The sequence below is a fragment of the Netta rufina genome (assembly GCF_964035555.1).
Source record: "Netta rufina genome assembly, chromosome: Z".
Classification (NCBI taxonomy): domain Eukaryota; kingdom Metazoa; phylum Chordata; class Aves; order Anseriformes; family Anatidae; genus Netta; species Netta rufina.
The window spans coordinates 73,102,456-73,174,544 of record NC_140126.1 but is presented as its reverse complement, the minus strand read 5'-3'; the positions used below and the strand labels follow the sequence as shown (position 1 = coordinate 73,174,544).

Genomic DNA, 72,089 nt, shown 5'->3' with positions numbered 1-72,089 from the left:
TCCTGTAAATTTCAGATGAAAATAACAGTGTTCAAAGCAATCTATTAGTGCCATGTTACAGGTGCAAAATTTTTCTTCATTAAATGTAGGCTTTATATGTATGCTTTTATGTCTATGTCAGATTTAATTAGAGCAATGACCTGATTTCTTAGAAATAGATTTCTACTGTCTACAGCATTTCCAGTGAAGCTAGGTCATTAAAAAGCTCCTTTATTTTATTTATGCTTTTTCAGAAAAAAATCATTATGATACTCATGGAAGTATTTTTTCTTGGAGTATAGATTCCTCAAATTGACCAAAAAACAAGATGATTTTTTAAGATTATTATAATGTGTCAGCCAAACAAACCATACCTTTTTTTTTTTATTTTTAATTTGCTAATTTCAGTGAAATTTCTTTACTATTATTTGCTGTAATACTAGGTATTAGGTCCCCTAATATGATAAACTCTCCTCATCTTGGAATAACCTATTTTAGAAGCAAATTAACCATTATACAAGCATAAAGGGGGGCAGGGGTGGAAGTTGCATTTGGGACCTCTCAAGTCCATCTACTGAGTTTCTGATCCCAGTGAGCAGCAAATTAATAATAGTATGTGGCTAGTGCAACGTAACTGTAAGTATTTTTTTTTTTTCCAGAGTAAGCAAATGTGTTTTAATGCTTCAGGAGTAAAGGTGGGAGACAGAAATTATTTTTTCTCCTTGTCTTGCGTGGACATCTTTAGAGAGAGGATGACAGAACTCTTGCATGCTGGTTTATCTTATCAGCTTTTATTCATGCAGTCGTGTCAGACAACATATATCTTGTTCTCTCAAAGCAAATGCAATGGCCAGAGTTTGTGTCTGTGTACAAGTGTACGTACGATGGGGGACCTAGGATGGGATTCACCTTTTATACTGTTCTGGAAGGCAGAGCTCCAGCTCTCCTGCTCCCAACAGCAGCAGCCGGAGGTAGCTCCAATGGATGGAGATGGGGCAAGCTGCTGGGCTGGCTGAGGTGTGCAAACCATGGGCTATCTGCAAGGCTGCTGAGGGAAGAGGAGACCAGGCCTGCAGCTGCTCGTGTGCTGTGTACCACTGATGCAGTTGCACAAGTGAGAGAAACCTCTGCTCTCATCACAGAGTTTACTTTGCTCACCAAGCTGCCACCAGTTATGCTTTTTTTTTTTTTTTTTCCTGAGCATGCCTATGTTGGGACTGACCTGTCAGCACAGTTCTGCCTATCTATCTAAATCAACAAACCTTTTCTAGTGTAGATTAAATTTAATTAGGGATTAGCACAGCTCCCAGTCTCTTGTTTGGCAGCCCTCAGGCTGGGAGGTGGGGCTCTGCTAGGGTTAGTTTGTTTATAGAGGTCTTCACAGGGATAGGTTTGGGTGTTTGGGGCTTTTTTTACCCCCTGCTGCATGGCTCTTTAAAATCCTTCCCTAGCCAAACAGCCTCACGAATGGCGTTTATGCTGTCAGATTTGGCATTTGGATGTAAGTGAGTCTGTGCATTTGGCCTCTGAGAAGGAAGTGGAAGGGAGCTGACCCCACAAGGCTGCTGGTAAGTGAGAGACCCTGGAGCACTGTCCCATGCCCTGTGAGCTTGGCAGTTTTTGAAGCTTAGGAAGTTTGTACAAGTCACCGAGTTGAAAGCTGGATCAAGCAGCTGCCAGTATCTCAGTTAGGCCATTTCATAGTTTACTTATATTTCACAATATAAAAGCTGGTGCAGGCCTCACTTGGAGCACAGTGTGCAGCTGTGGGCTCCCAGCCTACAACGGGTGTTCAGGCCCCTGGAAGCACTCAGAGGAGGGCAGCAAGCCTGGCCCAAGGGCTGGATGGCCGTGCTGTGAGGAGAGGATGAGCACACTGGGGCTGCCCAGCCTGGAGAAGAGGAGGCCCAGAGGCGGCCTCGCTGCTCCCGGCAGCTCCCTGAGGAGGGAAGCGCAGAGGCAGGTGCCGGCCCCTGCTCCGTGGGAGCTGCTGGCAGGGCACACGGGAACGGCACAGAGCTGCACCCAGCTGGCATCGGGAAGCCTTTCTTCACCCTGAGGGTGGCCAGACACCGCAACAGGCTTCCTAGTGAGGTGCTGGGAGCCCTGAGCCTGTCCAAGAGGTGTTTGGACAGTGCCCTCAGTACCGTGCTTTGACTTCTGGTTAGCCTTGAAGTGGTCAGGCAGTTGGACTGGATGATCTCTGAAGGTCCCTTCCAACTGAACTACTCTACTCTACTCTACTCTACTCTACTCTACTCTACTCTACTCTACTCTACTCTACTCTACTCTACTCTCATTTAATGTCCCAGTTGAAAATCACAGTCCTAACTTGTGAAAGCAGTAGGGAAATCATAGACCTTGCTGACACTTGGCACAGGTCTCACCTGGCCTGATAAACGCTTCAGACAGATGATGTTACCTTGTGGTGTGCCAAAACCTTACAAGTATTCCATAGTACAGACTGGAGCATCAGAGAAGATACGAGCACTGACTTTCCAGGGCAGAGCTATGTAGGTCCTCCTGCTTCCTCTTCTTCCCTGTGGGGCAAGGAGGGTAAATTAAATAGCCCATCATTCCTTTTCCTCCTAGCAGCACTTAAGGGCAGGGGGTCTTCACTCAGACAACACTGCAGAGAAGCTCTTTTGGCTGGTAATGTGTGGTTTCCATTGCTCTTCAGTTCTTCACCCCAGGCTACCATTTCAGCACCTGCATCTGCAGTGAGTAGAGCTTACTGTGGAAATCTTCCTGTTGTCCTGGCAAGCAATCTTTCTCTGTATTCTCTGGGAAAGTTACCTGGTGTGAAAATAACAGTGGAGTAACTGAAAAACAAGAAGAGCATGAGGAGGGCTGTATTGCGTTGAGGCAAAAGTTAGCCTTGCCCAGTGTCCAGAATTCACCTGCAGCAATTGCTTAGGTAAATAATGTATATTAAAAAATATATATATATAATAATAATAATTAAAAAATGTAGGAATAATCTGGCTCACTGTTCCAACATCTTAAATTGCACATGTATGAGATCTCAGTAAGAGATCCCTATCTGTACCATACCACTGTTCCTGGGCTTCCCTCCATCCCTCATGGTGTGACAAACCCGCCTCTTAAGCTTGAAGGTGAGAATGTGGATTGGGTAACAGTGGCTGGAGGGCATTCAAAGCCCCTGTAAGTGCTATTTGAGAACTGGAAATTATGGCTGTGAAGTTGAAACAGCCTGCATAATCCTGAGGACATTAAAGCGCAAATGAAAGCCTTGCATTTGTTCTGGATGACTGTAGCAATGCTGATCCTTATAATTCACTTGGTTGAGTGGCATTTGCAAAATGCATGAGTCCTATCTGTTTGCCATTTATTTAAACTGGATATCCTATTTATGTATCTTTGAAACCTCATTCATTTTCAGCCTACTGGTATTGCAGGTATTCTTATTATTGACTAAGCAAGGGTATTGCTTTGTCTTGCATAATACAAATCAATACACTTGCTTTGTTAACTGAGTTTTCCTATTCAGAGATTGTCTAGAAAACCTGTAACTGGGTCTTTACTATTCTTCTCCTTTCCTGAAACCTACACAGGTTTAATTTACCTGAAGAACTGACCAAAAGCCAGCATATATTGCTGGCACAGAAAATGAATGTCAAAAGCATTCAATTAACAATGGCATTGATTTTTCAAGATCTCTTCTGTTATATGTTATACTCCAATGAATTAAAACATAGGAACACAGCCTTAGGCTTTTTTTTTTTTTTTTTTTTCCTCTCAATTTCTGTCTCTGTGAAAACTAAATTCAATTCTGTGCTGTCTGTAGTTTTCCACACATTCTTAGTATATTCTTTTATGGTTACTTTGTACTGGAGGCAGTAGGTATTTCCTGGATAGGTTCTTCAGTCACATCTTTCTGCATCTGAATATATCTGAAACTAAAATATGATGTACTTTTGTTCTTGTAATAGATATGCAAAACTGCATGCTCTGCAAGCTGTTTTGCTTACACAACTTAAGAGAGTTTTATTTACCAGGATATGTTCTGCATTGTGATTCCATCAAACAGTTGCAAATTATTCAGTTAATCTTAATGCTATATTTTACACTTTCTGAAATTTGCTTGAACCATTATACTAGCTCCTCATGAAAATGTTAAATGAGGATAGTTTGTTTTGAGGAGCTCCTCTTTGTTTGTTTGTTTTTTTGGTTGTTTATTTTTCCCGATTATGTCCTTGATTTACAAGTAGGTATTGAAGTTCTCTATTTTCTCAGCTTAATATCCTGTGTCATTTTACTGAGTGGTCCAGAGTGGAAATGGATCTGGCATTCTCCTTTATTTTTACATCGTTGTAGCTCTCAAAATCATCACAACTAAAATGCGTCGTGGGCAGGCTGCACTTCCCCCACCACCACACCTCTGGAACAGAACTGTCATCTTCGCGTTTTGCACATAATCATCACAGCAGACACAGCCAAGCCTTCCATGTGACCGAGCACTGCAAAAGTGCCAGCCACATCTGTCTCCATTTCCTCTGCAGATATTTAATGATCTGTGTCAGGGACAACAGCATCGGTATGTAAGGCACAGAGTCTACTTGGGAAATAACTGGAGCCAGATACCAAGCCTGGCCATTAAAAGTTGTTTGGGGAAATCTTTCATAAAAAGGACCAAGGGTGGGAAGGGTGCTTTGCTGCCAGTGCCAAGTATTACTGAGAGCGTGCTTGCAGTTGAATGTGGAATGATAGGAAGCCTTCCCTGAGTATATTGGATCATGTCTTTAATAGCAATAGAAGAGTTTGGACCTGCTATAAAAGGAAAGGAAAAAATTCTGCTTTAAGTAGGATTATTAACGTACTTCAATTGAGGCCTTTGACAAAAAACAGGACTACAAGAATGAAGGGAATGCCCTGTGCCATAACCCAGTCCTCTTCTGCCCAAGTTCCCCATCATCCCTGGCAGTTTTTCATAGAGCAAGCCAGTTCCACCTTTAAACTAACTGTGCTTCCTGCCTCCCTCCTAAAATATCTTTAGGAAGACTGTGACAGTTCTTTATAGTTTAAAATTATTTAATTTCCAGTCTAAACTTATTTATGGCCCTGCTTGTACTGTTCCTAAATTTTAGCTGAAATAATGTTCTTTTTCTTCTCTGGCATTTACCCTGTGATATATTTATAGACAGCAATTATATCTTTGCTCAGCTGTGTTTTGCCAGGCCAACAAAGACAAGCTCTTTTAGTCTCCTTTATAAGATTTTCCTTTCCTCCAATCACCCCAATAAACCCTTGTCTGCCTTTGTCCCATTTTTATTGACTACATCTTGATCACAGAGGGCTGGCAGTGTGGGCAGTGTGTCTGAAGGTGTTGTCAGTGCTTTGGAGCTGGAGAGGAGATTGTCAGGGCGATGGTGATGCAGAGCGCTCACTCCTGCCCTGTGGTGCTCTCTGGCCACGCCATTGCCAAAACTTTAAGTGTCGATCAAAACCCTCAGAGAGGCCAGCTGACATAGTGTCATCCACAAATTAAACTGGTGGGTATCCACTTGTTCTGCCAGTTCATTAATTAAAATACTCCATGTAAACAACTCCAGTCCTGAGATTGCTCTTTGAACTCATCAGGTGATGCTTTGCAGCAAAAATTCTTTTTTTTTTTCTTTTTAATTATTATTTTATTTTTAAAGTCCTTACCTTCTTAAACTAAACTCTTAATTCTATATCCTCAATATTGATTTCCCATGATGAGTCATAGCCAATGTTTTGATGTTTTCCTGGTACCCAGGTAGGGCAGGGATATCAAGTTCTCACACAGAAATAGCTTGATGTGATCTACCTGTGGCAGAGCTGTTCTCCATTGGCTTGCTCACCACAGAGAACTACCCCTGCTTCCCATATCTATTTCTTCAGGGATATCAGTTCACAATTTCAGTTTTCAATTATTATATTTTCCTCTTCACTCCAGCAATGTATTTATTTATTTATTTATTTATTTATTTATTTGGTATTGCTGTTAACTTAGTTTGAAGAGCAGAACTTCAATCACCATTTGCCAATATCAGCAGTTGGTAGATATACAGAGTATGGAGCTTTGAATATACACTAATTTCTGGCATCTTTCTCACATCTGACTGACAAAGGATATTTGTGAAAGTCTCTTTGCTCTAAAATAGAAAGGGATATTCTTTTTTTGATTCAAAATAAAGAGCAGCTTTTAAATCCTGCTATGAGCTTGTGGTGTTCCCAGTGCTGTAGGTTGTTTTGTAAGCCAAAACAAAACAAAAGTGTATGCATAATACCCGGGCAGCATTGTTGAGCAATAAGGTTTGCAAGTGTTGCCTTTATTTAGATACTGTCTTACAAACACCCACAATCTTAGAAATGTCCATTATTAGTTTGCAACAGAATGTAACTAATGAGAAGTTAACTAAATGTGTGACTCAGGCTTTACAGGTGTTTCTAAGGCTTAAGACATTGGGTTGTGAAGATGTCTAAGAAAAGTAGGGGGAAGCATGGTACAGGCAGACAATTGCATGTTCATATGTTTGTATACATGTGGAAAACTGCCACGTGGTGCTTATCATGTGTGTAGTGCCTATAATCAGCCATGAAGAAGTCTTCTTCTGTTCTGGGTGTGCCAATGCAGTGGGGTGTGAGCTCTCTCTAAAAGCTGATGTATTGTCTTCCACAACGCCCTCAGAGCAATGAAATACTGTCAGGCAGTGTCACAGAGGGGGCTCAGATAAAGGATAACTAACTCCCCCTGCCACCTCTGTGCCCCCCAGCACCTCCCAGGGGGGCCAGAGAGGGCAGAGCAGAACTCATGCCCCCAGAGTCTGAACTCATGCCCTAACCTCTAGACCTTCCTCCTCCGCAGAACAACTGATCTCAGTAGAAGGTATGTTTTGCCATTGATCGCTGATTAATTCAATTAAAAAATTGTTGAAAGAATTGTGCTTTTACAACTGATCCCCATATGGGTTTGATCTGGCTGCACCCACAGCTAAGACTTTGTGACAACATCCAAGGGAAACACATATGTATCCTTGCAGTAAGAAGCAGATGTTTGATGGAGACAGTGCTGTTGTAAAATTAAATTGTTTATCTTCTGAGAAGCAGTGATTTTGTGGTGACTTGCTCTACCAACATCTAACAACAATTTTAAAAAATGTGCTGGGCATTGTATCACTGTCACTATTTCCTTAGGAAACTGAGTGGCTTGTTAAAGTCATTCGCAATGACCTTGGGAATGTAGACAGAGTGGTTCTTGGGCCACAGGGAAGAGGGAGGACAGGACCAAGCCATCTTGGTTGGCTGGACAAAAGGTCTCATTTTATGCTTTGCACCAGGATCCGTGCCAAAAATGGTGCCCTGATGGTAATTCCTTACAGCAGGCTGGCACTGGTAATTAAGTCTGCAGTGCATCTGTTTTCTCACATAGCAGGCTCCTGCAAGGATGCAAAGGCACTGTTAATGTTTTTAATTTTCACTTTTATACTGCTGGGACAGTCAGCTTACCTGGGGAAAAAGAATGAGAACTTCATCAAATTAAACATGGGACCGTCAGAATAGAGATGTACCTCCCTCAGGTAAAACAGATGGGAACTCACTGACTTGTATGTATCTCAAGGTACTGTCATTGTGTGGACTATTTTCTGGCTTTACCGTTCCAATGATTTTCATTATATTTCCAAAGCAAAAAGTATAAGCCTAAATAGAGATGCTGAAAAAACTCTGTCAGAACTTCCCAAATTAAATGGCCTTTCACAAGTTATTCAGGCTACCAGGAAGTACACCTCTGACAAAAGAAACACCTTGAAGAAGAGGTGTAGGTAATAGGAAGATACCCATGGAAGCAGTGAGGGACTGATGAAAAGCTAGCTTTGTAAATATGACCAAGGGTCAAGAAAAGTAAGAGGGAGAGATCAAGTTCACTTACTGACCTTCAGCAACCTGCATGCTTGCTTAAGGCAGAAAGAGGCATTTTGACCAAACAAATGTCAGAATACAAGCACAATCTAGCTGGAGACCCAGCTGTTCAGCTGGATTGCATAAATTCTTTGAGAACCCCCGGTATGCGGAGACTGCAGTAGCAACTTTCTCTAAAGAAAGGGGCTGCAAACAAGTGAATCCACTTCACAAAGCAAAAAAGAGTCACCTTTCTGTGACATTGCACTATGTTATCAAAGAACATACGATCACCTTTAAGTAAAACCATCTAGATTCCTGAACTCAGGGCATTTTTATATACCCCATTGTAAAGAATAAGAAAGAAACCTACTCAAAGCAGTGAATAACCAGTATTCCATCAATGATGGACCTTCACTGCAGTATATTGGCCTTATCTGCGCTTGAATTAAACCTGGAGTAATGAATTTTCTAACTTCTAGTCACCACATGACCTTGGCTATACCCTGAAAAACGTCCAAAGTATTGTTACCATTGTTACCCTGTGTATCTGGAATATATTTCATTTCTAATACAAGGCAGACACTTCAAAGACTGCAAAGATATTTTCTTTCTCCTTGCAAGCAATTTATCAGCATTCTTCCCAGGGAATTAATAGACTCTAGGGGATTCCAGATGTCTTTGAATGGTCATGCTGCTTTTCCACTGAAGTGTTCTGCCTGTGGTTAGGTAACTACTATGACAACCTGTTATCCAGACATTGACCGTCTGGCACTTTAGATGGCCTCAAGACTTAGACAGTCTCACAAATTTCTAAATTGCCTTAACTAATGAAGTAGCATGGGAGGAGGTCATGGAAAGCTTGCTCTAAGTCATGATAATAGAGCGTATAAATGTTACCATTGTTATGCCGTTAATTTTGTTTCCTTTTGCCATGGCATCGGTGAAATTTCCTTTGTGTGAACAGTTTAACTTGGAGAGCAATCTGCTGAATATGTCTTGCCTTAGTTCCGTCAGCCTGGGGGACTTTTTGTCTGAGAAGAACCTTTCTTCTCAGTAATTTAAGTGAAAACTGCAATCTAGACAAAACTGTAAGGGCATATCAAGGCTAGAAGTGGACTTTAATTTGACTTTTCTAAGTGAGATCTTAGTCTGTAGCTGGGACTGAGTATTTTACCATTGCCTTTGGAGAACAAAAGTTCACTGAAGGAGACTGTGAGTACTTATAAAAGGCTAGGTGCCTTGCAAGAGAAAGGCTGATGTTGCTATTGCCTACTTCAGATGCCCACATGGCATCAGGAGATCTAAAAGAAGCATGCTGGAACTACCAAGGTGAGTCAGAAAGCTGGCACTGCGCAGTCACGGGGAGAACAGTACAGGCTTTCTAAAATCTTGTTTGCCATGCTGAGTGGAAAGCTGCCTAGATCTAGCCAGAAGAAATGCTAATCATGAGAGGCACTCTCAGCCCCCTCCTGTAAGGAGATGCTGAGACAGAGCTGCACTTTAGGCACCTCTGTCTCTGAGTCCCCCTAAAGTCCTGAGCACTGCATCCCAGACTGAATGAATTGTGCCTGTACCTTGCTTGCAAACCAGCCTCTTGTTAGGCCACTCAGCCAAAGAGGCCATGCAAGGCGTGCCCTCTGCTTCAGCTTGCAAGATTCAGGTCCACAATTCTCACTCTTCCAGAAGCTGTACTGCAGGTGGAAGAAATCGTTCAAAGACAGGAGTACACCAAAGGCATCCTAGGTCAACAAAATACAAGTCTGCCTTCCGCTGATGGCATTGGCTAGAAATGCACTAACTGTATTAGTTGTTAATTAACAATATTAGTTGTTTGGTCTCCTAAGTGAAATTTTACATACAGACAAAAATAATTCACAGCTGAATCACATTCTTATGGCTCGGCCCAGCTGCCTAAACCTAGGTGTCTACATGCGTGTAGAAGGTGTGAGCTTCGGCAGACTTTGGCCAGTCATTTGACACCAGAAGTCCATGTCTACTCAGCTAGACTGCAGTACTACTCTACTCCATCTTCCCAATTTTAGGAAAGGCTACTGAGGAGACTGTATGAGTACTGTCTAGGTTGATCTTCATCATGTTCTGTTATCTACCAGTGGTGTCTAAGAGTGAGAGATTTTTCTTATTTGTAGCTGACACCCTCTCCCTGAAAATACATATGCTTTATTTTACTAAGAAGTTCGTTTATAGTGCTGAGCACCAGTTCTCAGATGGAACAGATCTGCAAAGAGAGGGAGCCTGTAGTGGCTTATATCATGCAATAGGTTTGTGCACAGTTGTGAATAGTCCATTGATTTTGGGGTTATTTCAACATTAAACTATTTAAACTGCTTTTACTAATTCTGTTACCCATTTTAGATACCCTTGAATGCTGCTGGTTTTCATTGTATAAAATACTAAGAAATCCACAGAAAGACAGAGCCCTTAATGAAGAAGGCCGCTGTGTCTGTCCTAGGAGTTAGCTGTTTTTGCTGTCCTTGTACACTGGTAACTCATTTCCTTCTTCGGCAAGGTATCTCATGTCATCTGCCTCTCTTCCTAAACCTTCTTTGCACCGTAGAGCTATGCACTTGAGTAGATGGCATTGTATCTTGCTGCAGTACCCTACTCTGTGGTTCTTGGGGTTCTTGTGGTCTAGGTAGCAGTAAGGCAGTTGCAGTCCTGCATGATCCAAAGCAGCATTTTGTGGCATTTCCCCAAAAGCAGCCCGTTCTTTGCACGAGTTAAGTCAAATCTTACTCAAGCACTCATCTTACCAGAGTGACCATGTCTGCAGCTGAATCAGAGGAGGTGATGGTCATATTGCCATATGCTCTTAAGCCATTGTGAATTCAGTTTTCCACAGGTCTTTCCTCTCAGGGGCACAAGCACTTGATATAGGATGTCATCACATCTTAATAAAAGATAAAAGTTAACTCCTGTAATCAGAGGTATTCCCATGGCCTTTAACTACTGTCAGGGAGAGCATAATGAGCAATGTAGACCTTTGGCCAAACATTGTGGATGCTCTCATGTTCTGCAGCTAAAAAGTAGTTGTAGTAGTAAATAGGAAATATGTTTTTGTATTAAAAACAGGGATTGATGTGTGCCTTTATTTGCATTTTTTACTCTTCCGTTCTTCGTTGAAATGCCTCTTACTTACACAGTCTTATTACTTGAAGGCATTCTGCTGATTTTCAGCATATTACATTAAAATGCAAACATTGGTGCTTTATCACCTTTTAGATTTGCCTGTGGTAGATGAATTATGGTTCTGTAAGCATAACAAAATGATGGTTAGTACGAGAGTTTCAAATTTTATCTAAGAATGGACAGGTTTAGAGAAATTAGAAGCTGAATGCACAGCCATCTTGACCACTGCCCTAAGCCTTATGCTCCCCCCTTATAAACTGCTATTCAGCCTCCTTCTGCCCCTGTCTAGGGAGACAGCAGATTGATGCAGAAAGATGTAGCAATTGAAACCAGCACAGATTTCTTGAATATGACTAGTCATTACCACTTTTTACTGAAAACTCACTGTCTTCCAGCCAAGACTTTATTAATTTTAATGTGAAAACATCCACACCTATCATTTTTCACCTGAGGTCTTCAAGGCTGTTGCAGAAAAGGAGCCTGATTGCTGTTACTTTGGCTAGAGCTGAGGATGTAAGTTTCTTTGGCTAATTGCTTTTTGGATAACCTACAAAACACTAGGGCTTAGGTTCCTGGCCTGGTGAAGCCACTTTGCCTTGCCTTGGCCATGTACCACGTCTCCCATGGTGGGGAGTGCCAGGAGGAATGTGGGACGAGCTCGGGGTGTTCCTGACTGGAAACACCATAGGTGGCAGTGAATGGGCTGCTCGCCTTTAGCAGAGGCTGGAACAGACGGGATGCTTCTGCCCAGTTAAAAGTTTGCTCTGCATTGATTGACCTCAAGTATAAAGCGTTCAGTGATTTTGGGAAATATGCGACAGGTAAATTTTACAAAAGGTGGGCCAAGCATTTGCTCCCCTGTTAGGTAGTCTTGGAGTTCTTGCTGGTTTTGTGCAGTCTGAGGCAATTCAGAGAGAGGTGCACCTGAGCAGCACAGGTGAGCTTGACCAGAGTGAAAGGAAGCACAGACACACGCACACACAATAACTGCATGTGCCTGCCCCTCCACCTCCCATGAACACATCAGGCTGCCCTTTCTGTCCTTGGCTATTACGGAAAACCTGAAGCCCAGACACTGTAAACTTCATCTATTCACAAAGCTAAGGTACCACCATTTGGAGTATTTCACCCCAAATCCATGTCTATCTGTACCCCAGAGGTTGATTTTGGCCTCTGACCAATGAAATTGTTCAGCCGCATCCACAGAGCTGAGGAAAGAGCAGGTACACAGAGTCCAGCATTTACGTGTCTCTCATCCTCCTTCTGTGATGCTGTCACGGAAAGTTTTGAGCACAGGGTAATATTTGTCTCTATTTGAAGGGAACAGAAATATCTCAAAAAGCTGTATCTGGCACCTTCAGTGCAACAGACTGACCCCGAACAAAGCTGTTCTGCAGGTCAGCATCTCAGGGAAACTCCTGCTAGGCAGAGGGCTTTTCCCCATCGCATTAAAGTGACCTTGACAAAGGAAGGGTCCATGTGTGGAGTTCTCCGTTTGTGTAGCCAGGAGGTGTGTCTTTATTCCACGGTGGAGCCCTAGTCCCTGTGCGTGCATAGTTTAGGAGAAATGGGGATGCTGCCCCCCAAAATAGGGTTGTACTACCAGTACCCTGGTTATTTGGCTGTTCTGTTTCACTGGTGCCATGGAAAAGAGCAAGTTTGTGATGACAGAGGCAAACCTTTAATGAGATGGTAAGGTGCTCCCCAAGCAGGTCTGCAGAGCCCCTGCAGGGTCCAGGAGCTTTTGCATCCAGCGTAGGCTCCAGGCTGCAGATTGGGATGGGAACACCCCCACAGACTCTGCGTGGGCTCTCCAAAATCAAAGCTCCTTTGTTACCCAGACTATTTCCAAATCAACAGAACTCTCACCAACCAATGAAACAGAATCGTCAGTTGTTAGTCAACAGCCAAAAATAAGTGAATAAAAATGCTTCAGACCTGCAGCATTTCCACCTTTTAGAGCAAATGTGCCTGGTGTGGGGTGTGTGAGAAAAAGAGCAGCGTGGTTTTGCTTCATGCCGGTGACCCCCCCAGTCAGCACAGGCTCGGGCTGGTGTGCTGCAGGGGGAGCCACATCTGCCCTTGCTCTCCCGAATGGAGGTCATCGGGCTGCCAGGCTTTCCAGGAAAGAGGGAGTGGCTGGGGAGCCCGGAGTTTCTGAGCTGGACCACCTGGAAAGCAGCATGCAGCAGTCACTTGTCCTACCTCTAGGCACTCCACTTAAGGGATGCTGAACGGGCACTGAGCTCCCACCCAAACTCGCTTGAAGAAATGGAAGGGCAGGCAAGTAACATGCATGTGCTGTTTGAATAAAAGGCAATAGCATTTCTGCATTTCGGATGGTAGCAGAGGCTGTCCAGGTTCCAGTATTTGGATCTAGATTTGAAGCTTGTAAGGTGCTGGCATATGCTTAAAGGCTGGGGCTGCTTGGCAAGCTCAGACTCAGCCCCCAGCTCTGACTGAGAGTACCCTGCAACTCTGATGTGCTTCTAGCTCCGAGAGAGGCACAGCAAAAAAGATTACACTTCTCTGCATTAGAGAGAAAGCATATTAATAATGCTGTCCCTACTTCAAGACTGGGGAAAAAAATACTAGTCTCTTGAAAGGCAAAGTTGGGAAATAACTATCTCTTATTTCAAGAAATAAGGGTCATTAAAATTACAGCTATAAAACACACATCAGTCTAAACCCTCCATATAAAACTTCTTGTCTTTTATGCCTCCTTTTCTATTTCAGGTCTTCATTTGCCTAATTACTACTCAGAGGCTGGCAGAGATTTTCCCTGCAGCTCTCAGCTCTGCTGACTGCAGAGACCCTACCTGGCACACTAAGTTAGTGCGTCAGCATTCTAGGTAGAAATGAATGAAAAATCAATCAGGGCAGCTGCAGTGGTAGCATATACAACTCTAACCTACTTTGTGCGTGGTTTCGAACATTTCATTGTGTATTTAGGCATCTTTTAAAATGGTAAGAGAGTATGAAATAAAATAGAACTTTCTATCAGCCTCAGAAATGTTTTGTCATCTTTCTTGCTTAGCTTAAGCAAACTTATCACCCTGACTGCTATGTTGATTTGCAGTCTTGTCTGAAATGCCAAAACCTGTGAGAAGATTGTTTTTACCTTAATAATCTGCCACCAGCAGATTGCATCATATTGGGATACAGACTTAGATATAGCTTCGGTTGTTTTAACTGTATTCCTGGACCAGAGCTCGAGTAGGTCTGGAAATGCAAAAGCACACTAGAACATTTTTTGAAACACCAGTACAGCTTACTTATGGTGCTGCAAGGTGTTTAGTTTATGGATATCTGTGTGTGTGTGTGTGTGTGCGTGTGTGCATGTGCGTGTGTGTGCTTTTGTTCTTTCATGTTGTATTTCTGCATAAGCAGAGCTAAATATGGATTGCAAGTTTCATTTAATCAAAGTCTGTGGTTAAAAAGGTCCAGTCTTCATGACTAAGAAATTTCTAACCCATTCTTTTTGAGCTGAATGGGTTAACTATGTTACAGATCCTTTAAAAGATCATTGCTGTAACAAGTTGTGCAGTCCAACACTGTAAAGGTTTCCAAAAATTCACAAGCCTCTTTGTATGTGCTGCCCTTACAGTGAAGAAGATTCTTCTGAGTATAAAGATGATGAGTCTCCTCTTTCTGGTGCTGATTTCTGTCTGCTGGGCTGACCCTCACCCTGACAACTCAAGCCTGGAGCATGAGAGAATTATTCACATCCAAGGTAAGGAAATACATGAGAAAATACCAGTATCTTCAGATTGCTCAGGAAGACAGAATGACGTGCTTAATGATCCTTATTTTTTTTATTTTTTGTTTTTATTTTGCTGCATGTTTTAAAGTACTGCAACCTGTGACCAGAACCTTTACTTTTCTTGTTCTGTTTCATTATTATTACTCACAGAGAAAGTAAAAAGGCAAAAATCAAATAAATAAAAAAAAAAAAAAACACAACACAATAACAAGAAAGTTGCACTGTTTAACAGCAATTAGTCACAACCTTGCAAAGATTAGTGAGTAAAGGACAGCTTGTTTTAAGATGAAGAAGAAAAGCATGCATCCTAAAGTAATAAGTAACTGCAGTGGGCTGAAATAACTACTTTATTGTGGAATGTTTTTCATTTTATGAGACTGCCATACATAATTCTTCACATCACAGAAAATTACTGCTGTTTATTATTTAAAAAGGCTTAGCACATCTGAGATCATAACTGGGCAATTTAAACATCAGGAAAAAAAAAAAAAAGTAGCTTACCCAGAAAGAAACGTGTCCTTTCTCATACCTTTAATTCACACCAAGTATTATACTGCCCTTCTGCATAATCCTGTTTGGTTTGAATCCTAGAGCTTGTAGCTGTAGCAGGATTTGAGTCTGCAGTACAATGCAGCTGTTTTTTCAGTCCCAGCTTCAGTCATTGAGGGTCATCCTGTATAAGAAAACAACAAGGATTTATGCAGAAAGGATAGGCAGAACTAACAGGTAAATTCCTGCCTTCATTTATATGTTTATTGAGGATGAGTAAAATTAATCTTGCAAAATTAAGAAACACAGCACAAATTCTCCCACCCCCACCCCCAATTTTGATTCCTTTCTCTAATCAGCTGGCAAATTATTTTATTTGAATTTGTATGTAAATATGATTTACCAAGTTAGAGAAGGATACTAAGAAAGCCTGAGCATTTAGAAGTTTCCAGGTAAGTCACAGAAGTCAAAGGCATGCTTCACCTACTGAAACAGGCACTCATGCTGTCAAGGTCAAATAAGGAATAACAGATAGCTGGTTTTCCTCTAAAGAAGCTTACAGCATGAAGGTATACACAATGAATGTGTATACCAAAATGAAGAAATATCACCATTGTGAGATGGTAAATGTTCCTTCCCCAGGGTTAATTTCAAATTTGACACTCATGTCAACTAAATATATAGTGTGCCTTGTATAATTCTGTTTCTTATCTCTGAAATTTACTTACCATGTTGGGAGAAGAAATTATTGGAAATAATTAAACCAAATCAAAACTAATTTTCCTTATTCTGTGTATCTTAAACTTTCTTAGTCAGAAGTTTATTTTAGTTTAATTTGCAAGTCATACATGTTGCTTCTTACTAGTCCTTCAGGGTGTGTACAGTGCAATTTGCAAATGCTGAATAGTTCACAGATGAAAAAGTTGCAAGATAGAGTATTCTCCCTACCCATGAAAACTCAACTCTTCTGAACCTTGAGAGCTCATTCCTTCAAGGAAAGCTGCATGATGCTTAAAATCAAGCTCTGCCATAACCTTTGCTGATCAGCTGGTTTGGGCTCTGAAATACACAGGCCACAAATCAAAAAGAATTAAACTGTTCAGAACTTGATATTTCTACTATTAATTTTTTCATTCCTCTCTGCATTGTGGAATCACAACAGGCTAGGGATTTCACTCTGCCCAGTGCTGCATAAACACACAAGATGATCTACACCTGGAAATGAGCTGCAAATCAGGGAAGTCTGTGGAACACATGTTATGGCTTCATACAAAAGGCATTTTGTATTATATTAAGAAGTATAGTATTGAGTAGGTGAAATCCAAGGGATCCAGAGCTAAACTCCTCTTGGATTGCATGTTTTGGAGTGACAAAAGGTACAGATAAATGTTCTGTAGTCAAGTACACAGAGCTAAAAGCATCTCCTGAGGCAATGAGCTAAACTGTGTTCTATTCCATTTTTTTACAGCATCTAACATCCCATAAAGTTACTTTTATTTTTAAACAAGCTGGGTTTCAAGCCTTATCACTGCAGGGCAGTTTTAGACCCTATTCTGACATGAGAGACATTCTTCCAATTCTACATGCTTGCTCACAGCCACTGAACAGCCTTATGCTTCTCCTAATATCCTTATCTTCAAATAACTATCTTTCTTCTTTGATGTTTGCTTTAAAACATCAGTGATTTACCAACAAGTCTCCTCACAGCTACCATGTGAATAAACTTTTTCAAATTAATCCCTGAGTGTATGTTCTCCAGTTGCCTGATGTTAGTTGTTCATCCATACACTTGTTGTTTGAATCCAAATTTCTTGAGTGTGCACAGTCAGGATTTCATTCCAGATAAGATCTTAGGCTAGCATCAGTATTTTTACTTTCCTGACAACAATGCTTTGCCTGTTAGACCTGAGGTCAAATCTTCCCTCTTCCTGGCCATGCTGCAGTGCAGATTGATAGTCTACTGTGTTAGACAATATTTAGCAGTTGTTGTCCCTCATTATCACTTGCAATTAACAAGTGCAAGGTTCATATCAATAATTCTTCACATTAGGCCTCAAAAATCTAGATTTTGTTGTCCGTATTAAATTTTGTCACTTTGTCCACCCTTTTTCTATCTTCACACGTTCTAAATATCTATCCTTCCTCCTTCAATGCGGCTATATACATCATGTGAAACATTACTCATTCAATAGTCCCATTTACTTATTTACCTTACAAGGTAAAAATAAATAAATAAATAAAATTGAAATATTAAAGAGTCTTAAAAATGATTCTGGAGAAAGTTGACTGGATTTTTTTTCTAGGCCAATCATTTATGCTTTAACCCAAGCAACTGCAGTCTCCTCTTTATGAAGTTTTTACACATTTAGCAAAGTTTCCATCAAACACCTGTGTTCTCCACCCTAATTTCCTATATTTCCCAAATCACTTCCCTGAAATCCAAGCAATCAACGAATCCCATTTTCCTGGCTTTATATATTTAGTTTTATTATATGATTGATATAACATTAATCTGACACCCTTTGGTCAGAATATGATGCATTTTATCCATGTTCCTAGTGATTTACTCTAATTCTCTTTCTTCTTCAACAATTTTTAGTCAAAAATTTTCCTAAAGTCCTGTTTGCTGTTGAAGTCAGACTAATAGGCCTGTTAACAGTTAAATTACTTTCCTTACATATATGTATATGTTATGTTGCTGTTGTGCAGAAACATATGGTACTATTCTTGTAGTGCAGTGACAGGCTACACTACAGTGCACTGAAGTGATAAGCAAGCTGATATCTCCGCCTTCGGGTTTGCCATACCAAATGCCAGCAGTAACGTCAGTACTTCAGATGGTGAGTTCTTCCACGCTTTTCATTGAACAGACTATATTTTCTTAGCTCAGGTTTCATCTTTACATTCTTATTTTGTATCAGTGCACTCGTGTACTTTAAACTATATCCTGCTTTCAGAACATCAAAGACAACCTTACTGAAAACGTAAGATATGTTAGTTTAGCACTTGCGTCATTTCTCTGTTGTCTTCCACCTCCAGCTGTGTGGTCACTCCACACTCCAAAATGAACCTATGCCTGCTCAGAAGACTTTTTTCACTGCTGCAGTAAAATCTTTCACAGTCCTTCCTGACATGTTTTTGGTCTGTGTACTAATGCAGGCGGCCACTTCATCACCTCTTTCTTTTACTTGGCATTCCTGAAGAGCCACTGATGAATACCATCTTCTGGTCTGACGGCTGTTACAACATGCTTTTGGCTCCCTTAGCAATTCTGTGTCAGGAGCCAGAAGATCTGGCTAATTGCACCACTTTCCTGCCCTCCATTAGTATAAAAACTCCTGTTGTCTATAAGACTTAGCAGTGCAGTAGGCATAGATACCATGTTTTCCCTTAAAGTTTTCCCCCGGTTTCTTCCCTTAGAGTTTTTCTTATCAACAATTAGTGTCTCAGTCATGGAAGACTAGTAATCAGTGAATTAGAAAATGTCCATCCATAAAGTAAGTTCCAGGCTGAGTGCTTTCCACTCTGAATATCCTCAAAAATTCCTCGCAGGTACACTTGATCTATGTAGTCTCTGTTGGTCCGTTCCAAGCAGAAAGATGTCAGTACTAGTTGTCCAGATACACATCAGCCAAGACTGGAGGTCTTTCAGGATCCTCTCCAGCCAGAAATCTTCTCTTCTTGCTTCTCATGAGCAGCATGGGTTTCTGTTTTTTCAGTCTTTCACGGCAATAGGCCATCCAATTCTCTTCCCTTCCTTGGTTAACACAGTGAAACAAGACCTCAGTCCAGTTTTGCATCTGCTAGATGGTTTTTCCCCCTACCTTTACCACCAGTCTTACGTTTTGCTTCTTTCTCCTGGCCCATTTCCTTTGCTTATATCTTTTCTCTTGTGGTTTTATTCCACTATCAAAGAGCAAAATTTATGAAATATCTAAAGCTGCATTTAACTCTTCCTTGACTTTATGTTCTTTCCTGAAGCTTGTAGTGCATTTCATGGTTTTGGTCAGGCTGTGCTATTATCCCAGACTACTTGGCCAAATCATCTTTTCAAGATAGGCTTTACACCTTGCTCTCTGCTAGTTTGTTCGCATACAAGTGTCCTTGCACTTTAGCTTTTGTGTGATAAAAGCAAATGAGAGAACTATGTTTAAGTGATGTGTACTCTCCTCCCTACCGCCACAAAAAAATATGTACACCTTAGAGGGTACCAACTCTTTAGCAATGACAACAACATAAAAAACACAACATAAACCTAACTGAAATCTCATGTTATTGCATTATATTTCCTTAAAATTTCTTGATACTTTTGTTGTCATTTAGGACAATTAAGATTATCCCAAAATCCATCATGCGGTCTCTTATAGTTGAACTGCTTGTTTCACACCAACACAACTTTCTTTCCTCTTCATAGTGTGGCATATTGAAACAGCATGTAATAGAAATGTCAGCACGGAACAACCTCACCTTCTGTTGGCATCTCGGTTTTATTAAAGGCATTCAGGTCTGCTTATTAGACCTTACATCTAGGTCTGTTACATTACTGGTACATTGTAGGTACCAGTGTACTCGTGTCATGAAAAAATTAGTACAGAAGCAGAAGGTTTTGTATTAAACATCAATTTAAATTATTAATTTGCCTTCACCATGCTACATTAGTGTAATTTCCCATGCGTAACATTTAAAGGTAATTCAGAATCTCCACACAGTTTCTGTGTGATATTTTGGTTTTGTCAGTCTTAATGCCACACCACCCAACCCAAGAACATTTCCTTACGATCAGAAAAGGTACTGAGACAGTGCCATGTTTTCTGCTCTATTCATCCTCTGCTCCCTCTTTTGGGGCTAACAAGGGCTGAAAGGTGGTGATACTAATGCTAACCACTTGGTGACTACATTCTGCTCCTTTGCCCTGCTATCAGTGCAAAATCAGAACTAACCCCAAATTTGGGCAGTAGCCATAGGGCTGAATATAGATTTAGTGCCAGGAAGTTTATGGAAGTAAGTCAAGGAGGTAGGTCCCACTTGAGAGAAAACATGCTTGCAGCCAGATCTTCATGCAATTTCTTTATCTATACTGAAATAAATGCACATTTAAAGTATATTTAAGGTATAAGATGGCAGTAGTTTAGAAGAGAGAAAGTCTGTTATTTCACTGCTGTTTTTCTTGCAATGCTAGGATTCCTAGAAACTTAAACTTGAGTTAATACAGCCCCTTTAACATATTTCCTCCCATATATTATTCAGTGTGAATAAGTGAGATCAGAGGAAAAGCATAATCATAGGGGATTATTTTTATCACAGAAAATATTTTTAATTTTTAAATAAGCATAGTACAATAACAAGACATGCTACTTCTATAGAAAGAGTAAGGATTTTTTAGCATGAGAGCTATGCTGAGGTCCCAGATACTAGTAAAAGAAAGCAAGAAACAACTCTATGTTTATTTAAGCCAGCAAGGCACAATGCTATTAACTTAATGGTTTTCCTAACAGTGTGGAACATCTAAGCAATACATGTTTTAACTGACAAAACACATCTGTGAAGACTTCTAAGGGCAAAGAAAAAACTCCAACAGGATTATTTTTATTCTAAAAATAAAAGAAAGTACTTTTTCCCTTCATTGCTGCTCTGTAAGTTATTCCATTAAAATATGGGAATAATCAAGTTCTGTACCAGGGTCAGCATGAAATTCTGGACAGTTTTGATGTATAAAGTGAATAAAGTTGTTTGTCATGGGCTGCAGCCTGACTCATCCTTCCTGCCCCACACCGTGTTCCTTGCAAACCTGGCTTCCTACAGCTGACTATCCTCCTGACTGCAAAAGCCAGTTAAAAGAAAAGAAAACAAAACAAAACTAAGCTAAACAAAAAACAAACAAACAAGCAAACAAACAAACAAGAAAGACAATAAGCCAGCTGGTGAGACCAAGCTGAGGGTCGTAGCAATGTGAGAGCAAGTCCGTTTGGTGTCCCTGAACTGGGAACCGCACTGCTGCAGTCAAGGCAAGGCATATACAGAGTAAGGACGATAGGAAGAGCACTGCTGGTGGCATAGCTGTCAGACATGGGAGAGGGAGAGCAGAACAGAGGCTACAGCAGATACCCTTTCTCCTCCAGTGTTTGCCTCCTTGGTTTGGCACCACTGAGGGGCAGCAAGGCTAGCGCATTTTGAAGTGGTGTCTGAGGCTCTTGTGTGGCCGTGCATCTGGTCTGTCTCATCCCCAGACAGGGCCCAAACTGTCCTGTTGGAGGCAACAGTTTAGCGAGGCGTTATCTGCAGTTTGCAGAGTTTACAGTTGTTCGGCCATTCACCTCATGACTTCTCTGATGGTTCTTCTGAAGAAAGTAGTTCTGGGGAAGAATTGTTCTTTTTAAGTGCAGCACTCACCCCATCTCCCACCATCAGGTCACCATGTCACAACACATTGGGGCCCAGGAGATGCTTCAGCCTGAGAAGAATCTGTGCCTCCCCCTCACTCCTCAGCCTCCCATCTCCTCCATCCCTGGCTCTTACTGGAACACAGCTTCAGGCACTCCCTGAGCAAAGGGTCTCAGGGCAGGTGGGTGGCAGCCAGGAGGGACACAGGGTTGCACGGGGATGCTGGCACCTGAGACAGAGGTGACAGTGCTCCAGGCAAGGCTCCAGCCCTCGCTGGGACAGGCGAGCTGTTGTTAGAAAGAACAAGCGTTAACAACCTGAGTCAGACTCTCCCTCCTGTCTGCTAATATTTATTAGCTTGCCTGTTTCAGTGTAAAAGACACAACATAGCTGAGCTCTGATTCAGGTTTCTCGGCAGTAACCACCCAAAAGCACAACATTCCTCCTCCCAAGGTAGACAGAAGTCTGTGGGACTTCTTTGTCTCTGATGGAAACTGGGAAAGCAGCAGAGAAGCCATCCTGGCTGTCTTCCCATTCTTCCTTCTCCTCTTCCCATGAAAGCAGGGCTGGCAGCAATTCCCATAGTGCCCTGCCACCTCTCTCCTCAGATGCTGCCCTCTTATTGCCAGCACGAAGGACAAGAACACCACTTGCATGGGGTGGGATGGTTTAAGCAATTTCACTAGCAAGGAGGGTCTCCAATCTTACTAACCCAGCTTGCAGCACCTGAGCTTGTTCATTCTGGAGGAACCTTCTCTGGTAGGCTATCCTGTGCGGTGATGCTCTTGACACAGCATATCCTGGCAAAGGATTACACATTCAGGATAGCTTATTTTCTTATGCAGATGCAGGTTCATGCTCGACTGGCTTGTCTTTGCAATTAGTGATAGAACTAGAGGGAATGGCCTCAAGTTGCACCAGAAGAGGGTTAGGCTGGAAATTAGGAGATCTTTCTTCTCAGAAAGAGCAGTCAGGCATTGCGATGGGTAGCCCAGGGAGGTGGCGGTGTCACTGTCTCTGGGGGTGTTCAAGGAAAGGTTGGACGTGGTGCTTAGGGACATGGTTTAGTGGATGACATTGGTGGAAGGGGGATGGTTGGACCAGATGGTCTTGGAGGGCTTTTCCAACCTTAATGATTCTGTGATTCTGTGATTCTTTGTAATCAGTTATGTGAGGTTGGTAATTCTTTTCCAGCAAGCTGAGTGCTGGTGATTGCTAGCTTCAGACAGTGTCTCTACTGACAGAGGACAGCAATATCTACAGAAGCACTGCGCTTTGCTAAATCGATTTTGTATGAAAGGAGAGGCAAGAGTTACTGAAAGAAGGAAATATTCTAGCATTTGGCTACATGTGCTGGCTGCCACCATCAAACCTGTGCTTTCCAGGGCTTTCCCAAGGCAACACAGCCTGTCAAAGAAGCCCTAGAGAGATGAGGTTGGAAGCAAGCTGCTCCAGCTGACTATCCTAAACACAGAGCAGCATCAGCAGTAGTGACCTACTACAGAGAAAAGGGAGCAGGGAATCTGGGGAAAGGGTAAAGGAGGACAGGAGCCTGTCAGCTAAAAATGGGTTGGTGTGAAAAGTCAGATCAAAATATCAAAGATAAAATGGTGACAAGTTTGAAGGATATCGGTTAAAAAAGATGGGGGAAAAAAGTTTGAGATGATCAGGAAAGAAGGCAGGAAAGGACAGGATTTTATGGTTTTGAAGATAAATTGGACTTTCTGACGTTAGCAGAAGTATGTCAGCAGAGGAGCTCGAAGGTTAGAATAAAATACACAAAGAAAACAGGCCATTTTAAATTACACTGACACTTCTCATGTCCTTATAGACAATGCTGTTTGATACTGTAACACTTTTCCTGTTCTGTGAGAATGATTTGCTGCATCCCATATCATTAGAGGCTTTGCCTGAATAAGCTCAGTTCGCATATATAAACTGAGTTACGAAAAGAGGGCAGTGTTGATTGACAGCTCTGGAACAAGCCACAGGGAAATACAGGGTGCTTGCATCAAGCAGTTTTCAGATGATAGCATTCATACACCAACTCTACAACCCTACTGATATATCACTGCACCTCTATCATTATGACTATGGATTATGTAGGATGGCCCCTGCCTACACAGGGGACAGTGCTGCAAACCATTTTGGCCACTCTGTGCACACATATTGCACTTCTCCACATACACAGCGTGGGAAGTAAAGCTGTAGCTTGCTATTGAATTTCACCTCAATGCCTGTTACTAGCTTGTATATGTATGACTATGTAAATAATTGTATACAACTAGTCTGCATGCCTTACTGCTGTACAGGTACAAAATGATTGCAGGGAAATGATCCTGTGGACTTACAGCTAATGGTCATGTCCGTTCTGCACAAGGTGGAATGCAGACTCATTCTCCTTTCTATTTTTCTGCTTGAATCCTAGAAGAAAATGGACCCCGTCTACTTGTGGTAGCAGAACAAGCCAAAATCTTCTCGCAGCGGGGTGGCAATGTCACACTGCCATGTAAATTTTACCACGAACACACATCAATAGCTGGCTCAGGAACCCACAAAATCCGTGTCAAGTGGACCAAACTCACCTCAGATTACCTCAAAGAAGTGGACGTCTTTGTTGCGATGGGACACCACAGAAAGAGCTACGGAAAGTACCAGGGCAGAGTGTTTCTGAGAGAAAGCAGTGAAAATGATGCCTCCCTCATAATCACAAATATAATGCTGGAGGATTATGGAAGATATAAGTGCGAGGTGATTGAAGGATTAGAGGATGACACGGCAGTGGTAGCTCTGAATTTGGAAGGTAAGTAATGTCTGAATTATACCTAAATTGAGATTTGTGTGGTGTTCAGGAATACCTGCTTTTCCGCCTCATACTGCTGGTATTGTGCTATCAGCGATAGCAGCAAGCTGAGAAGTGGGATTCATTATGCTCTGGGGGCCTGGGCCTGACAGCCTCTAGCAGCTATCATAAATTAGAAGAACATTAGAACTTTTATAACTTATACTAGCCCATAGCATATTCAGCTCCCAGTGAACCTAGTGCAAGGGGAGCCAAGAGAAAAAAAAATCAACCCCTGACCAAACACAGTATGAAGGACTCCATATGTTTTTAATTTGGTCCTGTAGTTTTACAGAAATTGCTACGTGTTTTTGCAGTTGACTTGGGCAAAATTATATTAAGTATTCCCCTAAAAGCCATTTTACAGAACTTCGGGACATTTTATATTAGCAAGCAGATAAAAATCTTCTTACAACAGGGAAAATCTTAAAATAATTTTACAGAGACAATGCTTTTGTCTTTTTTCCAGCTTTATAATTATATGAAATACATCTCTATATATCCTGCTAAGACAACTCTTATATGTAGACTGTAGTAGCCACTTCCCTCAGCAATATTCTTGTAAACAGTACAGTACAAACCATTAGAAAAAATGGTGGAATGGATTGAAACAGGACAAAAAAAAAAATCATCTTTCATTTACTCTTATGAAATTCAGATAAATTTTACGGGATTCAATGAAGCTAAATCAGCATTTGGCCTTTTTCCCCAATGCACTGTATAGTTCTCAGCAATAAACCATGAGTTGCTCGAAGATGTCTCCCTGTCCCCATTACCCTTATACTTTCCAGCATGTGTGTATCAGGCATTATGTAGTAGTTAGGGGGAAAAAAAATGGGAGGGGGGGTGAGGAAAAAAAAAAATATCCAAAGCAAGACCTATTAAATTGGTGAGGTATGTGAATCTTTCACTGCAGGCTGTTGCTCATTATGATGGTTTGATGGTTGCTTACACAATCTTCTCAATAAGACTGGTTCACTGTTGGTTGCAACCAAATAGGTATCATGGGCTGAGCTTACTTCTTTTCATTTGTTTTTTTCTTTCCTGGTTGGAGGCTGCTAATATCTTCCATTTCTGGGTACAGAAAGGCCCTGGACCTGCACAGTTTTCATGCCAGCACAATATTCCTTTTAGATTGTTTTTCACCCCACATAGGTGGTTCTTAATAAGAACATACACTATTCTTTACAAATTTAGGAGATAAAGAAAATTGGTCATGTACACAGGTTAAGTTACCTAATACTCAGTTTTGAGTGAAGACAGAAATGAGTAGAAGGAAAAAGCATTTTACTTCATTCATGGCATTAGGCAATAACATTCTTCTGGCAGGCTCCTCACATCCTAAGTACATACCTCCATCAGCGTTCAAGCTTTTGCAGATAAATTACTGTGCATCTTGTTCCCAGTCATATACTAAGACTTCCCAGCATTTTATGGCATATTGATATCGTTTGCCAATGTAATACAGTCAGAGCCAGTGTAAAATCTTTAAAATATTCATTGTACCACACATTCAGTACCTGTTCTGGCGCCACGTAGCATCGTACCTTTGAAGTAACAGTTACGTAGTTTTTGATGCTGCCCAGAGCTAAGTGCTGAATCCACAAATGGGCTAATGAGCAGTATGAGATTGCTCAGGTGGATATCTACATAGAATCGTAGAACAGTAGGATGGTTTGGGTAGGAAGGGACATGAAAGATCATCTAGTTCCAACCCCCTGCCATGGGCAGGGACACCTCCCACTAGATCAGATTGCCCAAAGCCCCATCCAGCCTGGCCTTGGGCACTGCCAGGGATGGGGCATCCACAGCTTCTCTAGGCAGCCTGGGCCTGGGCCTCACCACCCTCAAAGCAAAGAATTTCTTCTTTATTGCTAATCTAAATCTATCCTCTTTAGGTTTGAAGCCATTACTCCTTGTCCCATCACTACACAGGTCCTGAAAAGCACATTAACAGAGTGAGACATCACAGCCCTGACATCCCCAAGAGTTACTACATCTCTTTTTTTGAGGACAAAAAAAGTTATTCAGCAGTAAGCACTGGAGAAATGGTATCTCTTGAACACAATGGCAAAAAGCAGATTTTCTGTCTTTTTTACCATGTTCATTTAGTGATAGAGCATCAGGTTATTGGATACAAGATCTAGGTTCTACCTCCCAATACACATCTTCTAGCCCACTGCATCTGCCTTTGAAGTATGCCAGCTCCAGCCCATCTTCTCCAGTACCACCACTCCTTCCTGTTTCCTCTTGCCTCAAACCCAAAATAAGGAAATTCATTGGATAGGAAGGGCAAAGAGGTGTCATTTGTCTTCAGCCAAGTATGTTCCAATCTCTGCTCTAAGGAAAGTTCACACATTTTGATGAGTGTCTGGCTACTGAACAGAACAATGTCTTGTTTTAAAGACTTTTGTCAGATATGGGTGTCAAGTTGTTCATATCTGATATTGTAGAGTGTCATTTCCTAATCAGACAGAAAATACTAATTTAGGAAACCTTATGGTAAAAGTTAGCCTTTCAAGAGGTGAGATAAGAGTGTGAGTGTGTCAGATTGGAATAGAACAACTTAGTAATGATTAGGATAAATAAATCCAAGTTGTGTTGAAGTTCCATTCTAAAATCATAATGATTAAAGTATACTTCATTTACAAGTATATATTTACAATGGGCATAATGGATGTACATAATGGATGGAGCGTATCCCTCTCTTTGTGTGCCGCTGCACTCTTTCATCTCATCTGTAGGTTTATGCAGTGTTGGCTTTTATTGCTGTTTCATGCATTTGGGCACTGCTGACCAGAATAAGTTAAAAAAAAATCAAATTTATTAGATAAAATTTACTTTAGTCCTTGGACAAAAATGAAAATCTATTAGTCCATACTAGCATCCTTCATCTGTTATAAGCAATAAGGTTAATCTCACAGTAAGAAGGATCTGCATCAGTAGTCTTATGTCCCGAGATGGTGGCCCTCAGGATGTTAGTTGGCAGCAAGACAAAACCATTTATATCCAGGAATGCCCGCTAGCAGCATAAAACAGCTGATCACTCCAGTGTGAGTTTGCTGTACAAACAGCATCAATTTGGCTAGGTGAAAGCATGTAAATTTATCTATATGAAAATAGTTGACCTCTACCTCAATGGACCTTTTATCTTCTCTGAATGTGGTAGAACTTTATTCTTATTAGACTTACAGGCCTCCTAGGATTGTTGTTACATAAGCTATCCATAATAACTGGTTATTTTTAGCTTTGGAAAAACAAACAAACAAACATACAAAAACAGAAAAAAAATAAATTGAAATTAGACTCCATCTATATTTGTTACATACCTTGCACAACTTTTTTTTTGCATATTTTCTTTGTTATTATGAAAATCTTTCATAATATCTTTCATTCTTTTCCTTCCTTCCTTCCTTCCTTCCTTCCTTCCTTCCTTCCTTCCTTCCTTCCTTCCTTCCTTCCTTCCTTCCTTCCTTCCTTCCTTCCTTCCTTCCTTCCTTCCTTCCTTCCTTCCTAAAGCACTTTTAAAAACAACCTTGTTATCATTACCATCCTGTTCGTGGACTTAGATGCAGGGTCTAAGGGCAGGAGTGTTGCACTGGGCACAGTGGATGGAAGAAGTGGCAGGAACTGAAGAGAGTGGGATTTTATTTTATGTTAACCTTGTCACCAAAGCCATTTTCTCAATGAACTGAACATGCCATGCTCCTGTGCATAAATAAGGATCGTGAGCTTTGTATTCTTTTTCAAATATTCTGAGAGTACTGAAAGCTGAACAAATTAAAAGGCCTCCTATGGAAGGTAGATGTTGTTGCCCAAGTCATAAGCAAAGAATGAATTCTCAGCTTATAGTAAATTTCCTTTATGTTGTTGTTTTTCTGTTCTTCACTAAATTTTCTTTATGTCAGTGCTTTATTGTTTTTCTTCTTATGAGCATGAGGCACTGTAGTGAATCTCTCTATGCCAGGTTTGTGTCGTTTGGTTTCCGGGCAGGTGAAAGCTCCAGCAGCACCCTGACTAATATTGCTCAGGCACAGATTGAGTGTACTATTCCTTCATGGCACTGAGATTCATGGGCCAGGTGGCAGAGAAAGTGGAGCAATGCTAAGCTGTCCAAGGCAGGTTTTTAATTTGTTAGGATTTTTTTTTATAGGTCCTGTTTTCAGGGATAGATGATAACTGAGCACAGTAGCCTTGCAGTGCAGGCAATAAAATAATTACTTGATACATTCAACAGTACCAGAAATATGCAGATCTAGATAAAGCTGTTAAAAATCTCTGTAGACCGTGCTTCTTGATAGAAATTAACACTTTGGGTGGCTCCACATAAACCCCAAACTAGCAGGTTTTGTTATCTTGCTTGGAGGTATGTTAGCCTTTATGCCCAAGATGGGGTGGGAAAAAGCAGCATCTCCCCCCAAAACAGACTTTATAGCTCAAAAATAGTTCAAAAAATTTCATGAGTTGCATATAAAAAAAATTCTTCCAAATTATTACAGAAATCATTTCTAATCTAGCCCTAGTTTCCAATCAGATTTATCCTAATTTGTTTTGTTTCTTTTGCATGTTGCTGTTACATTCATACACCAAAAGCTATTTAAAACATTCTTTGCATAACAATGTGTTGTTCTGTCTACAGTAAAACTGATGATATAAGGCACACCATTTGTAAGCGCTTAGAAAACAACATTTGTTGTAAAAGACAACAGTTCGGCAAGAATAAATTGTGTCAGACCATGTAATTCCTTCTGTGTCAGGACAACAGGTCTTTGCAGACACACATGTACTGCCACTTCTGTGAGAAATGGCATTTCAAGGATGCAGTGAAGTAAAAGATCTAAATAGAGCAACAAATAATTATCTGGAAATGAAGACCTGAAAGGAGAATGCTAAAAGAATTAGGATAGTCCTAAGGAGAGCAAAGGACAACAGTCTTCAAATTTTGATAAAGGCTGTAGAAAATAAAAGGAAATAATCTGCCCCAGGCCAGGCAAGTCTAGTTGGTGTGCCTGCATTGGTCAGAAGCAAGTGACCCTGCTGATGGCTTGGTGCAGGGGTGCCGTGGGATGGATGGACACTGCCTCAAGTGGCCCCAGTTTCATGGGGAGGCTGCTACCTCTTCACAGCTGGTGTCCCACCACGGAGCCTGTGCTGAATAGTCAAGACACCCAACGGGTAGAGGAGTGGAGATGGATTCTGAAGGAAAGTGAGAGACTTACCACTTTTCACAGAATTTTAGAAATCCAACATGGAAAATTTTGTCTTCGAGTGCATGAACCTGCCAAAGTAAAACTGTACCCTACAGTATGGCATATAGCAAACCCTACTGTACCAGGTGTTTACACTGGCTACACGAAAACTTACTTTTCTGTTTAGGCTAGAACTCAAGGAAGCCCATTTCTTTACTCTGGCTTTAAAAAGACTTTTTTTTTTTTTTTTTTTCTCCACATGCGTTAACAGAGATTTTGTTCTATCTGTAAATACTCTTAAAACTGCTAATTGCGTATGGTACAAGCTTAATAGACACCCATAAATTGTTACAGGAGTTGTGCTTTCTAGGCTTATTTCCTCATCTCGCCTTGGATAACCATTACAGCTCCTTGCACTGTGAATGTCCCTGTAGTGACTGGGCAACTACAAAGCATTTGTATTGAGTTTTAGGAATTATCTGCATATAGGAGTCTGAAATAGCTTGCAAATGACACACAAATGTCATGCTTTTTTCTATTCCTTATGTGAGCAGGACGAGCTCTGCTTCTCTGATTATCTTCCTCTTATTTTCGTTAAGCAACCATTTGATTCTCATAGACCTCTTATAAATTCTCCCTCTGAAACAAATGGAGAAAAAAAAAATATTTCCTCAATCAGGGAAAAGGAAGCTGTCAACACCTGTGCACAAAAGCACTTTTGACTTTGCTTTGCAGGACAGTTTCTCTTGTCCCTCTCTCTCCCTTCTCCTGGTTTCCCTTTCATAAACTATAATGAGAAGCACAGTAGCAGAGTTGAACACCTGAACTGAATGTAAGGCATTATGGAAACATGGGCTTGTGTATGGGGAGGATATGTTAAACCTCCACGTCTTACCTTCTGATTTGGAACAAGTCCTAATTTCCATTACAAATGTTGTTCTGGGGACTGTGATTGCATTGCCACAGCAAGCTGGGTCAGATCCTTGCTGCTCAGTGACAGGTTTGCTCTGCACTGAATCCATGTGTCTCAGGTTCATCCTCTAGCAGGGGTTGTCCCACCGTGGGTGTAGATCCTATTTCAGAGAAGTGCAAGTCTGGGAGAGGAGCCACATGGTCAAGTCCACGCTCAAAGTTGATGTTCCTCATTCAGGCTCCACAAGTATCTCAACAGCTTCCTTGGGGTGAGGAGCTGAATCACCAAGGTTGAGCGATGGGTTTCAGCTCCGTCTTCCCACAAGCTATCTGAGTGAGGGAACCACAGCTCTCTGGGTTTTAAAGAGGCTCCCTGCACAGACACATTTTCTGGTAGATGGCTGGAAGTGCCTGACTGCATACAGATACCATGTGAAGACTGCCAGCAGGATGTGCCTACAGAAAACATGGGGAGATCAGCAGCTGTTGTTCATAGCAAGCCGAGAGCGAGCCATACATAACAGGCTACAGTTACGTAAAGTGTTTGGAAGAACAAAACCATTCTTCCTCTGTGGAAGATTATCTGGAGCTTTCATGTGGCCAACAATAAGTGCTAATTTCCAGCCATTTGAGGCTGGAAGTTTTCCTCTCCCTCTGTTTCCTGAGCCGAATTTGTTAATATTTGGAAGTGGGTGTTCTGTTTGGTGGCAAAACGCAGGGTTGGAGTCAGGGTTTTTGAGTCAGTCTGTAGTTTGGGAACAGAAACGAGCCTCCAGACAGCTTTTGTCCACTCAAGAACAGATGGGATGGATTATCTTTTGATGGTTTATAAGATCCAAGACCAAAGAAGACGCTGTGCAATGAACTAAAGTTCAGAACTGCTAAATTGTACCAAAAGGAAGATGAATAGTAAGATCTAGCTATTAATTTAGTGTTAGTTTCATTGGGAAATGAAGAAGATAAAACAATATTAGCAACAATTCAAAATAATGCAAAGCTATACAAAATGTATATCGAGTCAATGGAGCTGTACAACATCACCAATGGCCACCCCCATCTGCAGGGTGAAATTAATGCTAATCAGTTGCAGGCTTGTACTGTGGATGAACCCAAACAAAAATCAGCTTCTATGCAGTCTACCCAAATATAGCCCAAAGCTAATATTACAGTTTTGTGCCTATTTAGATTATTAAGACATTATGTCTTAAACTGTCAAGCTCAAGTACATTTGTAACAAATTAACATATTTAACCGTCAAAAAAGCAGATATTAGAAATCTTAAGGAACCCAATCTGTTTGAACAGTTTCCAACAAATTGGAAGGTATATAAGTTTAGCAGTTCAGTTTCTAGCATCCACCTCTGGTAGGGTTCTTTTTACGTGGAAGTGCAGATCAAGCATATGTACTGGACGAGGAGTCAGTTGTCTGGGGAAGTATAGTTCTGGAAAAACAATAAGTATTGGATTTCTGATAAAGCAATAAAGCTTGGACTCCTCTGATGCTTGCTATATTTTTACTATAGTCGTTTTTATTTCTATCCATTAACACCAAGGGAGAATTAATGTATTTTTATTTTTTAAAGGGGCAGGAGGGAGGAAGGAAAAACAAAGTTTGAGAAATCATGCCACAGCTACAGCTTCTTGTTTATGAAGTTATAGTTAGCAGCACATGAAGCATTACAATTCATTAATGCTTTATAGTTCAGGACAACTAATAACTGAAAAGTACCTTAAGAAAAGATTTACAAAGGAAAGAAAGTCAGCAGACTCTCCAGTTAATTGCTGGAGGAGAACAAAATCTTGTTTATTATTACCCTGGCAAGTTTACATTTGCATGCTTTATTTTCTTGTATTGAGTCACTGGGGTTTAGTAATAACAAAGATTTTATTTAACAAAAATAACACTGTTTGGATGATAGATGAGTGAGGGAGAGGAGGGAAAGAAAGGAGACAATAAGATACCAGTGGAATAGACACCAAGGTGGGCTGAGTGCTTGAGAAGAAGAATGACTTCATTGCATGCTGACAGTCTTGCATGGCTGTAATGTAATTTCAGTATCCTAGTATCCTATGCTACATTGCCCTGGAGACGAGGAACTTGTTATGGGGAGAATTCATCCGAGGGAAGAAAATAAAAAGAGAGATGGATGTCTGTACCAGAGTTTAAAGTTTTTGGCTCATCCCCTAATGTGTTATCTTGTCTTCAGCCCCTCTGCATCCCACAGCACTCCGTTGTGCAGGGATGTTTGAGAATAAACATTCTGAGCTGGATCTTCTCTGGTGCCATTTTATTTCAGCTTATTATGAAGATTGGGCTGAAGCCAACTAAAAAATTTAGATCTGAGTTAAATTTCTAAACCCTGCCAAAGTTAGGGTGGTCTGATCCAAACTTTTGTTTCACATCTCTCTCTTCTTTGTACAGTCTTTTATCAGAGCCACATGGGGAGGTGGTTCTTCAGCATTTTCAGAGACATCCTTTTTACTTTGAGAAGTAACTTTTAAATGCAGATATACATATATAAATATCATGTGGGAAAGTCTATGAGATAAGTTCAATAACCTTGATTGAATGTTGCTGCTGAAACTGCTTTGTAGCTGTCCCTACATCCGCCACCTCCACGTGGATGTTCTCTGTCCCCAGGTCTCTGTGTCCTGCCTGCATGCAGCTGCTCACCACTGATAAGCAGCAGGATGGTGTGTGGTACTCCTCAGGGGTGGATGGAGGCACTGACAGGTCTGTGCTGCTTATCAGGTCTGGCATTGCTGCACGCTGAGTGCTGCTTGGCTAAATGGTTTCCTCACCTAAATGAGGAAACGTCATCTGCTGAAGGGACCATGCTCCCTGATGCCCTCAGTGAGGAGCTCTGCCTCCTTGAGTGGTGAGGAAATGCCAAAAAGCAGCTGAAGAGTATCAGGAAGGACTCCCCAGAACCACACACGATTTCATGGATTTTATTTCCCTGTAGATTTCCTATTTTAATATCTCAGGACCCTGATATTATATCTCCTACCAGACTAGCCTTGAAATGTTCTTTTTAAGCTGGGCATGAAATGCCTTCCTGTTCCTGGGACATTGTGAAATAGAATAAAAACAAAAAAACAAAAATCCAACAGTCTTGAACTCTCAGGAAATCTTGGCAAGAGTCCAGGAAAAGAGCACAGCACTCTTATGTCAATCAGAACTTTTTATTTTAATGTTCACATGCAAGAAGAAATAGTTCGTGTGTCTCTATGCTACGTCTTCTTTTTATGTAATTGCAATAAAATCGCCAAAACCTACCCAGAAAAAAAAAAAAAAAAAAAAAAGAAAAAGAAGAAGAAATAGAACTAAGCTGTTTTGTTTGTTTGTTTGTTTGTTTGTTTTTTAATATTTTGAAAGAGAATTTGATCTTGCAGCCAATAAACTTGACTTTTCTGATGAGAAGCATTTAGTTGCAAAATTTCTTCCAGCTCTTCTCATCTTTAAGCACTCCTTGCATGCATGAGGGTGAGACCAGAGCAGGGAAAGCAGAGCTGCTGGTGGGGCACACATGCAGCCCTGGGGGGCTCCCCACTGCGTTACCCAGAGAGGAGCTAGGTGAGGAGGTGGCTGCAAACCCTCTCCAGACCACGCAGCTGATGTGCTGGCAGAGCATTTTTCCCCAGAAAAACAGCAACTTATCTGTCAAACACATTATTGGGTTAACCTTTATTTCTCTTTCTGATGACTGGAAATGCTGCTTCTCCTTCTTGTGCTCTTTTGGTGTTGAAGATACTCAGCTAGCCCCCTCTCTGCCATTTCAGGTGTTGTATTCCCCTACTCTCCGCGGCTGGGTCGTTACAACCTGAACTTCCACGAGGCTCAGCAAGCCTGCCTGGACCAGGACTCCATCATCGCCTCCTTCGATCAGCTCTACGAGGCCTGGAGGTCTGGGCTGGACTGGTGCAACGCAGGCTGGCTCAGCGATGGCTCCGTGCAGTACCCCATCACCAAGCCCAGGGAGCCCTGTGGGGGGAAGAACACGGTGCCCGGCGTCAGGAATTACGGCTTCTGGGACAAGGATAAGAGCCGCTATGATGTGTTCTGCTTCACTTCAAACTTCAATGGTAAGAGCTGGGCTCACTTCTACCTCACAAGAGGCCGTTTCAGAAAAGAAAGTAATGCCGACAACAGCAAAGGGCAGCAGATAACACTTGGCTGGCCAAAGTTTGCGTCAGCACTGGGAAATGTTGCTGTTGAATTTACTAAGACGTGCCCAGAGTAATGTTGTCTTTGCCACATGTTCACACAGATCATTTTTAAAACTTGGAGTTGTACTGGCACTTGTTTCTAATATCTCCACTTTCACCCCATTAGTGTTAATTCAATACCTTTTTAGTGCTATTTGCCCAGGTCCTTTCAGCTGAAGTGATGAAGAAACCAGTAATTCCTTTAATTGCACTTCCCCACTGAATTCAATTATGAAACATCAACTATGATGTTTTACAACTTAAATGTCACCAAAACAAAGTTCTGATTGCCACTTCATCTCTGGTGTTGTCTCAAGCAGCTCCAGCTCATACACCAACTCTAACATGACTAATACTTCCTTATCAGCAAAGCTATTCCTGGCTCTTGTGCCCAATAATTTAGATTTCTAATCTTAGTACACTGTCAAAACCAAAATATGTTCACTCTATCTCTGAGCTTGGTTTGCTCTAAACCTTATTTTAGTGACTGCAAGATTTCAGCTGTCAGTAGATCATACTGTAGGTGTGAAATGAGCTGATCTCAGCCTGCTATCGTTTAATCTAGTGCCTGAAAAGGATTTACAAAGCGTGGCTGTGAATGAGAGGAGCACTGCAAGTGAGCAGTGCAAAAGGAGTCTCCAATCTTCTATAACATCGTGCTCATGGGTAATTTCTGCTTGGCATGCAGCCCCACCAGAGCAAGGAGCATCACCTTTTTTGTGTTTGCTCAGATTGATTATTCACACTGAAGCATTTGTGCTCTACAGCACACAAAAAAATAAACATAAGATTTGCTATTAGAAGATATGTTCTGTCCCACCCTCTCAGAAAAAAGAAAAAAAAAAAAAAAAACCAAAAAAAAACTACAAAGCAACAAATCCTGAAACCAACAATATCAAAAATGAGACTGGATGTACTCTGAAACAAATGTTTATCTGATTTTTATCATGCTACATCATTCTGTGAAATGCTGGCTCATATTTTTTCTGGCTCCACTGATTCAAGGTGAAATCTTGTATGCGCTCATTGTATGCAGATTTAAATCTGTAGTAATGAAATAGCACTAAGTAATAAAGTGAACTAGGGGAAAAATGAATTTGATAGCTACACCATTTAAAGCACTTGCAGGGCAAACATTTATGGTCGCTGGTCACTAATAACCACCCTTTTCCATACTAGTAGTTTAACAGCATCTCTTATGGGAAGATAAAAATCCTTTCCGAAAAAAAAAAAAAAAAAAAAAAGATGTTTATAGACAAATATTGTCTGTACAGTAATACAGCAAGATAGAGAAGGAGAGAAGCGGAATGAGATAAGGTGAGGACAAGGTAAACAGGTGGCAAAGAGATCAAAAAAATCAAAGTTCCATTAAAATGAATCTCATGCTTGGGGAGTTGGTTAAACTGCCCTGCAAGACAGAATGCCACACAGCAACAGGATGATGTAACGTGCTGAGCACCAATTTCCCCATCTCCCTGTAGCTCAGCATCATATGAGTCCCTCAAGCTACCAGCAGAAAACCTCCTGTGTCCCTTCTATGTTCTCCACTGTTCATGTCCCACGCACACCTTAACATCCACAATAATCCCAGCAACCCTCCCAGAATGTCAGCTTCCTACTGGCAGCTCAGCAATTCAAATGACTTGTATGTGCTTAACAAATTCATATAACTTATATGTGCTTAACAACGTCATTAGTGTTCTCACTGTAAAGGGAAAAACCTTTCAATAACCCTGCTTGCCACCAGGATGCAATTGCCAAAGATAGTGGCTATGGGCACTGAGCTATTTCTGCAACACGCAATATTGATCCTCTCGGCTTGGGAACAGTCAAGGAAAATGAGAAGTGGTTAGGACACCATGCATTTCCAACAGTGACAGTGACTGCTGGAGTCTCCTGACAGTGTGAAACAGAGAAGCCTTCAGCTCTATGCGAGAGAGCTGGAAAAACGCCAGGGCCCCAGGATCACAGGCATGTAAGGCTAGCTTAAAAAAAAATATATTAAAAAAATCTCAAAGAGTGTCAGTTGTATGAGCTGCTGCTGTGAATAATGAGGGTGTGTGAGGTTTACATTGGGTTCTTTTTAGAGAAAGAAATCTCAAAAATATGTTATGATCACAAGGGAGATTAAAAAAAAAAAAAAGAAAAAAAAAAAAAGCAAGAAAGCCTCAATTTTAAATAGTAGAGGCTTGGGTTTTACGTGGAGAAGAAAGGTACACGATGACAAAATTACATTCAGTCATTAGGGTGAAAAATGAAAATATAGTCTTCAATGCAGTGAGCTCCTGTCCAGATTCAGTGTTTTCACTCTGGATCTACTGGAGTCCCTCTGTGGTAAACTGAGTACACCAAGAAATAATGACAAAAATTTGTTTTGATGCTGTTAGAAATGAATTCTGCACTCATTCCTGTTAACTGCACAGCAAAATTGTTTCAGCAGAGTTCTTCTGCAATGCAGTATAAAATAATCTTAGTACTTTATGAAAATTACCCTCTACAGTGTCTTTTCTCAGACTAATTTAAGTGCAATACTTGAGCATTTTGTTCTGCCTGTGTAACTGTGTCATTCAGGTGATTCATAGCAGATTTTTTTTTTGTCTTTTGTGACTGTGAAGGTAAAGTCAAACACCCCAAAATGGATCATCTGCTTTTTAAAAACTGTAGTACCAGCAATTTACCATTTTATAGGAATATGTAACGATATATATATAGAGAGAACTATACAAAGAGTAACATTATCATAATTCTGTCTATATGTTTACTATTCAGAGCTCAAGAATAAGACCATATGGCTGTGCAGGAAAGATGGTCCTTTTCTGTACAAGTATTGCAGCAGGAATTCAAGTCCCACAGACCCAAAATAGCATAGGCCAAAGAATGTGTAATGATATAGCTGAGGGTTATTCTTTACCTAATTTCAAATGGTTTCTCAATGGGAGCAGTGAGTCTCTCAAAGAAAAACCATGGGAATCTCTGACACTGGAAAGTGTTAGGCAAGCTAAATATAGACATATCTATCAGCTCCTTTATAATTAAACACTTTCCAAAAAAAAAAAAAAAAAAAAAAACTAGGGCTTGTCACACTTTCAGCTCATTAACGTGCATTTTGTTATGTACTTTGCACACAGAACTGCAATGCATAATTGATTTGTTATCAGCTCTAGCAAAATTGGGTAAAAATCTCTTATGTTAACAAAATTAAAAATACAAAGAATTAATTTTAGGGATCATGTTGAAAATGCAGCTGTGAACCACCTGTTTACTTCAGTAATGCATGTGATAAACTACCCACCACCATTTGCAGGGGAGGAAGTGGAAGAAGATCTTTTCCGAATAATGCATGCGGACTGTTCCAGATAAACGGAGTACTGGATCTCTGGGAACACGTAGCTGTTGTTCCAAAAAGGGGAACAAAACTACGCAAAGTGAAATTATGTGCCCTTTCATAAAAGTGGGTGCACTGGAGTCAGGGGGGAGGTCTTGAAGAGGATTTTCAAAAATTGTTCCCACCTCTTTAATGCAGTGGTTTAAAATCAGTCACCAGAGTTGATCACTGTATTTAAGCATGCTTACTGTGATCTTATTTTTGAAGGAATTTATTTTCAATATGTTCAGCTTTGGAGAACAATGGCCTAACCCAGCCGGTGTCTGTGGCTGTGAGGTGTCCTGAGCTGTACAAGGTCTGTGGAGCAGATGATACGGCCGACATGTTGTGCTGCCTGCTGGGAATGCCCCTCGCTGCCATTTGAAACCATGCATTTACTCTTTGCACAGCGAAACAATTCAGCCCATTTCTTCATAAGCTTTTCAGCCTGTGTGCAGACTGCTGACTTCACGGGGCATCCCATGCCCTGCATCAGCCTTAGGGCTCAGCCCCAACCCTTAGGTATTCGATGACCAGCTGCGGATGAAGGCATCCTCCCTGAGCACACAGGCATCTCTGTCTTAGCTCTTTGGCACAGAATACAGCAGGTGGGGTGGTGCTGCCTTTCCGTGCCTCTGAGTGTGCTGTCCCACTTTGTCTACAACCAGTTTTGATTAAAAAAAACACTTCACCTCAAAACGCCCCATTTAAAGCTGAGGTTGGGAGGAATCTTCACTGGCAGTGCATCCCTCAGGCTCCTGCAGTCACAGGATGTAGGTATTTAGGTCAAGTGCTCAGGTTTTCCTCTTTAAGCTGTTCCATTACATGCAAAAGCTTAAAAAGGCTGTAATAAATGGATTTTGATTAGGTTTGCATAAATCCCCTGCCCTTTGGTTTGAAGTGAGAAGTCAAGCCAAGCACACGCATCCTCTGTAGGAGTGACCTAACTACCAGCTATTAATGAGAGACGGAGGGTTAATGCCCCTCTCTCCCCTCTCACCTCCCATCCTTCCACGTGAATTAATGAAAACTAAGATTGAGCAGTTGCGATTTAGGAGGCCTTCTAACCTATTGGCAGGAAAAAAAAAAAAAAAAAAAAAAAAAAAAACAGCAAATCTGCACTGAGTTTATTGACTGTGTCTTATTTAATCAGATGTTCTGGATGCATGTTCCACCCTTGTGGGGCTTGCTATTAAAGTTTTCCTATTTAGGGAAGGGGCAGAGTATAGGAGTTTTTATTATTGATGTCATATGTTAAAAGCCTGACCTTACTGCAAATCCCTAGGAAATTACATTCCACTGACATATGGTTTGAAGAGCAACTAATAAGCTAGGTGAAGTTTACATACTATCAGTCCAAATCCCTGTTCCCTTAAGTCTGAAATCCTATTTGCTTTGGGGAAACCTCTTAATAACCTAGTAAGAACAGGTTTCCACTTAATAAACATTTTTCTTCAGCAACACCCTGTAAATGCTGTCAACTTGCTGAGCTGGAGTCAACCAAGCATTTTACAAAGGTGTGGATTATCTACTCTCAACAGTTTTCTGTGAAAACACTGTAGATATTGCTTCTGACAACAGTGAAATTGTTTAGAAGGTTCTTTTCCACCACAGCCACAATGTCAGTGCTTTTTTTTTTTAATGATTCCTGTCACAGTATAAAATTTCAAACCTTCACACAAAGCTAATTCTATTATCTTTATATTTTCATCTGACCTGACATTTCTTCACTTGAAAAAAGAAAAAAAAAAATAAGCATTTTTTTTTTGCTGGGATCTAGAGCTGATGTAACTCTTCTTCTTCCCCATTGGTTTTCCTTCACCAGGAAAGTAATCTGTGCAGGATCCAACCTGTGTTTTTAACTGTTTGTTTTTTGTTTTTTTTTTTATGAGGAAGAAAATGGATATTACGCCAGAATACGTACATAACTAAAAAGCTGAGAGCGTACTTGCCCCACATGAATGAACTGATTTGATTCTCAGCCAAATTCCCCCTTTTATAGAACAGTCAGATTGAAAATGTTGTGAATTTATTTTGAAATCTAATAAATAAACCTAAGTATAATGAGTGAAATGCTAACAAAGAATTTATATTGCCTTGATAAGTGAAATTAATGTTGGTATTATTGTTGCTCTTGGATTAATACAGGGGACTTCCTCTTTGAGGGTTACTTGCTGGCATATGTTTTCATTACCTTGAGACAGAGTCAAATTTTTCTTACTAGCACTATCAGTTCAATGCCATCGCAAGGCAAGGATATGTCCTTTGATGCCTAAAGAGAAACAGAGTTGCAGAACTGCTGTGAGTGTTTGTGATGCTGCTAATGAAGACTTATGGCAGACATGGTTTTGATCTGCCAGAGCTTCGGACTCTGCTTCTGAGAAGCTGTGCAATGTTTTGTCTTTCTTAGAGGGGAAAACAAAAACAAAAACAACAACGACAAAAAACTTTACATTGTGCTTGTACTTAACCAGAAACAAGGTCACTGCCTTGTCAGAGGGCAAAACTGCATGTGTTAGCTGCAGCCATCCTCACCCAAGTGCTAGCTGTGGCCAAATCTTGCTATGTCATGCTGCCGAGAAGAAAACTCGCAAGGGTTTTAATCTCGTGTTGAGAGCATGATGTAAAATTATACTGCTTTGGACATTTCACTAATTTCCCTTCCCTACTGCTAAGATGCAGCTGTATGAGGTCTGCTTTGCCTGAGATCTGCCTCAGGCATTTTATTGGATTATCTTTGGCACCTTCTTGGTAAATGCATCTGGCACCTTAACCTTAGGTACAGAACAAAGGCCACCGCTGAAAACCAGCTTATCTACCAACATCTCTCTTCCTCACCCTTTTTCTTCCTGTTTTTATACCTCTACATCCAGAGGAGGAAAATGCATTACAACAGGTCAGTTAGCACTGGATGCCAGTAAGGCTGGAGATGCTGTGCCATACTATGTTAGTAGAAATATGTATAATGCTGTATTTTTGTTTAGATTGTCCTCCTCTGCCTGCTCTTTTTTTTTTTTTTTTTTTTTTCCTACTCCCAATATTTGTCAATTCACTACAGAAAAACTTAAAATCTTTTTCACAGCGTAACAACTAACTTTCAGAGTCCCAAATCAGCCACTGTTTGGCCTGATTCTGCGACTTATGACTCTTTCCTCTTCTTTCTCCTGCTAGGTCGTTTTTACTACCTAATACACCCGACCAAGCTCACCTATGATGAGGCTGTCCAGGCCTGCTTGAAGGATGGCGCTCAGATCGCCAAAGTTGGCCAGATATTTGCTGCCTGGAAGCTCCTGGGATATGACCGCTGCGACGCTGGCTGGCTGGCGGACGGCAGCGTCCGCTACCCGATCTCCAGACCAAGGAAACGCTGCAGCCCTAATGAAGCCGCCGTTCGCTTTGTAGGCTTCCCCGATAAAAAGCACAAGCTGTATGGTGTCTACTGTTTCAGAGCGTACAACTGAAAATACCTAGAGCACACCAGATTTAAATTCATTAAGAACATGTGAAAGATTTCTTTTCGATATGAACTCATGCAAGTTACCAAAACTGTGATAAACCTTTCTTACTGTAAAGAGTCATTTTCATAAACCCAACTCATTAATTTGTTTTTGTTTTTGTTTTAATATTTTTGTAAAAGTATCATTCCATAGATATTTTAAATTAATATAATTTAATAGAAGCTCTAGGTAAGGAATTTTTAGAGCCAAATTCTTTAAGCTACATCATCCCAACAAAATATAATTTTCATGAATGGGGCATGCAATAGAGCTTGACAATGCTAGGACACAATTATGGAATGTAAGGCTACTCAAAGCAGAAGCTTTTAAAAGCACAAATTTTACATATTTGTACCAGTTTGAGATACTGCAAATTGATTATATCTGGAGTTTTGAAATAAGATAATGTTTTTGTTTATAAGGGGTCAGTAAGGTTTTGCAAAAAAAAAAAAGAAAAAAAAAAAAAAAAAGAAAAAAAGCCAACATGATAACCACAGCAAGCCAGATGATTAGAAAAGACTGTTTTCACATGGGAATGACATGCAGTTTAATAAAAGCAGCTAAAAGAGTCCACAAAAATAGGATTTGTTTCAGAGTTGAACCCTGTCTTTCTGAAAAATAGGCTTATGATCCAATGCATAAGAACAAGCACAATTATTTCTGAACATTTCAATTGTGTTTTTATTATGTATAAATCGTTGATGGAGTGAATAATTAATTAATGAGAAAACCCTATTTTCTTCTTAAATTAAAGATGCCTGAGAAGTATTGTGTTACCTTTGAGTAGCTTTACTGAGTTATTTTTAAACTCTTAGGCTGTTTGCTAAGCAGTATATAGCATCTACTCAGGGCAGTTGTATAAATGAACTGCTGGACAGAAAAATTATAAACTTTAGCAGCTTGACTTTACATTAGCTTTTGAAATGTTACTGTCTTAATGAAAGAATATTAGAATATTTAGATTTCTTAGCTATTTACACATCACAAGAAATAAAAATTGGAAAAAACTGATTAAGTCTTAAAACAAGATTATGAAATAAAATCTGAAATCAGCTATTAAGGTTTAGAAGAGAAAAATACATTTCCTTGCATCTCATATGTACATGTATCTAAAATACATCTGCTTTTTAAACTGTCAGTGGGAAAAAAAAAAAAAAAAAAAAAAAAAAAGTATTGCTAGCCCTGAATTATTTCGTTAATCCTCCTTAGAGTTAGCAGAAAAAAGTATTGAAATATGTTTTTTTCTCTAAATCTGCAGTGGTCTAGGTGGAAGATGTTTACCTATATCTGCCAGTGTCAGAGATAAACATGCACTGTGCATGGTGCCTAGGATTTTCAGAGCTGCCTAAAGTACTAGGTCCTCCCTAAATGCCAATTTGAGGGAATTTGGATTCCTGATGCAAACTCATTTTGGATGCAGCAATTCTTGGTGCTCATCTTCGGATACCTTAATGCAACCAGTTTTTCAGAGAGTGGGTGCTCAAGGCTTTCTGAAAATTTACTCCATTTATGGTGTCTCAAGCTGGATATCCAAAAAACAGAGGTCACTGATAAAAAGAAGAAAACAAAAATAAAAATCTAGGTCTGAAGTAATCTCTTAGGCGGTTTTGAAGTTCTCTATCCAGTGTTGGTTCTACCACTTAAAAATGTAGAACTCTTTTCCTACTCTACACTTACTGACTATGAAGATTTCAGAGGACCAATATTTGTATTTTGCAAAGTTTTTTAGCTGCCCATTTTTTCCATTATCTAAATGAGATATAATGGTATTATCCAAGTAGAACACAACTGGTAGGCTTTTGTGAACAGTTTAGTTATTTTCCCATGGACATGGCTATATAAATCTGATTCCCAATGTGGTGGTGGTCCTTTTTTAAAAATCTGTGAACAAATGAGGAACGGTGCATGGTAGGATTGGAGTGTAGAGGTACCATGGTAGGAGTACAAGATGTACTGTACTGGAGTTCATTCCCATTAAGCTCAGAGACAACTCTTCATCTCTTCAGTCACTGACAGTATGAGTATTCGCTCATACTACACAGATGAACCAATCTTGGTGCCAAACCACCCCCTCCCCTTTTTTGTTCAAGTTGGAAGTTGGATTTTTTTGGAAATCTATTGCTTAGATGTAAATTGAGAGTTATTATAGGCCAGGATGTAATTTTTACATATTTTTAAAATCAGTGTCCATTTCACACATTTTCTCAAGCCATTCAGAATATTTTCCAAACACTTGGGAGAAAAATAACCAGGAAGAAAGTAGAAATAAAAATATATATATATTTGTGCAGGAGAAAGAATAGGGTGTGCAGACTGTACTGTGACCAATAAGAATACATGTTGTCCCCTGTCCAACCATCAGAAGTACAGAAAAAGAGGTAGACAGTATTTCTGGAGCTTGGATAGGGAAGTTGTGGGATGGGAAAGGCCATAGGGAATATCCCAGAATGGTTGTTACCCCAGCTAGATCCAGACTTGCTGTAAAGTGGGAAGCCCTTTATGCAGCTGGCTCTAACCTCCCCAGATATCTGCTAGATCTGGAGGAGTCTGCATGGTTTTCCTACTGCACAGCAGTTAAGAGATCCTCAAGGAATTTTTTTTCTTTTTCTTTATCCTTTTTTTTTTTTTTTTTTTTTTTTTTACCTCTCCAGGGAAACCCTTTACAGGGTTTTGCCCAGACACATTTTTCTTGCAGGATTGGGGATTATTATGTGCCTGCATAAAAATGTAGTCCTCCAACCCACTCGTGGGGCTGGCTAAAGTGCCCTCACTGCTAGACCAAAGGCACTGCAGGAAAGGCGAATTCAGCCTTTCATCAACTTTGCAACATGCTGGGGATGGCTGGTCAGGTCCTAAATCACAGCAATCTCAGGCTTGCTCTTGCTTATGCTTTCTGCGCCCGCATCTCGGGGCTGCCGCTGTGACAGCCCGGGCGTAGCGCATTGCCCTGCTCAGTGCATCACCCGTGCTGGTGGCTGAGGGGGCTTCGTAACACCCACATGTCCCCTTGGCTCTGTGGATCTCCCCACGGCTCCAGCCTGGCAGCACGGTGAGGCAATGGCACAAGAAGGAACAAGTGGCCCTCGGCTGCCATGTGAGCACAAGTGGCAAAATGTTATCGCTCAGCTGTAGCTGCAAGTTCGCACTGAAGATAAATGCTTGCTAGGAATCAAATGCTCATGTAATGGAGTCTCACTTTGTGAATTTAAGTTTGTCATGTTACTTACAAAAAGCCCAGTAGTCTAACTTGGGATCAAGCTAGTTTTAGATCAGTATATTGATATGCAATATTATATATTATTATAACAGATAAAGTTAATGGGATAGTGTGATGAAAATATGTTTGTATGAAAAATATAATTAGCTCTAATGTAAGCAGGTTTAAAAAAAACATAAAAAGTGTATGATTACTTGTTAAATGGGCACAAATGGGCAAAAAGACATGAATTCTATTTATTTTTACAGCTACTGACTCCATTTCCTTTTATAATGTCAAATGTCAAATGTCAAATGTTTCTTATTTTTGAATAAGCTAGCTAGGTGCTTGGATAAAAATCTTAAAAAGCAGCTTAAGAACTGGATAAAAGTCTGTGCTGTTTTCTGTTGGTCAGAGAAAATTCTGTCATTAGAATCAATTCATGTTCTCTGTCGTTACCTTGTATTTCACAATGTATCTGTATTTTAATGCCCATGAATGACAACAATTAAATCATGTTGTTCTTTTCAATATGATGATTTCTTCTTATTGACTGGATGCTCTTCTACTTCTTTTCCAGCAAAGACAAAAAGGAATGGTAAAGATCAAAGTATGAAAATACTTTGACATAGTAAACATAGAAAACAAAGCAATTGTTTACAATGTCAAGGGGAAAAAAAATTGTTTATTATTGTCAAGGGGAAAAAAAAAAATAAGAGAGAAAGAGAAAAGGGAGAAAGAGAGAGAGAGAAAGAGAGTGAGAGAGAGAGACAGAGAGAGAGAGAGAGAGAGAGAAAGAAAGAAAGAAAGAAAGAAAGAAAGAAAGAAAGAAAGAAAGAAAGAAAGAAAGAAAGAAAGAAAGAAAGAAAGAAAAGAAAGAAAGAGAGAAAGAAAGAAAGACAAAAATCAACTACTCTGTGAAAAAGATTTACAATTAGAATAAAGAGAAACATATTCCAAAGGCTTTTGTTTGAAACATTTCTTTGAAACATTTTGAAAGTAGAAATACAAGTGCCAATTTATATTTTGTGTTTTCTCCCATCTTATAAAATAAAAATATATACAAGGAATATATATATTTTGTAACTTGGTTGGTATTATACTCTGCTTTTGCATTACTAGAAATTAGATATAGAATAACATACCTAGTTTTGGAATATTTATGAAATTTTTCTTCAATCCCATGACTTTAGAATTAAAAACAATAAAAAAATCTTTTGTAATGTGTCAAGAAAAGGATTTTTAATGTCAAGCAAAGAATCAGTTATTCAAAGCATAGAGACAGATTTTCGGCTTCTGTAATCCCACAATTTCCGCATTATTTTATTGATCTGTGCTGGAGATTTAACCCTAAAAGTTATATACAGTGCACTGTTTAGCTTAGAAACCAATCCTTAGAAACCAATCTTATAAAAACTTTCATTCTATCACCCATCCGTAAAAATTAAATGAAAAAGACCAAATTGAGTGATCCATTTTTCAGAATAAGGTAAACCTATAATAAAATTAATGCATGATTGAGATAATCATACTTGATTTTTTAAAACTTAGTTAAAACAATTTTTAAGTGGGTAACATTTTGATTTTACATTAGGCATAAAATTAAAACTGCCTTTGGTAGGAACAGTCCCTCACTAATTAGGATTTCCATTTATAGTGGCAGCTTCCATTGGATTACATCCCACTATTCAAAATAGGGATGCTGTCTTCATGTTTGGAAATGGCTGGATTTAAGACATGTGTTTGGTGGAACTGCCACAGAAATAGAAACGTCTGGATTTTCCCCTGAAGACTTACTAAATGAAGCAATAGGCTGACATTTTATTTAGCCATTCTCTCTTTTACACACAAAGGATATTAGTAGTTTTCTGTTAATTAAGGACAACAGCTTATTGTTCTTCTTGAAGATTTTAAGATGCTGGATCTTTCACATTAGCCATTTTCTCCTCTTTCCAGAAGCAGTGATGGAAGTTGAACAAGTACGCTACAGAGCAATAAAATTCCAACGTTAGGTAACTTATTATGTTAAAACAAAACAAAACAAAAAGACTTCTCCAGGTTTCAAATCAAAATACAAAATTAACAATTGAATAGTCTTAATTTTAAGAAAACTGTATGAACCAGTCATTGTTCGTAAAAGCATGGGTGAAATTATAAAAAGTAATTACTATCAAAAAATAATTACTTGTCTTCATATGCCATTAATAGTGAAATACACTTGAAAATAGGGTTGACACAAAGGGTTGTTTAAGAAAAAAGAAGGAAACAAAACAATAGTTCAGGTCCTTGTCCTCCACAATGCATTTGCCTTCCCTGTATTGTGCCCACTAATATCTAAGAAACAAGTTCAAACGTGTAATTTAAAAAACAAACAGACAAAACAAAACAAACAAACAAACAAACAAAAAAGCTCAAATTGAAATAGATAAGAGTTTGGAAATAATTTCTTCTCTTTCTTTGCTAAGCCTCAAACTGGAAGCAGGAAATTCTCATTAGAAGTCTAATATTTTCCTCTTTTTGTTTGACAATGTCTCAATCTATAAAGCCACTACAGAGTAAAATGTGAAGTCCATCTTCAATGTTATGCCAGAGGCAAGCAATTGTTTGACTAATAACAACAGTCCTAACATAAGACTAAGCTAATGAATTATGCACTAGTGTATTTTCCAATGTGTCCAGTGTTGTTTGATAGATTTGTTATTTTTTAAAGTTTGGCAAACAAAATGAAAATGCTTTGATACTAGTTGAATAAGTTTTGTTTTTTACTCCTTATCAAAAAATGTATTGCAAGGCATTTCAGCTTCTTAATTTCTATGCTGTTTTTCACCGTATTCACATACAAAACATCCTTTGCCTTCTAGTTAACTTCATTCTGATTGCTTCAACAGGAGAAAATTAAGTACGTGATTGTCTTTTATGTGGAAAAACATCAGATTTCAAAAATCTTAAGATCATAAGCTCCAACTCAAACAAAGAGTAGAGAAATGAACAAGTCTTCATTTCAAGAGAACTGACTTTTGAACCAGTGGCTGGTTCTTACTGTGGTAAACTTCTGAATCCCAATTCAAAATTAATTTATATTCCATGGTACCAAACATGAAGCAGCAGTGACTATTCTCTCTCTTGTCAAGGATTTTTTTTTTTTTTTTTTTCGAGTTTTTAGTTTTTCATTACTGCTCCTGATCTGGAGATTTTTACTTTTCATTTTGCTCTGATTGCCTGTAAATAAGGCAAGCAACCTTCTTATCTCCTGCGTAATAACCCAATAAGGCATTTTACTAAGGTTTTCTGAGCAAATATCAGAGACACAGACACTCACTTGCACACCAGGGTGTCCTATGTGCACAGGGTCAACTTTATTTATGTTACTGATGGTCTCTAGTGGATGAAATACTTAAGCTGCTCGTTTGACCCTACTTAGCCTGTCCTTGAACTTGAAGATCTGCAAGATAAAAGTTTCTAAATTTGTGAATGTAACTAAAATAGCAACATTTTCTTTAGTTCAATGGCAGTGCTGTAAATGCAGGCTAAGGTCAGAGCTACATATGGCTGCATGTACATTAAAAAAATAATCAACACTATTAATTGAAGACAGCTCTGAATTTTTGAAGTGTATCTTCTGATCATCTGCACTTCTTGCACTTTGGCTTGTTTTGCAGAACAATTCTAATGTGCATGAATTTGGTTGCCTTCAGAGGAAACTAAATTGGAAGCTCAAGCTGAGGTAGACAACAAATGCAGCCCGGTCCAAAGGGGTATGTAAGGGTTTGATCCAACCCTCTGTCATTCAGACATCTTCAAACCACATAAGTGGAGTGGACAGTGGGCTCAGGGACCAGGCCAAATCCCGACCCAATGAAAAATACTATATATCCCACATTGTACAGAGGTAGGAATCTCAGCACTAACTGCTTTAATCTGCTGAACCACTCCTGTTGTATTGAATTATTTGCCAACTCAGACAAAGCACAGATGGAGTGCTGTAGCCACAGCGAAAACAGCCCAGAGATATTCCATAACATTGCTGCTTCCCAGCTACCAGGAGCAATGGATGCAGCACACTTGTAATGCAGATCTCCTTTAGCTCCTCATGAAGTCCATAAGGCTGCTATCATATCTAGCTGCTATCATATCTAGTTTATGGATGATTTTGGATTTACATGCATATTTCTACATATGAGTGCTTTGCATTCAGAAATTAATAGTATTTTCTCTTATCAACTTCATGAAAAGAACAAATTTAATATGCACTGTTGTCTTTGAGCTTTGTGTCCAGCTGGAGGTGCGTGTGGATCTTCCATTCTCCTCAAGGTCCAGTAGAAGGGATGGAGTGTCTGAAGTGTTAGTGAAGGGATGAAGTGTCTGGCAGGGGTAGGACTGGTGAGCTGTCAGACTGTAAAAATGGACAGGTTCCCAAACTAGCTAGGCAGCTTCAAAAAGTACATTTTAACACTATTTGTGCACAGCCTCTCAAAACAACACTACAAAAATAAGATTGGAAAGTAGCTTCCAGGCTCATCAGACTGTGTCCCCACCAGACAGTGAGTGCTGAACTGCAATTGTACTGTTTCCATCAGGTTGTTACATTCTAACCAGCTCCAAAAGATCCAGGTAATATTTCCATTTGTTATGCAGAACTAATAATAAATTTCTTTGTTTAGGTATCAATGCAGCACATTATTAGCATGCACTGAGTGTTCCTTGTAGAAAGCCAGTTAAAATAAGATTTTATGCTGTTACTGACTGCAATCAAGTATAGCTGAGCTCTACTGCTTCAGCTTGTCTCAAGGGAGGTTCCTGGGATACTTGGTTCTGAAAAATACAGTACTCAGCACAAAACTAGTGACCACAGCACTTTTAACTTTTCATTTCATTTCTCTACTTCTTCCCTCTGCAGTGACACATTCACCTTTATGACACCAAGGGGTGACATCCTAATGCACAAGAACAGCCTCAGTTAGAAAACAGAGCTATGAAAAGGTTTTCAACACCCATATTCTCTAAAAGATAATTATCATAAAATGACAGCATCAAGGATTACACCAGGAAAGACTGTCTTTCTGGCACTGAAAATACAATCTTCAAGGCTTAATACTTCCAGGAAATTTGCGTTCAAGAATTTCTGAAGATGGCTTATAAATCTTGATCTCCTGTGATGAATATGTATATATCCCTTGTGTATACCCCTTAAAACAGAATTGCCCTACAAAAGAAACACAGTATGGTTCTTTAAGATGGTTCTCAAATGTGTTATAAAACTGAAAATCTTAATTAATACTTAAAAAGATGTCAATTTTTCCTCTGCATTTTTCAACACCTAAGTTTTGTCGCTGATTCAGAGCACAAATGAACTTGGTTGTGTTTCAGTTCTGTGGTATATTCTTCAAGAGGCCTTTCACAAGTAGTTGTAAACTGCAGTAGCAATGCAGTAATCTGCTGTGCGAGATTAACTGTACATGGAAATCAATCAAGCTTTTTAGAGCGAATTTGGTATTTCTCACAGACTCACAGATTTTCAAGTAATACCTATAATAGCGGTGATTTCAGAAACACTGAGGATCAATATAATTAATAGTGCCAGTTTGTGATTGGATTGTCTTAATTTCTAAAATGCTTTAATGCCTCTGATATATATATATATATGTAAGTCCCATGTGACTCTCCGTTCCTAGTTCCTCAGCTGTTAGCTTAACATTACATTAAATATTATTAATTATATAGCATATGTGTAATGTTAAACTAACAGCTGAGGAACTAGGAAGGAAGAGTCACAAATTCATCTAGGCACTTCTGCAGTGTGCTCTGCCCTGGGTAAGTGCCCATCATGGGATAGGATTCACCAAAACACACTCTAATTGGGAAACACAGTCCCCCAGTACCCACAGCCTGTTCCTGAACTGCAAAATGCATCACAGCGTGCAAACCAAACTGAGGAAACCATCCATAGAAGCCCTTCCCATGGGTTTATGCCACGCCAGGATGGATGTGCAGCCCACATCACCACCACAGATGTTCCAGGCATGTTGGGGATAATTTCAGTGCCAAATGGGTCACTGACATGCTGTGTATCCATGTGCTAAGCTTCAGCATGCTCCTTGGAGGCACCCTGGTGATCACCTTGACACTGAGCTGGGTTTTCCTTACCCCCATGAGTGCTAGGAGAATAACCAGTCACTTGACAGGATGCTAAGATGTGACTTAATCCTTTTCATTTTCTTCTAAAAATGTCACATCAGGAAAAAGGGAGCAAACAGACAGATGGACACGGGGTTGTGTACACATGCAAACATGTTGGCAGTGCTAGCATTCTCACCCTGGCTGCTCAGCCCCATTGAAAAGCCTTGTTTAAAACTTCTCCAAGGTTTCAGTTTAAGTCAGGGCTGTGTTTTATTGACCTTGGACATTGTTGACCAGTCATCAACAGCTAGACTTGATGATCTTGAAGGTCTTTTCCAACCTAGATAATCATACCATTCACAAAGACCCAGATGTGTGCTATAATGAAATCCCAGATACTTGCTTCTCTTTAGGACAGATGTGGTCTTCCCCAGCAGCACTTTCAGTTTATTCTAGAAAGAAAATTTCTTCTCCTTCTGCATCTTCTGCATCTTTTTTTTTTTTTTTTTTTTGGCTGTTAGAAGATTCAAAACAGTTACAAGGTTGAGTTTCAGCTACCTTGATGAGTTTTTCCAGAGATGAGCAAAATCTCTATCTTGGTTCCGTAGATGGAAGCAGACTTCAGGGTAAGTGTTAGTAGAGCCCTCTCTCCACACTTTCTGAATATCGTTATTTGATTATGGAAGGTTGAAGACGAGGCCTTGAGAAGAGCATTAATGCCAGAAAAGACCTCTGAGTATATGTCCAGACTAATTAATTATATGATGCTGGCACTGTGCTCAGAGACACTGGTAATTTCTGATCACCACCTTGGCCCCCTAAGCAAGCCAAAAGTCTGGCTTGCACTCCCAGATTTACTGTTGTCTAAGTAGACCGAGTGTTGCAGCAGTGAAGTTGTGGTAGACAAGGACATGGCCTGCCAGTCACCCAAAACACAGCTGGTATGGTTTAGGTGGCAGCTTGTTCTGCTTCTGGCGGGTGCCAGCACAAACACCAGCTCTGTGAATCAACCTGAAGTCAGAAGGACAAGAAAAAACAACGTGCTATTGATAGGAACTGTCTAAAACATTGTAAACCATTCCAGTTAGAAAATGCATGGAAGGAAAGTAGAAAAGCAAAGCAAAAATAGATTGTGTGGTCTTATGCCTTATGTGCTTGTCAATCTTCACCCACTGCACACAGGAACATACAGGACTTCCCTTGTTGTAGCTGCTGCCAGGCCAGCACCTTTCTGATGAGTGCAGCCACACACATTTCAGCCACCCATCAGCACATGAGCTGCCCAGAGTTATATTTCAGAAGAGATTGGGAAAGATTGCACCCCACGAAGCTGTGATTTACAGGTACACAATAACACTAGGGACAAAATGTACATGTCAGCATGAAGACAATGTCACAGCTGCTTAGTAATTCATACATAATCTTGCATTGTCTTTTAAACTTCATTTCCATTACAAATGAGGCAATCATTTCAGCACAACTTTGAAGCAGAAATCCATCTATGCCATACCCCAAACCACAAACACTTTTACAAAAGTCTTTGCCCAAACTATATTTAGCAAAACAAAAAAATTATATCTAGGAAATGTTACTTATATTTATGAGTAAGAACTCTGAGAGCAAGAAACTGAGCAGCACTGCTAAACATTTATATCATGCTACGGATTAAAAGTCCATGTTAATAAATCCAGCACTTTTCCCAAGTGCAAAGTAATGGTTTATTAATCAGAAATCTTCAGTAAGAATTTGATGCAACAATTAGTCATAAAGCCATAACGTTTATTCTGCTGTTTAAAGATTCCCTGCCCATTTGGTAAATCCCCATTCATAATCATTAACAATGCAAAACAGTATGTATGTTTATTGTTTCTGCCTCTGAAGCTGATCTAACTCACTGAGCAAAGAAACCAAGCTCAGCATTTCAGGACAAGGACTCTGAAGTATCTCAGCCGCAAAGCACAGGAGCAAGTGGTCAACCAGCACGGAGAAGTCAGCAGAGCCTGCAGGATCCTGCTTTTATGGCTGGACATAGCAGGCCATAGCTCAGGGAGGTAGCAGCCACAGCCCCTCCAACCCCTTCTCTGCACATATTTGCTTTTATGGCCAGCAGGATATCTTCTCTTTGGTCAGACTTCTCCTGTGAAACTTTAATTTTCTGTCTTTTTCCAGGAAACGTGATAAGGGACATTGTTTCATTTTTGGCTATGGCTTAAGTGCAGCTTCACAGGCTGCATTGAAAAAGTAAAAAGAAACCTCCAGATAATGTAAAAGGCATTGCCTTAGTTTGGGACAACATTATGAATATCCAAGTATGTAAGTAGCTCTTAGAGAATACAGATAAGGAGAGATGCTGCAAGGCTTGCTAACAGCAGCTAATCAGCTAATTACACAAAGCAATTGAGACCTGACTGGTAGTAGATATGCTGATCTGCAGTTTCCTAATAGGAAGTCTAAACAAGATATCTGTGAAGTAGTACTTACCTATAGATTAGTACAAACATAGACTTGGGAGAGAAACTGGTGTCGCCCAACCTTCCCCACGCATCCAAATTCTGCACAATTTAGAGAAATGTACTAGACTGCTAGAAACCAACACTCTCCATCTGGTTAAGCTGTGTTTCTCACTACACTTTCTTCTATAGTTCTTCTTTCTTTAATTCTTTAAGGTATTGTTATTAATAAGATTTTATGAATTATACAGTATTTAAATCCAAGTTGCAGATGACCAAAGAGACAAAGTTGTTTGGCCAACATTTCATGGCCTTGCCATGAGCCCACACCGTACGACCACCAGCAAAATACCAAAGTAGTAGCTTCAACTGTAACAGTGATGGCTGGGTAGGAAGAGATGCCTTTACTCATCACTTTCTCAGACACTTAGTGAGGATATGGTAAGTCTTTGGAAGGCTGTCTGCAGTGCCACCATATGTACTGCACATGCTTCATGAATGCAGAAAAATTAAAAGTCTCCTTTCATAACAAAGGCAAAATCCACTCTTTTGAAAGAATGTCTGGGTTCACTTTTGGGCTGAAATGTATTAGCTTTGCATTCATAACTTCAAAGGTGGTTCAATATTCTCAAGTGACAAATTATAGGACACAAGGAAATGGCCTCAATTTGCATGAGGTGAGGTTTAGATCGGATCTCAGGAAGGATTTCTTCACAAAAAGAGTGGTTAGGCACTGGGACAGGCTGCCCAGGGAAGTGGTGGAGTCACCATCCTTGGAGGTATTTAAGAGACGTGTGGATGTGGTGCCTGCGGAAATGGTTTTGTGGTGGACTTGGTCATGTCAGGTTGATGGTTGGACTTCATCTTAACGGTCTATTCCAGCCTAAGTGATTTTAGGATTCTGTGATTCTATGAAATTCACTTTAAGCACATGGCCAAGCAGTTGCACCACTCCTCCAGCCCAGGAAGCCAAAGCTGTCCCCAGAGCTGCTGTCCGGACACCACACTGCTGGTATGTGTCCACAGGCAAGAAATCAAGGTCAAGTCAGGGCAAGGAGGTCAGCTGGGATCGCTTCCCAGCCTCTGTGGCACTTGGGGATGTCTCTGTTGATAATTATGAGGGTTAACCTAACCCAGCAAAGGAAAACCAGGGACATGTCAATTCAGGACTCAGTTCAGTACCATTCCCCCAGCACCGAATTTAGACCTGTTTGGATTTTTTCCTTTGCTGGGTTAGGAGGGCAGAGCATTGCCAGAGCTGTTTCAGCTGTAAGAAACCAGGCAAATCCAATCCCCTGATCCTCTTACAAAGGACCTCTTTATTTTTGAAAAAGTATATGATCCTTTATACACTCCCTTTGTGTCTGTCATAGTATGCATTTTTTTTTTTTTCCTTAGATACAGTATCCTTTCACTATTCTTCTGCTTTTCAGTGAGGAGGTAGAAAAGGACAGCAAGCTTATTTACTGTGCCCTCCCAAGGCAGCAAAGCATTTCCTCCTCTCCTTTTCCTGAGGTTGGTGAGTAACAGAGACACTTTGTGAAGATGCAGTTTAAAACTTCAGGGGTTTCTGTAGGGCCGTTTGTTCGGCTCTAAACCCACGATATATGCCAAGCCCACGACATCATGGTCAGAGCCAGCGATTTAATGGAAATTGTTTTCAGTTTTTATTTCCTACCACAGGCTTTCTGAGGCACTCTCAGAATTTTCCTTTCAGGTTAAACTAAAGCTGTTCTGTATAAACATTTTTCTAAGGGTGTGAAGGGGGAATCACCTTCCACACCTGGCCCAACAAAAATGTTGGAAAAAATGATACATTTTTGGTAGTCCATTTTAGACATGTGGACAAGGACAGTCTTTGACTGTATTTTACTTACTTGCTGGCTGGCACCCACTTCAGTCTTTGCCAAAAATAAAAATACAGAAATTATTATATTTTTTAGAAGCTAAAGGATAAAATATTTCCCCAATCCTTGTATTTTCTTTTCCAAATTCAAACGTATGGCTGTCTATAAAAGTACGATTCCTGCTCAGGAAGTCAGATCTAGACATGAGTAAAACATTGCCCCAATCAGTTACAAGAAAGATGCCGTATTGGTGATGTTTCCACACTGGACAAATAAAACAGGCAGGTTCTGCAATGTGCTACAGCAGGCAGGGAGTCCTTGTTGCCTGTCTCTCTGTTTTCTCAGAAATGTGGGGTTGGGAGAGCGATATCAGTAGGGGCCAAGGCTCCAGCGGGTACAGTTCCCAGAAAGGGAGGAGAAAGCAGAGGCCAGCTCAGCACACATTCTGCTTGGGGTGTGGGAGCTTGACATTTCTGTCTCTGTACTTAACTCCTAACCTGCCTCTCCTTTTAGTTTCTCTGCATTTGCACCGTTACATCATGTTTCAGCCAGGGCTTGCTCTGAAACCCGTCCAGATGAGCAAGAAAAAGACTCAGGTCCCAGGAGACCTCAATAAATTACTGTGAGTCCTTCAGAGCAAGGTCACTACAGAGCTCAGCACTCTGACACTCTCCAAAACGTGCTGGAAACATTATTCTGCTCTTTTGTTTAAACAAGGTTTGGGAAGGAAAGCTCAATAATCAGGGTTACCAGATAACACCACAGATGTAAATGACTGGTGCCACCTCCCAGGGTAACTTCGAAGCCCTGTATTTGCCATTCGGCTTGTTACCCTGATCGCTGATTTTCTTCTGAATTGCTGTCAGAATCTGTAGCCAGAATGTAAATTTGCTGAGACACATTTTCCTGTCAGACCCATCTGACAGAGCAAGGATACAATCCTCCGACCTTCCTGAAAGACAGCAGAGTCTCAGTTGCTGCTCTGCTCTGTCTGAGCTACTAGACCCACGGTACATGTTACATTTAGTTAGAGGGAGAGGGAGAGACACGTGGTGGGGCTAAGGAATAAAACAAAGAATGAAAACTGAGTCAAGATGTGCCATTTAATTCCCAAACTTCATTTATTGGCTTAATTTATATTTGAACTCACATAGCTATAACTCTATGACAGTTTGTGCTCATAATGAGTTTAGATCAGTATTTAAGAACCTCACTTCAAATATATTTGAAACTCCTGTTACATTAGCTTTATATTGAATTAGTGACTAATATAAAAAGTAATTACAATGAAAACTTGGCAGTACAAAATCATAGTTTCAAGGCGAATTTAAAAAAAAAAAAAAAGCCTGTTTGTTCTTCACTTGCTCCACAAAAGAATAAATATTATGTCAAACAAATCCTGAAGTATTGTCTTAATCAGATTGAGACTGATCGGTTTGATGTTTGATGGATTTTGTCTTTTGCAGAAAGTCTTCTTAAGTTTAAATTAATTTCCTAGCCTTTAAATCAAGACCAGATGTCTTTTGAACAATAACCCTACATTTCAGTTATTGGGAAAGAATTAGAAGTCACTGGAGGAATTTTATGTTATCATGGAGTCCAAACTGTATATGAAAGTTAATGGCAATGGTCCCTCCTGGAAAAAATAAAATAAAATAAAATAAAATAAAATAAAATAAAATAAAATAAAATAAAATAAAATAAAATAAAATAAAATAAAATAAAATAAAATAAAATAAAATAAAATAAAATAAAATAAAATAAAATAAAATAAAATAAAATAAAATAAAATAAAATAGCCCAGTAGACCTCATGCCATTTATGAGGGCAGTAGGCATTTCTCATTAGACTTCTTTCTGTCCAGCACTGAGTTCTTCCAACCAAGCCAAGTGCCTGCAAGGCCAAGGGAAAAACAGAACAGATACCTGCCAGCATTGAGCCAGAAGAAAAGTCACTGGTGAAAAGTCACTGTGACAGACTGCACACAGGGAAAGTCAGCCTGACTGGAGCAGACAGTGAAACTCCATTATTGTCACAAAAGTGACAAAAATCAGGCCAAATTCATCCACAAGGAATTCATGCTGCCACACCTAGTGAAGGCAATTTGTGAATCTGTATTTCTTTGCAACAGCATTTCTATCTACATTGCAGCTATACAGTTGTACAGAGAAAACTGAGCTAGTGCTGTTTGAAAACAAAAAGTGAGACCAAGGTGGGATATGGGTCAGGCTTACATACCAGCATTTTAAAATTAAAATGCTTTTTTTTTTTTATTTCTGTTTTCAGGAATAATTGATCTTTTTCAAGCTCAAAATTGCTCATCTCCCCTGCTCCACCACCACTACCATTAAAAATAAAATAAAATAAAATAAAATAAAATAAAATAAAATAAAATAAAATAAAATAAAATAAAATAAAATAAAATAAAATAAAATAAAATAAAATAAAATAAAATAAAATAATTTTTTTAAAAAAAAGAGAGATTAAAAAGATTCCCACAGCTCCTCCAGTTCTTTAAGGAAGTACATGTTTACTTCAAGCTCCCCCTGATTGCATCTCCAGGCTTGCTGTCTGAATTTTTTTCACAGTATTGAAATCACCAAACCAACTGCATACACACTTTTGTCTGTCCTGTTTGTGGCAATGTTTCTTATTGCTGAACTGGAGAGCACCAATGCTCCAGGCTACACAGCAGTTGAGCAACTCCTACCCCTCTGCCAAAGAAAAGAGGGAGGAAAGGAAGGGACGGCAGAGTGCATTTCACAGCACAGCGAGCACCGTGGATGTACCCTAGCAGCTAATTTTACAAGGTCCATTTGTCATGGACTTTTCCTTAAGCTAGTGATTTAATCAGTTTTACCAGATTAGGTGCAGCTGCAGAGACAAATAATTTTTCTGCTGATATTCAAGGGAGCATTTTCCTGCACAAGGGGGATACCATTGTGAAGAAACCCCACCCACTGTAGCTGCGTCCAGCACACCCTCATGCCTCGCACCCTGCTAATAAAGCAAATCCCATTGCCTTTGTGAACTGAGCCATGCCCTCCCAAAGTGCTGCGTGTCCTCTGGGATTCCCCACCCAGTGCTCACTCACACAGTCTTGCACAACATCTCATTGTACGGGACAGTCAGGCCCTGGCATTGCTTTTGACATGCATCTGCCTGGCCAGCTTCCCCTTATTCCAGGCTGAGTGAAAAAAAAAAAAAAAAAAAAAGCACAAGTAAAACAAAACCTAGGCCAAACAAGCCATCACAACATGTCTACAGTTTGCCTAGTGACAACATCCTTAAAGGCAAATTCAGCACCCTGAAGCAGCTTTCTTGTCCAGATGTGTGTTGGTCCCCAGGGAACTGGGTACAGGTGCTTCCCGCTTTCTGGTCTGTCTTCAGTTCTCTGAAGGATGTTCCTCCTGCCCTTCCCGATAACCTGGACCCTCAGGCCCAGTTGCCTTAAAACCTCTATGTCCAGTGCCTGCTCTGCTGGCTGAACCATCCCTTTTCTGGTTCCCCAGGCCCCCACAGGCAGTATGTTCTTGCAGGCTACCCTAGCTATATCTCCAGTGCAGTCTTGTGAAGGCTCCAAGTACATGCAGCATACTTGGGTTAGGAAAACAGCATTGAAACTTGTGCTAATTCAGATTTACCTTATACAGAACAGTGCAAATCCTCTAAATATTATTGTTCTAATACAGTGTAAGCAGCCTTGAACACAAACCGTAGCAAAACATATCAGTGCACAGCACAATCATGTATGTTAGCTGTAAGCATTAAAGACCAAGGTCACAGCTGAACCTCAAATGATTCACTGCACTGTGTATGTGACTCAGTCTTCATTGGCATCTGTGTTTGGCAGAATAGTGCTTTGGCTCAGTAGATTATTTAATGAAAAAGGACAGTGGCAAGTTGTCTCAGAGACTGCTCATAACAAACAAAATGTGTGTGCGTGTGTGGGGGGGGAGCATATGTGACAATTTTTCACATCATTTGGTTAAAAGCCACAGAACAGTTAATTCTGAAGTGACAGCTGCTAAGATTACCACCACCAAAAATGCAGCAATATTCAGAAATTGGATACCTATCAAAGAAAGATAGCAAAGATCACCTTCTTGTGAAAGAACACTTGCTGCCTTGAAAACACAGAAAGTCCCTATTACTCATACTGTCAAAACAAGTGCTTGAAAGTAGCTAATCTTGTGTCAAATGCACTGCTCAACAAAATAAAGAAGAAATAATTCTTGATCAACACACCATCAGGAGTTTAGGAGATAAAGCAACCACCTTCCTGGGAGCAGTGGAACCTCTATTTTAAAAGTTACTGGTCTGTGTTGTGCTACCAGCACTGCTAAGAAGGCCCACAAAGACGCAGTAAATTTGCTCAACAAAACTTAATTCAGGACTTTCAAAGTAGAACATGATGTTTCTTTTAATCAAAAGTAATTCATTCTGTCTTGTTTCACCCACTCGTTTCCTCATCTGGACAAAAATGGATGTGTCCAGCTGTTTTCGCCAGTGTTACTGACATGCAACATCGACAACAAGGGACACCAGCTTCCCATCACATCTCCAAGGTTTGTCTTGATGGCAGCAAGCAAGCTTGTATGTAAGTCTTTAAGCTCCTTAGGAGTCAACAGTCATTACTCTTACCTCAGTGTCAAGGTTAGTGCTTTACTTACCACTCTCCTCAGGATTTGATTTCATATGGCTAAATAGTTCCTGAAAGCCACACAGTCCCAAGACCCGTAGGTGTTTTATGGTCATGGGTTTGAAGTGACTCGAGGCACTTTCCTAGCCAGCCAGCTCATCTCTCCCAAAATAAAGACACAGAGATTCAGAAAGTTTTTTTCACAATGTTTCCCAGCTTTAATTGAAAGGATATTTCCTTCTATGACAGAGTGACGCGTTGGGTGGATGAGGGAAAGGCTGTGGATGTGGTCTACCTTGACTTCAGCAAGGCTTTTGACACCGTCTCCCACAGCATTCTCCTCAAGAAACTGGCTGCTCTTGGCTTGGACTGGCGCACACTTCGTTGGGTTAGAAACTGGCTGGATAGCCGGGCCCAAAGAGTCGTGGTGAATGGAGCCAAGTCCAGTTGGAGGCCAGTCACTAGTGGCGTCCCCCAGGGCTCGGTGCTGGGGCCGGTCCTCTTTAATATCTTCATCGATGATCTGGATGAGAGCATCGAGTGCACCCTCAGTAAGTTCGCAGATGACACCAAGTTAGGTGTGTGTGTCGATCTGCTTGAGGGTAGGAAGGCTCTGCAGGAGGATCTGGATAGGCTGCACCGATGGGCTGAGGTCAACTGCATGAAGTTCAACAAGGCCAAGTGCCGGGTCCTGCACCTGGGGCGTAATAACCCCAAGCAGAGCTACAGGCTGGGAGAGGAATGGTTGGAGAGCTGCCAGGCAGAGAAGGACCTGGGAGTGATGGTGGATAGTCGGCTGAATATGAGCCAGCAGTGTGCTCAGGTGGCCAAGAAGGCCATCGGCATCCTGGCTTGTATCAGGAACAGCGTGACCAGCAGGGCTAGGGAGGTGATCGTCCCCCTGTACTCAGCTCTGGTGAGGCCGCACCTCGAGTACTGTGTTCAGTTTTGGGCCCCTTGCTACAAGAAGGACATGGAGGTGCTTGAGCGGGTGCAGAGAAGGGCGACGAAGCTGGTGAGGGGCCTGGAGAACAAGTCCTACGAGGAGCGGCTGAGGGAGCTGGGCTTGTTCAGCCTGGAGAAGAGGAGGCTCAGGGGCGACCTTATCGCTCTCTATGGGTACCTCAAGGGAGGCTGTAGCGAGGTGGGGGTTGGCCTGTTCTCCCACGTGCCTGGTGACAGGACGAGGGGGAATGGGCTTAAGTTGAGCCAGGGGAGTTTTAGGTTAGAGGTTAGGAAGAACTTCTTCACTGAAAGGGTTGTGAGGCACTGGAACAGGCTGCCCAGGGAAGTGGTGGAGTCACCATCCCTGGAAGTCTTCAAAAGACGTTTAGATGTAGAGCTTAGGGATATGGTTTAGTGGGGACTGTTAGCGTTAGGTTGGAGGTTGGACTCGATGACCTTGAGGTCTCTTCCAACCTAGAAAATTCTGTGATTCTGTGATATTTTCTTCATCGTGCCTAATGCCAAGACCTGAACCACTGCTTTCAAAACTCAGGAGAAGGACTTCATTGTGAAGTGTAGAGATGTCTCAAGCTCAGCAAATACTCTATTAAAGCCATTGCATTCATGTCCTTCCTGCCAAAATGTCAGTGCTGCTATGTCACAGGATCCAAAGATTTCCATGTTTGGTTGCAGCAATATACTTCAATCAGAGCCAAGATAACGGAAGAAAAAATAAGGACTGGTGAAAAAAAAAAAAAAAAAAAAAAAAAAAGGAAAAAGAAAACACCATCAAAACCCCCAAAGCAAAACACACACAGCTAATACTTCCTGCTTCAAATTTTTGAACACCATCAATTTCTCTCAAGCTTTGAACACTCTCAAGAGACCTGTCAGGAACATGTCAAGCAATAAATTTCACTGGAAGTCTTCCAATGAAAACTTCACTTTGTATTGATTTTTGGTGAGTGGCTGTCGCTTGATCAGTATGTCTTCTTCCCTCTTGCAATGAGGTCTCTGTTAAGGTGAAGAATAGAAGTTAGTGCAGGTGGCTAGGATGTTTTCGTTTTGTATAGGCTGGATTCAGGCATGTTATTCAACACTGAGTCCCTGTGTGGTCTTACACAGTTTGTGTTTGTATGTTCTGTGTGTGTCCCACGTAAAATGGAAATAATTTTCCCTGCCTCATCCAAGCTGTTATCAGGCACAGAGATACCACAGCTGTAGGAGCCCTGCAGTACCCACAACAGAGTAAGTGTAAGCGCAATCATTTGAGCAAAGAGCAACACCGTGGGTTATCCCAAGTGTTGTCAGAAATGATGCCTACCAGAGGAGATAGTTGATATGTAATAATCCCTAGCCTCTCTCCTCGAGTAAAACATTTAGCACTAGGACAGAAGGATAATATGCACAAAACTTTCATCAGAAAGCTTGGAAATTGATTCTTCCCCCCTGAGTGAGAAGGAGAAACTTCAGGAGGGTCTTGCGGGTCTCAGGTTTCAAGGGAGGATCAGGGGCCATTTGGAAACCAGCAGGAACTCATAAATCAGCCGGGAGGGGACTTTGGGCCCATGGAGGAGGGAAGGGAGATCACTAACCCCTTCATCTTACATGTTGACTTAGCCGCATTGACTGGACATCTCAAGATAAACTGCCAGGCGTCTTTTGAAGAGAAGGCCCTGCTGCTTACTGTCTCTCGCCAAGAAATCAGCAAGTTTTGTCTGCATCTCAGCTGGAGTTCACAGCTGTGGTCCCAGAAGCCATGAAAATGCCTTACCTAAATTCCTGTCTGGCTGTTTAGTGCTTTGTTCAAGGCTTTCAGGTCTCCTTCGCTGCAGGGCCTGCGTTACTCACCACCGCGGCCCTGCCTGTATTATAGCACAGCAGTGGGGATTACCGTCTGTCAGCAGGCCTGCTTGTTTGTCCCTTTGAACTGCCAGTGCCTTTCAGACTGGGCTTCCTTTACTGTCAAATGGGGCTTGAAATGTCCCTGGTCCCCTGCCCTTCTGCTACAGCTGCACCACGAGGCTGAGACCAACCCGGTTCCTCACAGAAATGCTGTTCGTCACAGAATGCACCTCCAGAGCACTTGGAAGCAAAAGCACTGGGAGCCAGCACAGCTCGCCTGTGAACAACAGTATCGGCTACAGATGCTTTTTTCAATATAGAGTCCAAATAAAATAGGCTCTGTGGAGGCTGGGGACTCAAGGAGTGCACCAGAGCACCGCCAGGATCCCCCCTTCCACTTTCTGATAAGAAACTTGTTACTGCTCCTGTCTAGGGTCTTCTTTTATATTTACTTGTACAACACTTAGTACAATCATTTTATTTAATGCTCATTTTTGAATAAACATGAAGTAGGTGGACTTTGATATGTGAATTCCACTAAGTTTGCCTGTTTTGCCCACTAATATCATGACTGAAAAAGAAAAAGTTTCTATTAATCAAATTATAAAACACATTAATCAAATTATAAAACAACAGCTAAAATTAGCTTACAGACCTTTCACAGAAAACAGAGTTTAGATTCACATTCCACATTTCATTCTAGATTTTATCTAGAAAAAGTAGCCTCTGTCTCTGGATGATTGGTTCGTTTGGTAATTCCAGATGTTGGGCTTAGTCATCAACACTATTCCAACCCTTTACAGTATTCAAGCAATGACAAGGAGATGGAAAGATGATTTGCATCGCATTAAAGATTTTCCTCTTGCAGAAGACATACAATTAGCTATGCGTTTCCCACCCTTTGCCTCTATATGACAAGTTTTGAGGGGAAATACTGAAGAGGCTGCACTCTGGATATGCAGCTCAGGTTCACAAATGTATTTTTCTTGCATATTAAAATGACAAAGCCAATTCTCATAGCAGGCCCAGAATCACAGGAAGAGTACTTCAGATTCACACATGATTTAGCAAACCTTCCTCTCATCCCACTTCCCAGACAGGCCCTAACCGTACCCAGCAAGATCTCACTCTTCTGTTTCTCTCAGTATTAGTCTATGCTGCCTAGCAAAGAGGGTCTTTGTATTGCACAACTGGGAAGCTTCTGTAGACCTTAAAGGGTGTTTAGGAGAAGAGATGGAGAACTGGCCTAAAATAAACATGGAAAACAATTGCTCAATGTTCTTCTTGTATATTTAACATTACTTGCTGCAATTGCCATGGTCATTATAAGTTATCTTTAATACAGCATAACGAGACCCACATTTAGCTCTGCTGTTCCTCCATGTGTGGAATACTGTAGCTCTCAGTTTAGAGAATGCTTAGGTTTTCAGGCAGGCCTCAGGGAGACTGCCTCTTCAGCTTCCTATTGCAAAACTACTAGAAGTGAAGTAAAACATGACCTTCCACAGGAATCCTTTGAGTTATATATAGACACTAGTTTTGTTTTGCAGAGACTGGAGATAAATGTTTGGAAAAAAAAAAAAAAAAAAAAAGAGAAGCCATGCAAAAGTTGCAGAGATCTTTATCACAGTCAGAAGAAAGAGTGCAGATACCATTGTGGATAATTTTTGCCCCAAGGTGCCTGCCTGTCACTTTGTTTGGATGAAATGCTACCTAATTTCTAAAATTAGGGGTTGTTTCTGACTTGTCATGCTTACTGCCATACCAACAAAAATGGAAGTGAAGATCACTGTCAAGGTTTTCAAAAAAGTGTGGGTCAAGTAAGGGGATGTACAAAAAGATACAAAGAGAAGAAAATAAAGATGTACCTACCATGTAACAGACCTTCTTAGAAAAGCTATGATTAAATGAAACTTTAGAGAAAAAAAAAAAAAAGTGTAAGACTGGATCAAAGGGAAGAGAAAATAACTGCTTTGTTTCCAATAGTGGGTGATTTTTATTACCACTTAACAGTGGGTAATTCCTGTAGTATCATCCAAGCTTAAATGGCGGTTGCACTTGTGTGAAAAGACAGCTAACCACTGCAATGAGAACTTTAAGATTTAACTTTTTTAAATTATAGATCTAAATTAAATTAAAATAAAATAAATAGACCAGATGCCTTTAGTTTCTTCAGAGTGAGTAACATGAGACAAACAAAGCACAATCAAGCTATTATTCATGTTGAGAGTCACACTTACTTCGTGATAGAGTTACAATCCTATCCCCAAAAGATCCCATATAAATGCAACTAATTGGACATAAACATAAACATGCAAATCAAGTCAGAGTACTGGACAGTTCTCAACAACTCATGAAAAGACTGATTCTCTCCTAACCCTGCAATGATCTGTCACACCGTGACTGTACTTAGTTCAACAGCAGATTCTTGATGAGAGCACAAGAGAAAATAACCTCCATCTGGTTGGCGTTCGCCTTTGGTACTTGAGCCCAGGGTCACTGCACCGAGGTTTCATTGCCAAGGGCTTGGTGGAAAGTTTTGTGCAATGAGGGAAGAAGAAACTTATGCCCAGATCCCACCAGGGAAGTGCCCTTGGCACTCAGTGGAGCTTCTGGGGATTACCTTTTCTGGGATGAGGCCTAAAACTCATATTTGGGTGAGGAATAAATGCTAAGTCCTGCAGAGGGTCATCAAGGGCTAGCTAGACTGTGAACTCCAAGGTCATATTGAAATAACCTTTGAACACTGGTTGTACAGAGGATGTGTCTGCTTTATCAACATGTAAATCAACCCTTATATAAACCAAGTAGAAATATATTTCTACATATTGAAACATTCATCCATTGATCTATCCAGGGTTCTAACACCTCCCCCTCATGCTGATAGCCTTCTTTCACTCCTCACAGTGCCCAATTCCCAGGTGCTAGTATCATCGTAGACTACTCCTGAATTCTTTATTTGATTAAAAGATTATTTAATAGCATTACTTGACAGATATACATTTTTGCAGGGCACTCAGGCAAAAGACTTTGCTGCTTGCCTCTTTCACATAACATCATAACTTAACACATAACTTTTGTGATGTTTGGTCACATAGTCTTGCCACTTCAGCTGTTCCTGCCAGAAGCATAGCTCACCAGGTTGTCCAGTGATACTTTGGTTCTTTCACTTGTCATTTTCTGAGACACTGTAAATACATCTGAAAATTGTGTTCCCATATTAAACATATTAAAATTGCCTTCTCTCTGATCTCGGAATACTCATGTAGGAACAAATATTCTTCCAAGTCCTACTTAATCTGCATCTGACCTTTGCAGTTACATAGACTACAAAGGAATCATAGAATGGCTTGGGTTGAAAGAGACCTTTAAAGATCATTTAGTTGTACCATAACAGACTTCAGTTCTGGGTGCACTTCAGTTTGAACTCATTTCTTGTCACAAGTATCCACATAAGATATCTATTGTATGCACAACATTCACTTTCTGATGCCTTTGTCAAGAATACATGCCCTGAGAAGAAGAAAGAAACCGATTATTCTAGCAAATATTTTAAGGATAACAACAATATTAAGGATACCAACAAATATTTTAAGGATGCATAATAAACATTTTCATGTAACAATATACACAAAGACAAAAACTAGATCTTGTCCCTGCCAACCTCAGCTGTTCTGTGATGCTAGTTCATCCAAATGACGACATGCCAGCTTCACACCTTCTGGAACATGTTGCACTACTGCTACATAAAATTTTGAATGAAAGTTCTGGTCCATGGATATATATCTTCAGTGTTGACCAGTTCTCTCATCAGGCATCAGTTTTTAATTGCCTCATCAGTGCCTCAACATGGAGTCAGTCAGACCTGAGAAACAGGTCTGAGAAACTAAGAAACAGGTCCCTACCATTCTGAGATATTTTTCATGATGTTTATTACAACCAAGTATAGTAGAAATCTTGTGAGATTGGACAGTTTAGCTATGCTTCCAAAATGCTGGATTCCACTCTCTATGCAAACTCTATAGTTTCATTTCAACTTTGAATCAAAACTTGAAACCATATCCCCAACCCAACAGGTCTGAATACTAATACCTTGGTTGTTATTTCATTTGTTTCGTATTTCTGCTTGAGTAGTTAAGTCATCCTATTTAAAAGGAAACTCTTTTCTCTTACCCTAGGTAACCGTTGATTGTAAAAGATCATGAAAATTTAGGGCTTTGGGTATTCCATTTAACATTTTCTACATTACTTATGGTTACATGACGTTATCTGACCCCTACAAGCTGAGGCAGCTGACTGACTTTCCAGACACCATACCACTATTCAGCTGAGATGGATGTTTGGAAATATTCTGAGACTTAAGAAAAATAATTGGCAGGACTCCATCTTGGATGTAATATCAAAGTCCAGCACCCAGGCACAGATTGAAACAGGTTTTCAAAGATGAAGGGATGGTTGTTGTCATGCTGCAGTCAGACCTGGGAGCTGAGCATGAAACCACACATGGAACCTGATTGCCTGCTACCATGGGACACTCAGGCATCACCAGGTACCATGTACTGCTGTGCAGAACTTTGCTTCCAGAAGTGCGTGCAGCTTTATCTCAATAACACCAAGCCACAGAAAGTTCATGTTCCAATTCACTTCAGAGGTAATTGTACAGACTGTGAAAACACTTTTCTTTTATTCATCTTCCCCTTGTATTGCTTGTTAGCCATTCCTTCCCAAAGTGACATAGAGTTTGTCAGTGTCCTCCTATAGCCATTTTCTGTGCCTTGAATGATCGTTGCTGTCTGTACACACTTGTTCCCTAAACCACCCAATTAACACTAAGCCTGTATTCAGCACCAGCTGCAGACACAAACGCTCACCTTCCTACTTCTACCCTGTGCAGCGCTGCTTATAAATCCATGTAGCAGGAAAATCGTAGTCTGTGCATTTCACCTGAACTTCACAGCCTTTGGGCATTATATTCACAAAAGGCATGCCTGCACTGCAGCATCTCGCAGGATGGATCTGCAGTGCTGACACGCTGGCAAAGCCCAGTAACAGAGACATGGCTAGGACAGGTGCTTCTTTCCCTTGTTAGGGCAATGCCTCCACCTCCACAAATTCTACCATATCAGAGCTAAATTCCATTCACAAAATTTAAATAAAAACAGACAGTGGCAGTTATCAAAACAGCATTTATTTTTCTGTCAATGACTAGAACAGCAAAATATATTATTTTAAAATTTTAGGGCTCAGGTCCCAGACATCAAATTACCATTTAAAGCAATTAGCAATAAAATCAGCCAAATCTGCAGATGAACTTCAGGACAACTCATACAACAGCATAATAGTAATGTTTTTAGTAGAAATAGGAGACACAGAGTTGCCTCTCTACCCAAAATAGTCTGCAAAGACCAAATAATAAAAGGATTTCAAATATGATTTGTAGAATTCTCCATGGTTTTGTGGAATTTTAAGGCACATACTTTAACTAAGACAACTACTGATCTTTGCAGCCAGGAAAAAGAAGTGTGTATTAGGAATGTTGTACAACCCCCCAGTTTTCATTATTCAGTACCTAGTGTGGCATGAAAATTGAGGGCATTAACGAGAAGAGGAGACAAATAGTTAAAACTGAGTTGGACAGCGCTGTGTGTAAAGAAAAAGAGTCTGATTCATCTGAAGCACCTCACGCAGCTTTGGGTTCATTTAATTGTTCCACTTCGTAATTAGCTGCAGCAAGGGCTTACATTTCTGTAGCACCTTCCCCCAGCAACTCCTCAAGTCTGGGGAGCACAATTTTAAGCCACCTTCACCCACAGATGAGTCTCCCCACCTTAACCAGCCCTAAGCACAACTGAAGACAGAGTTGTGCCGAAGCACGAGGCATGATCTGGAAGCACGGTCCGGTTCCCACAGAAGATTTTTTCCCTCTGATAACGCGGGGCACCCATTGCTCTGATGCCAAGCGTGGCAGTCTAGGCCGTGGCCCCAAATTCTGCTCCCCCAGCCCACCCGCGGGCGGCCCCACGCAATAGCCCGCCGCTGTCTGACATCTAGCGTTGGATTGCGCGAAGGACAAGGCCCCGCAGCCTGCCGCCTCGCCTGAGGGTGTCAGGGACCCCTGCACCGTGCAACATGGGCCCTGTGCTGCCCGCACTCAGGCTGGCAGAGCCAGGCCACTGCCAAGTCCTTGCTCGTCCTGATGGGTTTGCCTCTTATTGGGGGGACATTGGGCTTGCAGATGTCCCCCCCCGATGGGGTGACCTGTGGGGTGGTTGTGGTGTGGTCAACATGTCAGGCCAGAGGAAAAACCCAAAGGCATGCAGCCTAACCACAAACAGATATTTTTGTCCCAAACCAAAATCCTGTCCGCCCTCCAAGCCTCTCCTCTGCAAAGGGCTGGGGGCAGGAAGTGGTGGCAGAGCTGTCCCTCATCACTGCTTCTTCTGGGCCAGCCCCTCGGTGCTGGAGGGCACCATCCAGTCACACTGTGAGGGAAAGGACAGCAGAGATCATCCAAGGTGTCCGATGCAGCCTCTTACTGGTGCCAGAGAGGGAAAAAGAAAAGTGCATCGTTAAGATACAATAATAACAGACATGAAATTGCTTTGCCCCTCCTAGCAAGGCTATTACTAGTACTGATCCCAAAATAAATTAACCAAGTTAATTCCATCTGAAGAGTGAATAAAATAGTGTTGTTCAGGCCTTCTCTTGACAGTACACAAGATCAGTTCATAACCAAAAAACATCTGAGGAAATAAACATCACTGAGTGAATTTTAGTGCTGTAATTTCTATGCAAATTGCAAGGAATGCTGGGGTTGTATTTTAGATCCTTAATTGGATATCAATGTAATGGTCACTGCTATACAGAGTTATTAACACTTATAATTTCAGTTCTTGTCTGTGGACTGGCCAAATAAACAAAGCATGAAGAGATTTTCAGACAATCCTGATAGAATTATAAACAAACAAACAAACAAACAAAACAAAACAAAACAAAACAAAACAAAACAAAAAAAAAAGCTTGCAGAGAGCAACAGTGCTTGCATTCCCAAATCCACTTCATCCTTTTGTACACTTACCCTTGCCTTTGCACCTCTTATAACACTCCACCTTTATCACTTACTGTCAGGTGAAAAAGCAAAATCTGCAAGAAGATTTCTTTCTTCTCGACTGGATGATAAGAAAAAAAAAAAAAAAAAAAAAAAAAAAGAATATAGTTCTATAAGCATGGTGTGTATTTTCTATTTGAAACCATATTTCTGGATTGTTATTAAATTTGCTATTTTCACAGGGGTTGTGTAGGAATATAATGAAAGGTGAAGGTTATAGGTAGATACATGTCTTTCATTCAACTCACTGATGCAGTTTGGAAAAAGAACTTTTTTACATCAAAGGGGAAAATGAATGCCTCTCCATCATTTGTTCTGAAAAGAAGGCTTTTAGTCTTTCTTACAGTGCTTTCTTTTAACCCTTTCCATGCTGACAATACTTAGGTCAAACTGGAGAGGTCTAACTTGAATCTCCATATTGCTAAATTCCTGCAGTACACTGTTACTCAAAGAGCTGTCATACACTCCATCGTGACTACAGGATGCTGAAGACAGACATTGTAAAATTCAAAGATATGCTTTTTCCTTGAAAAATATCCCCTGAGAAAGCACACAGTACATTTCCTTGTAAGAAACCAGAATAAACGAAAAATTCATAGGCCATATGAGGTGACTTTTTTCTTATGAACCTGAAAAAAATAAAAATAAAAATCAACAGATGAAGTATTTGAGGGTAATTTTGCCTGGCATTGCTAGAAGCCAAATCAGATTGTGAGAATAACTCCTCATATTGTAAAGGACAGAAACTAATCACAAAGCTAATAAAAATAACACTTGCCATACTCAGCTACTAACAGGAAATAAAACTGCCAATGAAGTAGCAGAGAATGAAATGCACAAGAAAGTCATTTAAAAAGTCTTGGCGTATTAAGCACTGATATTTTAACTGAAAATGCCCCATCACTGTAAATTGGTAAGGCCATCAATTTAGAGTGTTTAGGGTAGAAGGACAGAGGCTTTAGAGCCAACATCCTGTAAACCCCTTCAGCCAAGGACGATTAAATCCATGGTAGTTATGGAAGAAAGATATGTCAGGAAAGGAGAAATCCTAAATGACAGCTTCAAACGCTTCTCCCCCGTGTGGTGAAGGGAGAAGGTTACATCCCCAACCAGCAATAGCTGTCAGTCCTAAACGCTATCTAGGCTAGGGATGTATGCCGCAATCACCTCTCAAGGTCAGTCCCCCAGAAACTAATCAGGATGCTATCAACAGCACTTTGGAGCTGAAATAAATAACGTGTGCTCACCTGATCAATGGACAAAAACAAACAAACAAAAAACACCAAAACAGACATTGTGCAGAGGTTTTTTTGTTTGTTTTCTACATTTTCTGACAATACTATCGAAAAGTGAGTTTAGAAAACTACAGGTCTAGGGAGCTAAAAAATTAGTTGCAGTCACTGACATTGATTTTCTTCAGCTCTAGACATTGCTGTTTGTATGTTTAGCATCAGGGTGATGTCACTTTGCTCTTGTTAGTTTACTTGATATTCTCCCTCATTAATGATATATGATTTTAAAAGATATAATAATAACCACTACATCTTGGACATCAATCCCCAGGAAGGATGTACTAAATTACAAAGACTGTCACATGTATTCTTTATAAAAGTTTCATCTCTGATCCACATCAGGTAGCTTTGAACAGGATCTTGCCCAGGAGCATTTCAAAGCATCTTATCTTTATTGCTTCTTGAAAAGCAAAATAAAGTCAAACTCATGGCATGTGTCCCTGCACAGCACATGTGAAGAAATATCCTGAGAAATATGCCTGAGTGCAGCCGATTTATTTAAAGCACAGTGAAACCCTCTTCTTCCTAGATTTCTCCATGAATACACACATATATATATGTTTTAAAGAACAGTTTTGCTACAAGTCAACCAACCAGCCCCCATCCAAGAAAGCATACCACACTTTGCTCCAAGGAACAGCTCCCAGAAGCTTCATGGGGACCAGTCAGTGCTCACGTAAACACCTCCCAAAGGATCTGTGTGTGTGCTGTGGGATGCTGTATACCAGAGTTTGACCAAATGGTCCTCAGACAAAACTGATCTTACTTCAGTTAAATCCACAGGCAGAAAAATAACGTGATGTTTCAGGCTTGTAATTTCACAGGGACAGACTGCTGCCAGTGAGCTTCCTTATCTGCATGGCATTTGTTACTCTTTGTCCAGTTTAATCTCAGTCCTCAGTGGAAACACACACTATGCATCTTCATGTCAAGGTAAAATTCGAAAGCGTACCTTAAAATGGTGGCCAACATCACATTTCTTGAAGAAG

At 40.5% G+C, this 72,089-nt stretch overlaps 1 protein-coding gene across 1 annotated transcript; it reads left to right on the top strand.

The window, feature by feature from the left end:
• Positions 1-14,646: 14,646 nt before the first annotated feature.
• On the top strand, positions 14,647-41,622 carry HAPLN1 (hyaluronan and proteoglycan link protein 1; the record flags this gene model as incomplete). Its single annotated transcript, XM_084304858.1, has 4 exons — positions 14,647-14,746; positions 24,075-24,449; positions 34,372-34,674; positions 41,333-41,622. 4 exons carry the CDS (start codon positions 14,647-14,649, stop codon positions 41,620-41,622), a joined length of 1,068 nt encoding a protein of 355 aa, XP_084160984.1.
• Between the last annotated feature and the right edge of the window lie 30,467 nt (positions 41,623-72,089).